Here is a 68210-nt window from a genome sequence, read left to right as displayed (position 1 = left end):
CTGTCTCAGAAAAATCCTAGAACCGCCAGCGCCCTCATGAATGGGGGTGAGCGGCTATAGATGATGGATGGATGGATTTCAGGTAAACACAAACATCACAGGAAAAGTCTGCAGCTCCATTTTCATGTTAATCTTTTTCAGAGTAAACAGTTTTGAATCAGGTTTTTCCTCAGATGTTGCAATGCAGCGTTCCTCTGCATCTGCTGCCACTAACTAAAGGACACACACACACACACACACACACACACACACACACACACACATTAAACAGCGTTCTTTTCAACCCCCCGAGCTCACATAAACATCACACAGCATCACATGCCGTCTGGAGGCCGGCATCCCCTCGTAGGCCTTTCTGCGGGCGGCCGGCGCTCTAAAGTGGTCAAGGCAGACGCAGAGCCAGTCAGAGGAAAGCTGCATGGAAATCCAAGGCCCTCATTAGCACCGATGATTCAGCCCCTTTTCACAGGGCCGTGCTGTGTGCTAGCGTTGGGGGGGGGGGGGGGTAAGAGCGCAGCATCCACCAGTCCCTCATAATGGAAAGGTTGTGAACTCCGTACTGCTGCAGTCCTTACTGCTAATTTGTTTCCTGAGCGGGAGCCAGCAGCTAATGGTATTATTACACACACCGCCGTTTCTGCCGCTGCTGCCGCTGCTGCCGCCGCCGTCATGTTTTCCTCATCTGGGCCGTATTCTTGTACGATCACTGGAACATAAACAGCTTTAAACACAGGTTGAAGTTTATATGCGGCCGCATGTGCTCTCGAACCCAGAGGTCGCCGAGGAACCGCGACGGCGCTCGAGCCGTGAGACAACAGAGGTGTGTTCTGGTGGGCAGAGGTGTATAGTAGATGGACTTCGTTACACTACTTAAAGGAGCATGACGCTCCTTTAAGAAATGAGACTCACTATCGCCACTTTCGCCACGACAGCCGTCGGGGGTACTGCAGCCAACAGCGAAGCCGGCATGGGAGAACGGGGAGAACGGGGAGAACGGGGAGAACGCGCATGCAGCGTCATTTGACGTCACATCCGCAGGACAGCACGGGAAATTCGGGCCCGGAATTGCAGCAAATTTTGCAGCACACAGCCTGTTCAAGGCAACGGAGAGATACACTAGAGGGCTCACTCTCTTTGATTTGGAACGCTTCATCTGACATTATTACTAGAAAACTTAAAACGTATACGAATTTTTTTCATAAATCCTGCCTCAAGCTCCTTTAAGTAGTTTTTTTGAGGATGTGTACTTTAATTGTGTTTTTGTTTTTTATCAGGACTTTTACTTTTACTTCCGTCGTCCCACACTGATCACAAATATACGGCTTCTCTCCAGTGTGAATACGTTTATGCGCCTTTAGATCACCATAACGGGTCAAATCTGACACACACCAGTCACATCTGTACGGTTTATCCCCCGTGTGAATAAGCTGGTGTCTTCTTAGATGACTTTGTTGAGTAAAAGCTGCCCCACACTTATCACAACTATACGGTTTCTTTCCAGTAGGGGTGTAACAATATATCGTTCCACGAAATTCCGCAATACAAAAACGTCACGATACGTGTCGTGGAGGTGACAAACTGTAGCGCTATATTGGGTTATTAATATTAATATATTGTGTTGACTAGTAACATCCTATTGGTGCAGCGGAATCACGTGACGACCGCGCCTCGACCCGCGGACCAAAATCTGACTCCGCTCAGAAGAAACTAATACCGTTTTGAGGTCCCGATCACGGGACTCTTGCAGGGTTTTGAGCTCCAAACTTTTACTTATAAGGTGAGCATGAATCAATCTTTTTTATGATGTAAAGATTGAGTCGTCCCCAAAGGTGGGAGGATGAAACGATAACGGGGTTCACCTTACGGCCTCAGGCTGGAGCATGTGAAGCTCTTAGCTCTAGCAGAAGATAAATAACAGTCATGTTGCATTTGGAGTTTGGGACTTTTCATAGTTTATTTATTTACTTTTATTTTTTTAATTTTAGTTGTTAAATTTCTGGAAATTTCTGGAAAATTCTGGAGTCAAGTCATACCTGAGAGAAACTATTCAGTTTGTGGCAAAATATTTTTACTTGTATGAAACTGAAGATGCATAATGCAAACCTGACATTTACTTTTAGTTCAGTTTGTGGAAAATGCTTGGCCTGGCTTGCTCTTTAGAACTTAAACAGTTATAAAGCATTACAAACTGGAACAATAGGGCAAACGCACAGGATTGTTTTGTATTTTGTGTCTTTCAAATAAAAGACAATTTTTTCCAGTCATATGTTCCTCATTCAAGGTTGTTAAAAAATACTGCTATAATATCGTATCGTTATCGTGACCTCAATATCGTGTATCGTACCGTATTTGTGTGCTACTTTCCAGTATGAATGCGTTGGTGACTCCGTAGATTGCTTTGTTGGGCGAAAGCAGCCCCGCACTGGTCACAGCTGTACGGTTTATCTCCGGTGTGAATCTTCCGATGGATCTTCAGACTGGATGAAGTGCTGAGGACTTTCACACACTGATCACATTGGTAACTTTTTGATCTCCCTTTGCCTTCGTGTTTCTGCAGACCAGCAGATATATATATATATATACATCTGATCCCTGATCGGGATGCAACAACAGATTTCGATCAAGTCTGAAACAACGTAATCGGCCCGATTTCCGATCACGCGATCTGATCGGGACATCCTTAGTTACGGTTCGGTACGATCGGATCTTTTCGTCCTTTTAGTCAGATATGGGAAAAAACCTTCCATGTTTAGTGATTTTTGTTAGCAAATTTGTGTAAATAAAACCTGGATCTGTGCCGCCAGTCTGAACAAGGCTTAAACCTGAAACTGGAATCCACTTTTAACAGCTCCGTCAAGGGTCAACGCAGGAAAAACCCTTATTACTAATTAATAACAAGCTGAATTAATTAGGGGGGAGTTCAAAGTTATTGTAATCTGCTCTGTGTGGTAAAAAACAGACTTTGAAACTTTTTTTTTAATTATTTAATTAAATTTTTTTATTTTCACAATCAGACAAACAAAGCAGTACAAAAACAATACAACAAAATCAATGTTTTTGCTCAGATTTCTTCTTATATATGGGTGGGTATGGATATGATGGTTTTCTAGAATGATGGTTATTTTAGGAGAAAGACAGCAGTGAAAATAAATAAATAAATAAATAAATAAATAAATTATAAATAAAAAAAATTAATTAAATTAAAAAAATAATGTGAATAATGTTAACTTTAGAGCGGAAAAATTAGCTAGCTAGCTGTTTAAGAAAAGAACATTTGTTGCTAAATTGACTTGTCTATTTCATATTTAACGCTAGTTAGACCTGAAGGATAAATTTGTGACAATAACGAAGCCTAAAGCTGGAGATTGTAACGTTACAGCTCGGCCTAACGTTACTCCTTCCACGTCTGACGAGGCCAAAGTTTCATCAACCGTAAACACATGTAGCTAATAACCCAGTCAGGAATTGGTTAATAAGGTGATTTAAGCAGAATAAAACACATTCAAAAGTTATTATAAGCCAGGCTTAAAACTTGACACATTAAAAAAAAGGGGAAAAATAAGAATTACAAGCGGGGGTCCCTGCTCTATTTTTCTCTGATCCAAGGGCTAAAAAAGGTTGAAGACCCCTGCTGTAAAGCATCAATATAAACAACTAGGTTAACCAGATAACCTATATGTGGATAAACTGCTCCGTCGTGGTTCAGAATAACCTTCTAAAGCCATTTCTAATGTGGAGTACAGGCTACATCGGGGGTCTTTGAGTCCTGTAGGATAATTGCCCCGTAGAGGTCCTTTCAGGGGGGTGGGGGCTTCATCTTGCCCCGTCCCTGCAGGTCTGGACCCAAGCATAACTTATTAGACGAACCCCTTTAATTAACGCCGGCCCTAGACGGATGAAAAATGGAGCCTACTGTCTTTAGTAACCTGAAGCTACACATACCCCCCGCCCTCCTACCCCCCCACTGCCCCCCCGCCGGCCCGTTTGAGCACCTGAAGCCACGTCTCTGGTTCTCTGGTTCCCCTCCACCCAACGCTATTAAAAAAAGAGAGAAAAAAGGGAAGAAAGAGACTGCAGCTCCTGGAGGAAACACCCACTTCCTCGACATTCCTGCAGGATTTTCCATACGGAGGATAGTAAACAAATGTGTGAACCGTGAGGGAGGGGGGGGGGCAGGGAGGGCAGGGAGGGGCGGCACACACGTACATGTTATTTCCTTTGTGTAGTAAATCAAACTACAAGGCGAGAAGGAGGAGAAGGTCGGTTTTTCTGCATCAGCGGGGGGTCGGAGGCCTCCATCACGGTCCTGGAGACCTGCGTGAAGCTGGCCCCCCACCCCGCGCAAAACTCAGAGAAAATATTCTCAATCGTTTGTGCTGTGTTAGTAAAGAAGAGTATTAGGGCCATGCAGGAGAAAAAATATTTGAGAGGGGAAGATTGTTTTTTTGTTGTGCAATTCGAGAAAAAAGTCGAAATGTCGAGATTAATGTTGAAATACAATTTTGAGAAAAAAGTCGAAATGTCAAGAATAATGTTGAAATACAATTTTGAGAAAAAAGTCGAAATGTCGAGATTAATGTTGAAATAAAATTTCAACTTTATTCACAAAATTTTGACTTTTTTCTCAACATTTCGACTTTTTTCCCGAAATTGTATTTCAACATTAATCTCGACATTTAGACTTTTTTCTTGACATTTAGACTTTTTTCTTGACATTTAGACTTTTTCTCAAAGTGCATAATGAAAAAAAAATCTTCCTTCTCTAAAATATTATTTTTATTTTTCTCCTGTCTGGCCCTAATACTCTTCGTTTGTGCTGCTTTAGTTTTGAAGATATCACGTTATATTTCAAAGGTCATTCTAAGTTCACGCAGCCCCCCGACTTTGTCCAAAATTAACCAAAATGGTCCCGTTTGTTTGTGCTGCGTTAGTGCTGGTTTGTGCAGAGAAAAAAATCGTTTGTGCTGCTTTAGTTTTGAAGATATAACGGTTTAATTATGACACAATGACGTCACGCAGCCCCCCGACTTTGTTGATGTTTACGGTGAAGCGGTGGAGTGAGTGTGGTTTTCGTGAGGACAAAGTCTGACATTTCTGCTTTGGGTGTTTTTTCCAGTTTTGAGACTCTGTGTAAGTTTTCTAAGTTCACCTGTTTTAGTTGAGAGTAATGTGTGTAATTTTAGCTGATATTGCTACTGTTTCAACATATAATGGCGTGGCCCAGTAGCTCCAAATGTAACCATTTACATAATCTTTAGTAACCCATCGTCTTACAAGCTAATGTGTTGGACAAATAATTTGTTATTTGAATGTTTTTAATATATTTTAAAACGACGCTCACTCCACCGCTTCACTGGGGACATCAACAAAGTCGGGGGGCTGCGTGACGTCATCGTGTTATAATAAACCGGTTATGTCTTCAAAACTAAAGCAGCACAAACGATTTTTTTTTCCAGCTCCAGGGCTGCACCGGTCCGGACGGCAGAGCCAGAGCCAAGTTAAATACATTCAATTGTCTGAGTTTTGTTTTCTGTTTCCTTTTCCCTTTTCCCTTTTGATTTGCTTTTTAATTTGTTTCCTCCCAGTCAGGAGCCCGGACCCCCTCCGGTGCGTTTGATAGACGTGTAAAGCTCTGCTTTGGGACGTGATGTGATGAAGCACCTGGTGGCGGAACGGAGGATTTTTCAAGGAAGGGCAGGTTTCTCCTGAAAACTTTCCAGCGACTGATTCCTGCAGCTATCAGACGCTTCCTGCCGTCTCCAAAAGGTGGAGAACCTGAACCCACAGAAACCGGGAGCTGAATCTGACATCCACCGAGCGTCCAGGAACAATACAGGACCCCCAGATCAAACAAAGAAAATTATCGAGAACCAACAAATAGATTATTCATAAATTCAAATGTGCTTAAATTCAGGGATTTAGTGCACCCTAAAACAGCGCAATTTATGTTTAAAATCAACAATAAAACACTTCCTGAGAGCATTCAGAAGCTCTTCCAAAGCAGAGTTAGCCAATATGAACTAAGGGGAAAATATATGTTCAGGAAAACAAAGGCAAGAACCAGAGGTGTCAAGTAACGAAGTACAAATACTTCGTTACCTTACTTAAGTAGAAATTTTGGTTATCTATACTTCACTGGAGTAATTATTTTTCAGACGACTTTTTACTTTTACTCCTTACATTTTCATGCAATTATCTGTACTTTTTACTCCTTACATTTTAAAAACAGCCTCGTTACTCTATTTCATTTGGGCCTTTAAAAAAAAACTATCCAGTTAAATTGCTCCATCCAGATAGAGTGAATTTGGTTGTGGTTGTTTCAGATGTTCTTGTCCAGTTTTGTTCTTACATCCGTTCCCTCAGATTCCTGCAACTAAACTTGGATGTACATTCCAATAAAGGTTAGGATAAATGATAACATGCCTCTGAAGTTTGACTTTTTGCACCATTACAATACTTATAGGCAACTAGTCATCATATCTTCTGCTCTCTGAAACACATGTTAATGCTCAATAGTACACATATATGGTTCTTTAATATATTTGCATTATACTAAGATGCTTCATTTTCAATGGCTTTTGTCCTTAATGGCTTTTTTCCCCCTTAAATTACTTTTACTTTTATACTTTAAGTAGTTTTGAAACCAGTACTTTTATACTTTTACTTGAGTAAAAAACTTGAGTTGATACTTAAACTTCTACAGGAGTATTTTTAAACTCTAGTATCTATACTTCTACCTGAGTAATGAATGTGAATACTTTTGACACCTCTGGCAAGAACCAACGTTAGACAACGATGATCTCAGAGACAGGAGTTAATCTGTGGAAAAGCTTAGATACAGAAATGAAAATGTGTAGCATGTTATTACAATTCATAAGCACCTATAAATACAAAATGTTTAATACGTATAAAACAAAGGTATAATACACATAGGCAGTATCTATATACAGTATGCGTGTGTGTATGTATGTATGTATGTATATGTGTAGGTATGTATAAGTACTATTGTATTATTGTGTTATTGCTTATATAAATACTGTATGGAATGATATTTATTAATGACATTGCACTAGTTTATAAAAGCTAAACATTTTTGTGTGAAAAGTGTCTGCGTCATAAGTTTAGGCTTAAGTCTACACCTTATGGTCCTTGGTTTTTAGTCAAAACTGTATAAAATGGTACATATATATATATATATATATATATATATATATATATATATATATATATATATATATATATATATATATATATATATATATACATATATATATATATATATATATATATATATATATATATATATATATATATATATATATATATATATATATATACATATACACTAAAAATTATATATATTCTTTGTATAACACTGACGACTTACACCTGTACTTTGCGTTATTTGTGTTGTAGAAATTGAAAGGACCAATAAACTAAACTAAACTAAACAGATCTGCTCATCGTTAAAATGTTCCAGTGTCACGGAGGACGTGGATGTGACTCATCTATCCTGCTATCGAGCCCGGGCCTACTAAATATGAGTCCTGACCTGCTGCTTGTTCCGACAACGCGCCTCTTTTCTTTCCCCTCCCTCCCTCCGTCCCTCTGGCAGCGCTGGAGCTGCAGATCCTGCCTCGGCTTGCACACAGGAATGCAGTATTGAGAAAGCGCCGCTCTGCAAACCCTCCCAGCCATTCCAGACCCGTAATCAGATCCAGCCTGTCATCCCCCCCATCCCGTCTCCCATCTATCTCCCCTTTTCTTTTTCTCTCATCAATCCCTCTGTGTGGCGAAACGACGTTCGCACACGCAGAAAAGAATCACAGACGCTAATTTGCAGACATGTAAACTTGTGGAGACGCAGCGCTATAGATGCAGTTCTACCGGGAAAAGATGGAAACAGGAGTAAACACTCAGATTAGATGAGAGGACTTCAGTTTCTTGTTCCTTTTTTGCAGAAGTTCACATTATTTACCTCAATGTAAAGATATAAAACACAGGACTGTTATATTTGCTTTGTTTAGCAGAGAGAGAAGCTTCATGTGAACCCAGAACATGGTCAGATGTCCCGTGATGAAAATTATGACTATGATCGTCGTCAACGAATCTTTATCACCTGAGGAAAACGAGACGCGACGAAAATGCTGGACATGTGACTATAATGATAATTAAATATATAATGCAATATCGTAAAGGAATAAAAACCAGACTAAAATGTAGATTACAAAATAAAAACTCTGCTAAAATGTGTCTTCATTTTCGTTGACCAAAATGAGACGAGATGAAATGTTTCTAACAAAGATCCTTAATAAACATTCATGGAAAAGAAAACCCAATGTGTTGTTGAAAAAGAAAGAGATGGGGAGAAATGCGGAAAAATAATTATGTTGTAAACTCAAATTACAGTCTTCTGTATCTGGAATGAATGTATTCTTGAGTCTATAAAGTAACAATAATATAATATTAATACTTGTATCATACTTGTAAAAGCAACGTTTTTAAATTGACACTTGATGGATGGATGGATGGATGGATGGATGATGGATGGATGATGGATGGATGGATGGATGGATGGATGGATGGATGGATGGATGGATGATGGATGGATGGATGGATGGATGGATGGATGGATGGATGATGGATGGATGGATGGATGGATGGATGGATGGATGGATGGATGGATGGATGGATAATGGATGGATGGATGGATGGATGGATGGATGGATACATGGATGGATGGATGGATACATGGATGGATGATAGATAGATAGCTACCTACAGGTGTTTCCTCACCTGTTGTCTCCTTCGTTCCAGCATCAGAGGCAGAAAGACTTTAGCTTTAGCTTGTTTCTAGATCTGAATCAGTGTTTTACTCGGACCTGCAGCTCGTCACCCACAGATCCTCTCTTCTTCTCTTCACCGCCTTTTCCATATGCTCTGAATGTCAAATGTGAGTCACATTTCACAGCTGAGCTGGCATTTCATGAATGTGCCTGTTTACCTTCTCTACTTTCCATATTCCCTCCTTCCCCCCCGATTCATTTTAGTGACTAGCTTCATGTGTTTACATTAGCTTTAGCTTTATGTGCAGCTTCAGTTGATCCTCCTTTAGTCTGCAGACACCAAATCTGCTCATCTCTTTCCACCTGGCCGCCGATGAATTCTGCTGATCCTTTATTTCTCATCTCTGTATCTCCAGACCTCCCTCTCCTCCCTCTCTTTTTTCTTGTCGTTTCATCAGGGCGGGATGAGGAGCACTTCGTTAAGCTCCCTCTTCTCTCAGGAAACTCTGACTCCGGCGCTGTTTCGCTGGCTTTCAACGAGCTCTTGGAGCCCGAAGGGAAAAAAAAAAACGCAGCTTCGATTTACACGAAACGAAGCGCCGCACAACCCCGGGCAACCGAAAGGTGTTTTCAATAATTACTTATTATGTGTGTTTGGCGAATCAGAAACATCTGCGGCAAATTTTGACTGAAAGAGCCCCAAAACATTCCTAAAATAGGAGTGACGCACACCGCCTCACACACACACACACACACACACACACACACACACACACACACACACACACACACACACACACACACACACACACACACACACACGGGAGGGTTACACTGCGCCATTGTCAGTATACGGGTCTTTTTGCGGGCTGTTTTTTTAGCTGGCCACAGCTGCGGAAATGAATATCAAATGTGTTTCTGCTCCTATAAATCAAAACCATAAGCTGTTCTGGCTTTAGTTCCTGCATTTAGAGCATCACACTCTCGCCCTCTGCTCTCAAACTCTCACCGAGAAACGGCCTCATATATGCTGCACACTCACTAGACATTCTTTTCTGGTTCACTTTGGGCCTTTTTATCCTTAAATATATATATATATATATATATATATATGTATATATGTATATATATATATATATATATATATATATATATATATATATATATATATATATATATATATGTTTATACCACAGTCTGTGTGAATACTCGATTCTGATTGGCTGGCAGGTGTACATTAAGGCCACGTTTACACATAGCCGGGTATTTACAAAAACGGATATTTCCCCCTCTACGTTTTGAAAAATATCCTCGTTTACACGAACCTGCATAAATACGCTAAAGGTTAAAGGTGCTATGAGCTAAACCTACAGGGGGAAGTGTAACGAGAAGCATAAAGTCATGCTAGCCAATCGGAATCCTGGAAAAAAACGTCAACAAATGACACGTGTGAAGCCTGATGGTTCCGCGTTAAATCAACGGCGTAGCCTACGTACGGTGCGTGTCGCCGCGTACCCTACGCCGTAGGCTCTGCGTTGGTGTAACGGGGAACCATAAATCAGCCTTGACTGCCAGTTACTTCCAAAACAGAACGAGAGTCTTTCGTTTGGAGTGACAGAGAAGTGGAGTTACTTTTAAGTGTGACGTTAGAATATAAAACAGGTAAAATACAAGAAAATATTGACGGTGGCCAAACAAATTGTAAACACAGGTCGCACACATGACACTGGTGACGTTTCTGTCGCATAATGTGACGTTCTGAAGCCTAAATGTCCGTTTCCCTCTGTTTACAAGCAAACGTGAAAACAGAGTTTTTGAAAATCTCCACTTTGGCCGGAGTTTTCAGGAATGATTGTTTTTGGTGATTTTGAGCTTCGTTTTCTTGTAAACGAACGGCCAAAACGCTTGAAAACCCCACCGTTTTTGCTCCGTGTAAACGGGGCCTAAAACTGATAACCTACACCTAGAAAACTAGTTTGGTCAAATTGCCTGATAACTTTAATATCATTGCGCTGGATCAACTGCCAGGTGGTAACCACGGCAACGGAGATTCAGAGAAGAAGAGCCGGCTACCGCAGGACGGTAAAGAGCAGAAGTCCGGCCAATCTTAATATATATATATATCATATATGTAGCTTAATAAAACGATTTAGGAAACTATCTGTGGACTTTGATTCTTTGAAACAAATATATTTACTGTGTGTTACTGTATCATAGCCGAGCGGAGCTGAGCGGACTAGAATATCTCCCGTTGCTAAGTCATTACATTAACATAAATACATAAAACACACATTAACATAAATATATGCACTTTGCAGAGGCATTCACGCCCCTGCGTCGTGGGTACCTATGTGTAGGTATGTGTACTGTATGTGCTTATATATATACTATATGGAATTATATTAAGTAATGAAATGTGGAATATGCTGTATGTTTGTGTTCAGTTATTTTGTTTTTACTCGGGAAACTTCTCTCATGGATTTATTTATGTATTTTGTTTAATTCCCTAAATCCTAAATGCACTAGTTTTTAAACGCTAACATTTATTTGTATTTTTTATTTTTTTGGTGAAAAGGGTAGGCTTGTCATAAGCTTAGGCTTCAGTCTACACCTTTTGGTCCTTGGTTTATAGTTAAAATTGTATATATATATATATATATATATATATATATATATATATATATATATATATATATATATATATATATATATATATATATATTTTTTTTTGTATTACACTGATGATTTACACCTGAACTTTGGGTTATTTGTGTTGTGGAAATTGAAAGGACCAATAAACTAAACTAAACTAAAACTAATTTTGTCTGATGGTAAGTCCGCCCCTGCTTTCACCAAGTCCTTGAAGACTTTGAGGCCTTTGCCCCGAATGTTCAAGCAGCAGTGACATCAGCCGGCGAAGCTTCTGCAGCTGCAAGAGGGAGACGTCGGGTTAGCAGCTGGTGACCCCTGATCCCTGCAGGTTGCTAAGCGACGCAGTGGGATTCGCTGCAAAAATGTAATAAGTCCAGCCAGTTCCTGCTTCATCGTGCTTGTCACTCGCTGTTTTGACGGTAGACCCAAAGGCACCGCACCCGTGACCCCCTGATGGACTGAACTCATCCTCATTCCCCGCTTTGCCTCTTGCCTTAGTGACTACGTTTACATGCAGTCAAAATTGGGGTTACGGTCAATATTCCGGTCTTAAAACCGGTCCTGACCACAAGTCCAGCTCAAACGCCGCTGCAGGACTCCTGTACAGACCTTTTCAGGGCTTGAGACACCGGTGGGGAGCAGCTATCCAACAGTCGGCCGTTTGAACCTGCAAATCACTGACTACTTTTACATGCAGTCAAAATTGGGGTTAAGGTCAATATTCCGGTTACTGAAACATTGGGAATAATCTGTTTCCATGCTTGAGCGAACAGGGTTATCCCTGTATACAAGGTAATTAATCATTTGGGATATCTGGATCAAACCAGCGACGCACGGAAAACGTCATGACGCAATTCCCGTCATTTCCGCTTCTTCTTCCTGTATCCAAATCCAAAACGACAACAATAACAGCAGCACGGCGGAAAATCTGACCCGCTGGTACAGTTATGTTTCTTGGCCCTGTAGTTTTTCAGCGTCTTCCAGCGGTGCTTGATCTGGTCTGGCTTCGCGCAACTTTTCGCTCACCTTTTTGTAAATCTCTCTATCCCAGTACTTTCTACTGTCTACAAATGCAGAAATGTTCATATCCTTCATTACATTTATGAAGTGATTAGTCTCCTCCTGGTCTTGTGTTTCTCCGTGTTTATAAGAACTTCCTGGACTCAAAAGACCAAGATTCCTTGCAACAACAACATGCGTAGAAAACAAATTCCTGTTCCTTTTGATGGGGAAATCCCGTTAGGCGTTTACATGACCAAATATTCAGGTTAGAAAAGGAGTAACCCAGGGGTCATATTCGGGTTTTTAAAAACCCGAATATATTCGGGTTTTTAAAAACCGGAATATGAGCAAATTGCGGTTATTCAAAGGGGTTATTGGTGTTTACATGGCCTTGCAAAACCGGGTTATTGCTAATATTCCGATTAGAAAAGGGTCATTGACAGCATGTAAACGTAGTCATTGATGGAAGGACTGCTAAGCTAACGGGACCTGCTGTGACAATCATAACACCGCGTTATGTGTGCGTGTGCACATGCAGGTAACGGAGGCCGTGATCCTGGACGTTGCCAGAGCTCCTCATGGTCTCGGCTTTGCTGCTGCCTTTCGGGGATTAGAGGGGATTCAGCGTCGTCCAAATCTTATCGTAACCCTCTGTCCAGGCAGAACCAGGCCAAACCAACACACACACTCCAGATCAAGCCGCGGGACAATGGACCTGGTGGCCTGTTGGTTTAACGGCTCTGCGTGCTTGCTAAAGGGCCATTGGGAAGGCCTGCTCTGATGTCCGAAGGCCTCACGGGGGGGGGGGGTTGAAGCAACGGCGAAGGGGAATGTGTGTGTGTGATTGTGTGTGATTGTGTGTGGCTGTGTGTGCACCGGCTGGGTGGAGGGGGTCACATAAGGCCGTGCATGTTTGGGACAGTGGAATGTGAGGGGGGGCTTGCATGCAGCAAGGACATCCCATTAATACCAGGCCTAATCTCCACCCTAGGCACGGAGTGTGTACACAGTCCCACACACACACACACACACACACACACACACACACACACACACACACACACACACACACACACACACACACACACACACACTCAGACGGAGGTGTGTAGGCGGTCGGGGGTCAGGGGGTCTATCGTCTTTACTCCAAGCTGAGATGGAGAGGTGAAGGAAATAACCAACACCTACAGCAGACATGGATGCAACCAGAGCTGGTTCTGGTTCAAAACCAACTTGCAAACCAGCTGAGAACCGGTTTGTTTTTCCACAGCTCGGTGCTAAGGGGAGCCACGTCATTACGTCACTGCAAACGTCAGTTACGTAGCTGCGTTTGCATGAAAGTTGAAGCAACAACAAGGTATCTGCTCTAATAGGACGTAGTACCTCCGTGGACACATCTCTAATGGCACTTTTCCACCAGCACCTACTCATCTCAACTCGGCCTGGTTTCTTTTCCGCTACAATTCAGCACCTGGAGCAGAAGTAGGAGGTTGGAGCGAAGCTGCTGTGACGTATTTGATTGTGTGATCTAAATGGAGAAGACAACAACACTAAAGATGTAGAACCTGGAGGAGATGATAGATGTGCTGCTGGGACTGTAGCTTGTGTTTAACCCTTGTGCTGTCTTCGGGTCAAGGAAGGAGGAAGAGAAGAAGGGAGGAAAGAAGGATGGAAGGAAGAATGAAAAGAAGGAAAGAAAGAAGGAAGGAAGTGAGAAAAGAAGGATGGAAGATAGGGAGAAAACAAGGAAGGAAGGGAGAAAAGAGGAAGAGAAGAAGGAAGGAGAGAGCAGGAGGAAAGAAGGAAGGAAGGAAGGAAGGAAGGAAGGAAGGAAGGAAGGAAGGAAGGAAGGAAGGAAGGAAGGAAGGAAGGAAGGAAGGAAGGAAGGAAGGAAGGAAGGAAGGAAGGAAGGAAGGAAGGAAGGAAGGAAGGAAGGAAGGAAGGAAGAATGAAAAGAAGGAAAGAAGGGAGAAAAGAAGGATGGAAGGAAGGGAGAAAAGAAGGATGGAAGGAAGGAAGGAAGGAAGGAAGGAAGGAAGGAAGGAAGGAAGGAAGGAAGGAAGGAAGGAAGGAAGGAAGGAAGGAAGGAAGGAAGGAAGGAAGGAAGGAAGGAAGGAAGGAAGGGAGAAGAGGGGAAGGGAGAAAAGGGGAAGGGAGAAAAGAGGATTCCAGCTGCTGTTGCTGCTGGAATAAAATGAACAAGAAGCCGTCAGAGTCTCTTTCTCTGATGTCACATCCTGACTCAGATGTCTGACTCCCAACCCCCCGACCAATCGGTGGCCTGTAGTGTGATGACTCTTTCTTCCAAGAAGCCTCACAGATTCGTCCGTACGTGGTGCATTTAAGGACCGCTGGAAAGCTGGGTCATCTGGACATATCTGCATTTATGAGCCTAACAAATGTAATTAGATGTTTTAAATCAACGACCGCTCGGTGGGGGAAAAACTGACAGTCAAATCGGGAGGCAAGAAGACGGTGATGGCGGCATCACGGTGGTCTGAACTAGGTTTACCTTCTTAGGGTAGGTGACTTAAGTATTGAGCGAAATAACGCTGGACTCAAATGAAAACTCAGATGACCCAGTTTTCCACTAGTCCTTAAATGCACCACGTACGGACAAATCTCTGAAGCTGCTTGGAGGAAAACAGTTTCCAAACTATTTGTGTATCTACAATTTTGTGCGATTTGTGCGTATTTAAAGATTTGTGTGTGTAGGAGGCTTTTTGAATTCAAAATTATCGTTTCGTCCTTAACTTTGACCACAAATTTAACAATACGCACAAATCAAGTAGTACACACACACAAATGTTTTGAGTCGATTTTCTCTCCATAGTTTTCATGACCTTTCTCCACGTCCACCTTTTCCTATAATTCAGGAAGTGTCATTATTGTTTAGTCTACGTCTAATAAGTCAAATCTAGAGAGGTTGTACAGCCTAAAATGTAATATTTTTATAGGATCGTACAAACCGTGCAGTTCGTACTGTATTCACGCCATAGATATGAAGGATGGCCTGCCAGGGAAGGAACTCTGAAACACTTTTTTCTGCTTTTTTTTCCAAAAACAAAAAGGAAAAAATATGGAATAATTTGTGCCCAAACTTCTGACCGGTGTTATCCATCACATGTGTGGCATGTTTGAGGGTTTTCAGTTGACCAACGGGGAGAGATCGCGTTTACTAAACTCACATGTGCTCGCGTGCTAAAACTGTATTTTTTCTTATTGATTAGCACAAGAAACATCCTGGAATATTAAAGAAACCAACACTGGGAATCATCCAAGTCATGCTCAAGGCACCTCCTGGTTTGATTTTTGCCATTTTTAAAAGGCACTTCTCTTCAAACTCGCCAATAAATAACTGTAAGTGCATCAGGGATCTGTTGGCGATGTGTTTTCAACATTTTTATTGAGTTACAATCGCCGAACAGCGTTTTTGAAGGGGGCTCTTTTTCCCATCAGCCCCCCTTTTTCCAGAGTCTAGTGCTTTTAAATGCACATGTGAGTGTGGTCAGTCAAATAAATACCAGACTGCACCTTTAAACTGTGTTCTGTGAAAAACGACTGCCTCGCCCGCACTGTGCTGTCGGGCCTCATAAATTCACCCTGAAAGCATGTACTTTGCATGCAGCCTAATGTGTTAAAGCCCCGATGTCTGGATAACATGTGCAAGCAAAGGGCCTACTTGTGTCCCGAGCACACACACAAACGGACACACACCGCGGCGGCGGCGGCTACCTCCAGCTCGGCTCGGGGACGACGGGGCAGATTTACGGCTGATGCCGGGCTGTAATTGGTGGTTTCACCAGGAGTGATAATGCGGCACCGTCAACCCTTTGCTTTGTAATTAAAGCTGAAATTATCTTGTGGTGATTGTGTGAAGTGGCTCCTGTCGCAGCTACGTTAGCGTGTGTGTTTGTAGCGCTGAAGTGCTGCTGATCGGCCCTGGTGACGTCATTCCAGCTATCAGACCGTTTTTAGGTGATTTGAGTGTAAGACATGTCATTAGAACAAAACTCTAAACAGCTGATGAGGAACTGTTTTTACCAGTTAAGGAAAAGAGGGAATGCTTTTTTTTCTTTTTTTTTTCTTTTTTAATTTTTATTACATTAACTGAACAGAAGAAAAGAACGCCAACTCACCACATTTTCTTGAAAACTTCTGTAAAACTACAACTGCAAAAGTACAACTGCTTTTCTTTTAGCATATAAAGGTCCACAGAAAAATTTTGAACACAAAAACACTTTTTGAGTTCATCACGTTGAGTTCATCACCTTCTTCAACAACAAACATATACTGTAAAACGACAGTATCAGTCAATGTAACAAGCATGGCAACAAAAATCAACATAAGTTCTCAACTGGCAAATAAGTACAAGGTGCAACACAAATACAAACTGTGTGATCAATATAACAGATTTAGTAACGGCTAAGATGACCAAACACAAAGCTACTTGTGCAGACAAGAGGCAGTTTTTTCTTTGAGAAGTTAAAATTTGTTAAAAAAAACAACAACAAAAACACGAGAAGGTTTAGTTCTTTGGCCATACAGAAACGTAGGGGAACGGAGTATAGTTTTAACTATGATATGGCTCTCTTATAATTTTCAATAATATCTTTAAATTGAAATCTTAATTTCACTATAATCAGCATCACTTATGTTGGGTATCTACCTACAGTAGGAATAGAGGGAATGCACATGACGTCACAGATGCGACTTCACAGCAGGTTTCACCCACTGAGTGTCAGAAAGACTGAGTGGCAGAAAGACTGAGTGGCAGCGTAAACTTTCAGTTTGAGCAACTGGAAAACATCTAAAACGGAAAAGAGCTGTTGTGCGATTGACTGTACTCATAGATTTAGCAAGAAATCGGAATTATCGTTTTACAGACTGCCGAAAAATAAGGTTAAAAGAGACAAATGGATCGCTGCAATTCACAGAAACAACTGGATTCCAGACAACGAAACGTGGATTTGTGGTTCCCATTTTGTATCAGGTAATGTTGGATTTTTGTTTAGCTAACGTTAAACGGTCAAATCATAAAGTTCGGTGTCCTCATATCTTTAATTTTGCCAACAAATCCTGCCTTGAAGTCGGACCAAGCGTCAAGACTTTTGTACGCCTTTAAGCTTTGCTTCGTGTATTTCCCCGGCGTAGAAATTAAGTACATATAAATATCAGGAAACTGGATTCGTCATGTGACCAGAGCCTGCTGATGGCCCCTCGTACCGAGGCTCTGGACCGATCTCCCACCGTCTCTACGTTCTCTGGACTCCATCGATGCTTTTAAGAGCAAACTTAGGCCACGTTTACAAAAACGGATATTTCCCCCTCTACGTTTTGAAAAATATGATTATTTACAGCAGATCGTTTTCAAAATCTCTTCATGTACACGAACCCGCATACATACGCTGTTAAGGTGCTATGAGCAGCCAAACCTACAGGGGGCAGTGTAACGAGAAGCATAAAGTCATGCCAGCCAATCGGAATCCTGGAAAAAAACATCAACAAATGACGCTGGTGACGTTTCTGTCGCATAATGTGACGTTCTGAAGCCTAAATGTCCGTTTCCCTCTGTTTACCAGCAAACTTGAAGACGGAGTTTTTGCAAATCTCCACTTTGGCCGGAGTTTTCATCTGATTGGTCCATATTTGATAGTTTCTACTTTCTGCCATAACTTTTGAATGGTTTGATATAAAGAGTCGTGGTTGGTGTCATCGAACTCGGTTTTGAGTACTTGACCTTCATTGGTGCAAATTAGCCCCACCCCTTCTTCTGATTGGTCGATATTTCATAGTTCCTATTTTCGGCCATAACTTTTGAATGGTTTGATATAGAGAGTCGTGGCTGGTGTCATCCGCTATATGTCCAGGCCTGAAGAATCTACATGCAAGTCATACAAGTGCTTCCACTGCAGCCTGAACGTGCACAAGGGTGCGAGTTCCCGTTCATCGCTGCTTGCAGCTTTAATTCGTGTTATTATTGATGTTGTTTTATTTTTTTTGAAGCACCTTGTGACATTCCGTTGTCTGTGAAAGGTGCTAAATAAATAAACTTTACTTACTTACTTACTTTGTGTATGCGTGCATACGTGTGTGTGTTTGGCATAGAATTGTCAAATTGGTTTAATTCATCGTACGAATTGTTACAGATTACTTTGTAATACTGTATTGGACCCGGTCTTTGTATGTATAGAAACTTAATTCTTGCCATTGTAAGAATGTGATGTACCTGCTGTACTCTATTGCCTTTACTTTTTAACAACTTGTGCTTTTTATTATTTTGCCTCTTTTCATTTTATCTCATTTTATTTGTTATTTACTGTTTAATTGTGTCTTCCTGCTCTTAATGTTGATGTAAAGCACTTTGAATTACCTTGTGTTGAATTGTGCTATACAAATAAACTTGCCTTGCCTGTGTGTGTGCGTGTGCGTGTGTGTGTGTGTGTGTGTGTGTGTGTGTGTGTGTGTGTGTGTACAGTAGGGCCGGGCAGAGCCCAGAATGGCAGCATTAACAACCCCCTCATCCCTGGAAGGAGTGATGTCAGCCTCTCCCCACCTTCGTACACAACTTCGTACAAACAAGCGACGCCCCCCTGGATCGCTCACATCAGACGCTGGCGTGGGGTACCGGCCGGCCTCCGCCAGCCATCGCGCGGCACAAACACAGCTTCCTTCACTTAGCCCAGCTCCAGCCTTCCCCTCCTGCTGAATAGCCTCATTCATAGGCGTCTGCATCGAAACATAAAACACTATTAATAAAACAGCAAGGGCCTGCTGAGTGACACCTGCCCGGCCCTGCCAACGTACACTCCAGCCCGCTCCAGCGGCAAGTGTTATCGTAGCCTGCCATAAGAGCAGCGTCATAAAAAGCTATAACAGTTGAACGAACGAACGGGAAAAATAAAGAGCAGTGCGGATAGCTGGGTGCTGTAGTTGTAGAGGATTTACGGCCAGGGGTGACTGCAGGCTCCAAACGCCCAGCGTGGAGCATGCAAAGCGATGGCCAGCGTTTTTTAAAGGGCAGACAAGAATGGCTCTGCAACGGAGAGCCAGCGGATTAACACTTCAGGGAGCCGCCGCAGCCGGCAGCCAATGGAAACCACAGCGCTGCCATGCCTGCGAATGTGCCACAGTAAGAGGAAAAGGGAGGAGGAAGTCCATGGATGAGATGATGATGATGATGACCAAAGACCAAAGGGCTTAAAGAGATCATTGTGTTGATAAATAGGACTGAGAACGGGACTATAATAAACTTCTTTACAAAAGGTCAGCGGAGAGGCCGCCAAGATTAGCACACTGGCATCCCATCATCAACGGGAATAAAGACTAGCTTTGTGTTTTAAACTGTTATTCTAGCATTTTGGTTTTCGTTTGAAGGATTTTTGGGCTACTTTTAGGAAGTGTCTCCTACCGCTAGAAGTTAGCAGTTGCTGCTGCCCCTGTGATCGGTTTAAACCACGCAACGCTACTTTGGGCTCACCTTGCAGCACCGTGCCACAGATCATGACCCCCGAGCAATTATTACATAAACATAACATAAACAAGCAGGTAAAAACTCCCCTAGTGGGAGAAAAGCCATAAGCCAAACAGTGGTGAGGAAAAACTCCCCTTTAGGAGGGAAGAAACCTGGACCAGGTCCTGGATTATAAGGGGGGAACCTCCTGAAAAGAGAAAACAGACAGAGAGAATGAATAACAGAGAAAGGAGGAGACACAGACACAATGGCTAACTGGTGCAATACAGGGATGACTATATAAACAGATGTAGACAGCAGACAATGACTACGTTTACATGCAATCAATAACCCTTTTCTAACCGGAATATTAGCAATACCCCGGTTGCGCACGGCCATGTAAACACCAATAACCCCTTTGAATAACTGGAATTTGCTCATATTCCGGTTTTTAAAAACCCGAATATGACGCCTGGGTTACTCCTTTTCTAACCCGAATATTTGGTCATCGGATATCCTCATCAAACGGAACGAGAATTTGTTTTCTGCGCATGTTCTTTTCGCAAGGAATCTTGGTCTTTTGAGTCCAGGAAGTTCTTATAAACATGGAGAAACGCAAGACCAGGAGGAGACTAATCACTTCATAAATGTAATGAAAGATATGAACATTTTGGCATTTGTAGACAGTAGAAAGTACCGGGATAGCCAGATTTACAAAAAGGTGAGCAGCAGGTGCGCGAAGCAGGATTTGTACGAACGCCTGACCAGATCAAGCACCGCTGCAAGACGCTGAAAAAGGCGAACTACAGGGCCAAGAAACAAAACGACTTCTACTGGGCTATTCATTATCCGCCATGCTGCTGTTATTGTTGTTGTGTTGGATTTGGATACAGGAAGAAGAAGCAGAAATGACGGGAATTGCGCCATGACGTTTTCCATGCGTCCAGGGATAACCCTGTTTGCTCACCCATGTAAACAGATTATTCCGAATTTTCCAGTAACTGTAATGTTTTGACTGTCACTGAGGTGGTCAGGGGGGTGGGATAGTTGCCTTAATCTGACCGATATTGAAGTATTAAAAGCCGTGTTTACACCTTAGCCGGGTTGTAGTCGACCCCAACTGAAGCTCTTGAGATCGAGCTTTTAGTGCCAGATAATTCGTCCTAATCCAAGTTATTCCAGCATGTATACAAACCCACGCTTAGCCGAGCTAGCGACTGCCCCGGGATCCCCCCACCGCAAGTGACGATACCACGAAAGCCAGAATATCAACACGGTAGGAGAAGAAGAAGACGGACAACAAAGAAGGAACTGGAAGAACGCCAACGCGAAAGTGCGTGTGGCGCCACCTAGTGTCGCGGAGTGGAACGCACCTCACTCAATAATCGATTGTCTTCTCGCGCATGTTTACTTGGATTTCTGGGAAACTCCAGTTTAATCCTTAATAGATTGGAATTGTAAAAATCGTATCAATCGTATCCTCTAGGCAGAGGTGTCTTTAAAAGGGGTGTTAAGAAATGTACTTCATGTGTGGTCAATCCAAATGCTAGGTCCGAAAACATTATGGGATGGATTCGTATCCGTTTGCTCAGGATGGGTTTGAAGGTGGTCAGGAACACTCGTGTCCACAGTCAGGGAGAGTTTAATGAACAAATTTCATCAGCTTACGTCATAAGCCATTTATGTCCTTGTACTGTTCAGACCAAAGGTTTCTATGCCAGGTGTGAACACATGCATCACTTACAGATTTTTCAGGACATGTTAATGACGTGATCAGGATATGATCTGAATGGCACCAAAGAGCTCAACAAGGGTGACCGAGTAAAAGACCTTCATGCCTATGGGGGACCCATTAAACTAAAAATGGCACAGGTTCTTTGGTGCCACTTTAAAGGTCACCATAGTCGTTCGTCCTCGATCAATCGCATTTGTGATTCACATGTGCAATGGTTCCAGATAACATGACGGTCGGCAGGGAAACGCTTATCATTTCATGTTGCTGTCAGCTTCTCAAGGTCCGGTTTTACGGTCAGCTTCCTCTCAAATACCCCTTTTCCACCAAACCGGTTCCAGGGCTGGTTCTGGGCCAGTGCTGAGTTTGGAATCGGGTTTTCTGTTTCCACTGACAAAGAACTGGCTCCGGGACAGAAAAAAACGGTTCCAAGGTAGCACCAACTCTTTGCTAAGTGGAAAGAACCACTTACGTAAGCGGAAGGGGCGGAGTTATTAAGACCAACGGCAATAGCAAGGCTGGGAGACGGAGACATTTTCAAATAAGCGAACAGGTTCTCAGCTGGTTCGCAAGTTGAGCGAGTTGTAAACCAGCACCAGCTCCGAACCAACCCTGGAACCGGTTTGGTGGAAAAGGGGTATCTATGGGACAAATCACACCTTATATTGAACGTGAAGCATCTATGCAATGATCTTGGGAATCACGAATCCAGGCGATGCTCAGGAGTTAAGCTGAACTCAATAAAACAATTGCATAAAAGTAGATGGCATTGTTAACTTCTCCTTCGCTACAACAGATAACGAGAAGTGATGGAGGCATGCATCACTTTCTCAAATTCTATTCATTCTTATCCTCTCTTATTTTCTTATGCCTTGAAGCAAACTTCCAACCTCGCCAAAAAAATACAATAAAATAAAGATAATGGGGCCCGATATGGAATGTGAATGTGAAGACGGTACAGTTCATGCTTTACTCTCGTTTCTGCTGTATAATGAATGTCTCTTATTTAGTGGCATTTGTTTTTGATCAAGACCAAAGCTCCGTCTAAGCTCGTGTACTCTGGACAACATTTCATCCACGTTCAGTGTTCAAATACTTTTTTGTTATTTCACTACAGTACAGATGACTTGGAGCCCGATGCCTGACTCTTCAGCTCCGACCCAGATGTCAAGTAGCATCCCAGATGGGTGATATAATCGGAACCAGTATACCTTGTAATCCAATTATTTTGTTGTTAAACGATGACTCCCATCTATCACTTAATTTATCTCAGAGAAGACTTTTGTTTTTAGGCTTGAAAATGTTGATAATGAAGTGGAAACCCCCACACTTACTCCATATGTCCCAGTGAACTGCCATGCTGTACGACATCTTGACCGTAGAACTTTCTATTGCCCGTTCTAATGAGGCCAAATCAGAAAATGTTGAGGGTCTGTCTAAGGCAATTGAGAAAGTTAGAACTATGTACATAAAATAAATGTATTTAAATGCACTTTTAATTGTAAGGAATGAAAGGAGGTAGCAACCTCCTAAATTCTTCCTCATTCTGCTGCCCTGTATGTCATTGAATGAGAAACAAAAGAAGGTTTTTGCAGTTTTTTTTCTCTTTTATCTTATATTATACATATTATTTATTTTTGCTTTCTTTTTTTTTCTATTTCTTTTCTCCTATGTCTAGATATCACAGATTCTGTAAGCCAGCAAGGGGAGGGGATGTAGGGGTGGGGAAACAGCCCAGTTATCTAAGGCCCCGTTTCCACGTAGCAAAAACTGTGGTGTTTTAATGCGTTTTGGCCATTTGTTTACACGAAAACGAAGCTCAAAGTCACCAAAAACGATCAGTTCTGAAAACTCCAGCCAAAGTGGAGATTTGCAAAAACCCCGTCTTCACGTTTGCTTGTAAACGGAGGGAAACTGACATTTAGGCTTCAGAACGTCACATTATGCGTCAGAAACGTCACCAGCGTCATGTGTGCGACCTGTGTTTACAATTTGTTTGGCCACCATCAATATTTTCTTGTATTTTACCTGTTTTATATTCTAAAGTCACACTTAGAAGTAACTCCACTTCTCTGTCACTCCAAACAAAAGACTCTCATTCCATCTTGGAAGTAACTGGAAGTTATTCGTGTCATTTGTTGATGTTTTTTTCCAGGATTCCGATTGGCTAGCATGACTTTATGTTCTCGTTACACTGCCACCTGTAGGTTTGGCTGCTCATAGCACCTTAACAGCGTATTTATGCCGGTTCGTGTAAATGATGGTATTTTTCAAAACGTAGAGGGGGAAATATCCGTTTTTGTAAATACCCGGCTATGTGTAAACGTAGCCTAAGCTACAATACCTGCAACAATGTAAAGAAATGTACGATTGTGTATGAATGTAATCTCTGTAACTATGTATATATGATTTATTGTTGGTATGCTGCTGAAGGAGGGGGGGGTTGGTAGAAAGCTCAATAAAAAACTTGATCACAAAAAAAAAAAGCTCCAACCCAGATGGGAAAATCAGGACCAACTTTGCAATATTTGTGCGGTTGGTTTTCACACACCGCCCGTCCCTCCGTGCCGTCTATCAGCACTTAGCTCTCATTGAAATACATCAGATTTACTTTTTTCTTCCATAGATCACAGATCTTGGCGCATTGCGGCGCCCGAGGAGCACTGTGCAGCACCTGTAGCTCCACTTGCCTCCCTTGGCTTTGACCACAGGCTGCAGAGTTTTCCCAGGCTCCACCAAGGTGAGCATAAAGGCCCCTGTGTTCTCCGTCTCGCTGCATCTCCAGCCCGATCTCTTTGAACCGGGCGGTCATGTCAGCGACTCCCGGCCCCCCCCGCCCGCCACGCCGCCCCTTCATGTGCCCACGGGGAGCGATAGGCCGGGCGCCGACAGATCCAAACAACGTCCTGGCTGCCCGCCTGGAGGGAGGCAGCAGGCAGGAGGACGCTGTCATTCCTGCAAACAGCAAATGGGGAACTGGGGTTTTAGCAAAAAGACTCACATAAAAACTCAAAATCAGCGCTGCAAAATCCCAGCACCACTTTGTCACTCGTAAAAATCAAGCAGCATTCTCACTTGTTGCTGCCAGGGGGTTTTTAACGCTCGCGAGCTAGCTGCTAATAAGCTCATTAGCAAACACTGGGTAAATCTGTTGCAGGGTTTTATTTGACACGTAGGTCCTGACTCGTGCCAGCGTGGCTTTGGCGCTGAGAGGTTCGGAGAGGACTGTTACGTTGAAACGGGCCGAGAGCTCGGCGAGTGCTGAGGCCAAGGAACGAGCTATCGTTAGCTGACTGATGATGGTTCAGCAGAAAACCTTTTAGCAGAAACTACTCAAACGTTATATTTCCTTTCATAAGTGAAGAAAAAAGAGAGCGTCAAAAACCTTTCTCCATGTTGCACAAATATATTTGTACAGTAGATCAAAACACATGATACAAACACTGACTAAAAGTATTTGTGACACGTGGTTTCTCCTAAATATAAAAAGGTAAAAGGTAAAGTGGTTGATCTGCATGTCACAAACAACAGAATTATTTACCCCTTTTCCACCAAACTGGTTCCAGGGCTGGTCCTGGTTCTGGGTCAGTGCTGAGTTTGGATCCGGGCTTTCTGTTCCCACTGACAAAGAACTGGCCAGAAGAACCAGTTCCAAAGTAGCACCAACTCTTTGCTGGTCTAGAGGAAAAAAACGCTTACGTAAGCGGAGGGGCGTGGAGTTGTTAAGACCAACGGCAATAGCAAGACTGGGAGATGGAGACATTTTCAAATAAGAATTCATCTGGATGCAGCAAAGCATCATGGGTCTGAGGAGGAGACAACCTGTCTTTTAGAGATGTGTCCACGGAGGAGCTACGAGGACCAAGTCCGTATTAGCCCGATTTTCATGCCAATCAAAACGCAGCGACGTAACTGACGTTTGCAGTGCCGTAATTACGTGGCTCCCCTTAGCACCCGAGCTGTGGAAAAACAAACCGGTTCTCAGCTGGTTCCTAGTTGAATGAGTTGTGAACCAGAACCAGTACTGGCTCAGAACCAGATCTGGAACCAGTTTTGGTGGAAAAGGGGTACATGAGAGTCAAGAAATTAAAGACGAAAAGGTCATTTAAAGAGTGAGGGAGCAAGAAACCAAACAAGAGTTAATCTCGGACGGACTTGACCTCCAGATTCACGGGGGAACTCAACTCCCAAAGGTTCCTTTGTTCTGCTTTAAGAGTTGAAGATGATGACTAAAATACTGCAAGGTCCACCTGACCCTCTCCCGGACAGACATACCTTGTAACATGCTAACCCCAACCCTAAACAATCTATGACAGCTATGTCATTATATTAGATAAAACCTCACGTCAAAAATGTAATAAGAGAAATAGGATGTGAGGTTTACATGAGAAGTTTAATTCCTCTTTAATTCAGAATTAAAATGAAATCCAATTTAAAATGAGTAAAAATTACCATGTAAACACCTGATTCCGAATGAAAATGGCCATTCCGAAATAAACTTAATTCCGAAGTAAGTGGCTCGTTTATTCCGATTTTAAATCCGAATAGAATAATTCCGCAATCATGTATACACTCATTCCGCTTTAAATTAATTCCGGTCTTTCTTTCTGCTCGTTCCCTCGCCCGTCTGTCTCCATGACGCTTATATTCCGCGCTGGGCTTGTTTTCCAAACAAAGTTTCAAGATGGCAGCACGCAGTAAACGCTGGTCAAGAGCAGAGACCATTTATTTAATAAATAGCTTGGAGGACCTGGAAATAATTAAAAGAACAGATGGAAACAGGAAACATAAAAATTGTGAGCTTTTCAAAGTTGTAGCGGCTAAGTTTGTTTTTCTTCCAGTAGACGTAACTTCCGGTCCGCCCCCCATATCCAATCAGAACCTTCCCAACCCCCAGACCTTAAGAGGAATTGGATAAAGCCGATCAAACGTGTTTTCCATGTAAACCTCAATTCGGAATTACTATTTCCATGTAAACTCGAAGGAAAATAGTTTAATTCGGAATTATTTAAAGGAGCATGAGGCTCCTTTTAAGAAATGAGACTCTCTAGCGCCACCCTTCACCACGACGGCCGTTGGGGGTACTGCAGCCAACAGTGAAGCCGGCACGGGAGAACGGGGAGAACGCACATGCAGCGTCATGTGACGTCACATCCGCCGCCCAGCGCGGGAAATTCGGAGTCCGAATTGCAGCACATTTTGCAGCACACAGCCTGTTCAAGGCAACGGAGAGATACACTAGAGGGCTCATTCGTTTTGGTTTGGAACGCTTCATCTGACATTATTACTAGAAAACTTAAAACGTATACTAATTTTCTTCATAAATCCTGCCTCATTCCTGCCTCATGCTCCTTTAATTCGGAATAATTAATTCCGAATTAAACAACATCATGTAACCGTGACCATTATGGTTGTTTCTGGCTATTTTAGCATAGAGGTCAATGGAGATGGACTGATTCTTGGAGCCAGCCCCTAGTGGTCGTTTAAGGTCTCTTAAGTATGTTTTTTTTTGCCTATTAAACAAACAAACCACTTCAGGTAAAGTCTTGTTTTCACTTTGCACACACACAGTTACACAGACATACACACCTGCTCACTCACCTACATGCTCACGGCCACAATTTTGGGGGACATAACATCGCAATAGCCTAGTATCGATTCAGTTTTAGAGACCTGGAATGGTTGCTGTTTGTGTCTCTGCCTGTTCCCATCTCAGTTTGTTTGTTTGTTTTCTCTCTTGGAGATTCCAAAGGCTTGTGTGCACGTTGTGTGTTTTCCTGTTTCTCTCATTTCAGACTTGCAGCGGATGCCAACCCCCCCATATTTTCTCATACAATGATGAGAAACTGAAAGCTGGCTTATAGTCTTCTGGCCTGTCATTGCTGCAACCCCTGAGTACAAAAAAACCAAACCACACTATATCCTCGGTTCACTATGATGTGATGTCACTCATTTCATTTTAATGCCTATAATTCATGTTAACAGGGCGTCATTTGTCTCAAAAGTTCTGCAGGGTGTGAAGTATTTAATCAGATTTTCACTTTTCCGCTCCAGTACCTCGTGTTGAGGCCCTTTATTGCTAAGTAAACACAGTAAACGTTGAAGTGATGCTCGCAGAAGATGCACGGGTCAAAGGTACGCACTTCGTCACCTCCACTTTTACTTGGATATATATTTAAATCTTTATTGAAACTAAAAGATGAAGCTATTGTGATTTATGCCGTGGGTTCCCTCTCGGGGGGGGAGCTGGATCTGTGAAACGAGAGGCCCTTTTACCTACTCAGTCTCCGTATTCCTGGAAGTCATAGTGGAGTTAAAGGATTTGTAGATGTGCACATGTTATATGAATCAGCGATGGACTGTACTGTAGGTGCACGTTAATGCACTCACACTCTTGTTTTACATCCAGGAAACTTACTTCATTGTCCCATAACTTCCAGGAAACCTGAAACTCCTTCAGTTCTGCAGCTTCCCATGCTTTCCCAGCGGCGCTCGAGGCTCTCGTTCGTAGAACCGAGCGCGGGGAGTATCATCGTCCTGGCCGGCGGGGTTGTTTTCTGTCCCGGCTTCCGCCCCGTTCCTCTGGACCTGGCCTCCGTGATGCTGCCCTGCGTCCAGATACATGTCACACATGATGGCGAGGAGGTGAAAAAGGCGGCTATTTATGTTTTCTGGCGCAGCGGAGGGGGTTCAAGATCCTTAGAAAGGTTCAGCACTCTTGGCTGCACCGGCCTGAACTCGTAGCAGAAAAGTTTTTGGGTCTCTCCATCTTTTCCCATGAGCGGCCCGCATGTGCGAGCAGATTTAACATTTCAACATTTTCAGAAACATCTGCTTCTGCCTCCTAATCCCCCCTCACTCGTGTATTCGCCGCTCCGTACGTCATAATCAGAACCATAACACAACAGCCTTCGTCTTGGCGTGAGACTGTTTGGTTTCACGACTTCTCCAAACTCCTAATATGGAGGCGGCGGTTTATAAGCATCCATTGTGCCTGTTTTTTCGCCGCGTTAACAATTGCAGCGTGAGTCAGATACGGGTAGTATAAATAGCAGAATGATGACCTTTGATAGAGGAAGCGGGCCTGTCTGATCCCTTGCCAGTGTGATTGTGTGCTTTACCTGAGCTGCCAGCCTCGTGTCACCGCCGCCGGAAAAGACGGAGAGGACGGCTGATTAATAGGTGGGCTGTTCGCCGGCGTTGGAGCACCGGTGTGTGTTTGTTTGAGCGCTGGTTACGGCTGCGCATATCTTAGCTTTGCTTTGATAACCGAACGCATGATCTTGTTCATTCACTGAAGTTTACTTCTCCAAAAAAGGAAACAAAAAGCAGAAAATACAATCTCATAAGCCCAACAGGACACAGGAAACGTATCAGAGGTTAGAAATTTGAACTCGATGGAGGACCTTGTCTGAACACAGTTGGGGAACAAAGCAACAGGTACTAAAAAAGAAACACCTGAAATTATATCAGCTGGTAACAGCTTAGTGACATGATTGGATGTTTATACTGCCATCGTCATCATCTTTGGTTCTGATTGGCTGCATGTGTCCAGAAGCAGTTTCATCATCAACTTTCTCTAAAGAAACGTTATAGATGTTTATAGCTTTGGGCATTAGGTCTCTCATAGGAGGAGAGTGATGGCTGCAAAAGCCTCCACACATGCACACCAAACAAAGTCTGGTAACAGTTTTTGGTTTCATTCAATTCCCACTTGTACTTATATAATATATATATATATATATATATATATATATATATATATATATACATAAAAATATATAAAAATAAATAAATAAAGAATAAAAAAAATGTATATTATATATATATATGTACATATATATATATATATATATATATATATATATATATATATATATATATATATATATATATATATATATATATATATATATATACATAAACATATATAAAAATAAATAAATAAAGAATAAAAAAAATGTATATTATATATATATATATATATATATATATATATATATATATATATATATATATATATATATATATATATATATGATATGTATATTTCGTCTTATTTATTAATAAGTTTTGGCAATAAGTGAACTGATTGGTTGCACTTGTCAGCTTGTTGAACATGGGGTTGCCAGGTCTGTTTAAAAGAATCCCTCCCGGCTGCTACAAATCTGTTCAAATGAGGCCTAATTGGACTAATCCACTATATTTGTAGAGGAGGGTTTAGGAAAAGTTTAAGTTTAGTATTTGGCTTGTTTTTTGTTTTTTCCTTTTATTCGGGGAGTTTGGTAGTTTGGATTAATTTCATTTCATGTATATTCTGTTTCTCTTTTTTGTGCCAACATGGCCTGATCAGCCAGTATATACAGTATGTGTCTCCATCATGTGTCGGTTAGGGTGGGTCAGTTTGTGTTTCAGTTTCCTGTGGTTGTTTTTGTTAAAGTTTGATTTAGTAGACCTCTTTTATGAGTCCAAAAGTTCCTTTATGTTGCTTTTATGAATTCTTTTCAATAAACGTTAAAGAATCTTCTTCTAAATCCTCTGTGCTGCTCTGATTTTTCGGCCCGGGCTCGGCCCGTCACAAGGAGACTAGAGGACTCTATTCGAGCATGTTGGGCCTACCCAGCATGCTTTGTTCCTGCAAACGGCCCCGGGCCCCCCAGAGAAGTCCCTTAGAACAGACCAAGCACCTTTATCAGTGTCTTTGAGTCACTGCCTGTGATATTGTCCCCCCCCGACAGACTACAGATAAAACAGCACTCTTCACCGCAGATGGTAAAAGATATACAGCATGGTGGTGCATCTACTGAAGGACCGAAGCTTTCTTGAGAAGCTTCAGTGGTGCAACCCAGCGGGGAGAACGCGCTCTGACCGTACTTGGTAGTATGTGGAAGTGGGAAATGTCAAACTTTAAAGTGTGGCTGTTGAACTGTACAGTCTGGCATAGTTTATTGCTTTTATACTGCGATTGGTGCCAAGTAAGGTCTAAAACAGCTTTTTAAACAGAAATGTGTCACTAATATCAGTTTTTTCCACTGCCAATCACGTGAATATGGTGTATATACAGTGTTGATTCAAACTTCTACTGATAACTTCTGCAACCTACGATTCCTGAAGGCAACATGACTGAGGAACGTCCCCCGCCTTCTCTCTTATGCTGTCACTCATGATGCCACGCCCCTGAAAAAAAAATTTAAACTGGAAAAAAAAAAGATTTGAAACTGAAAAAAAAGAAGTGAAACTGAAAAAAAAGATGTGAAACTGAAAAAAAAGATCTGAAACTAAAATAAAAAGTTCTGATACCAAAAAAAAAAAAAATTGAAACTGTAAAAAAGATTTTTCAGGTTCAAATTTTATTTTCAAATTAGCAAAACTTTTGGCCTTGATTTGGCTCCATAGTCCCCAGGCTTCTCTGTTCTGCTGTCACTCATGATGCCACGCCCCCCTCAGTTGATGCCACGCCCCCTACGCCAGATCGGGTCCAAAAGTCTGAAACTGAAAAAAAAGATGTGAAACTGAAAAAAAAGATCTGAAACTGTAAAACATAATTTTCAGGTTCAAATTTTATTTTCAAAATAGCAAAACTTTTGGCCTTGATTTGGCTCCATACTTAGGGTGCTTTCACACCTGTGGCCCGTTTGTTTTGTTCCGATTCAGGGGCTGAATCGATAACAGTTGTTCCGTTTCTCGTTTGTGGCGTTTGTGTTCACAAGGCAAACGTCTGTACCGTTTCAAAGCTGTTAACAAATGCCATGCGCAAACCAGCTGCTCTCTGATTGGTCAAATGAACGCGGAAGGAGTTTCCTCTTCTGTACCCCCGGATAAACGACACGCCCCTTTCAGCGCAGAACAGCCCGCAGCCGCAGCTTTAGGCTGATTTATGGTTCCACCAACGCAGAGCCTAAGGCTTAGGGTACGCCGTAGGCTCTGCGTTGATTTATATATAAATCAGCCTTTACCCCAGTGCTTAATTTGTCCATGAAGAGGTCCCGGATCCTAGTGCGCCGGCGCAGCAGCGGGGGGGGGGGGGTATACAGTGTTTGTGAAATTGCACCAGTAACTGTTTCACTGTTTATAGACAATTACTGCATATTATAGCTGAATGAACATATAGGAGATGCAAATATCATGGTCTCGGCTCGCTTCCATTCCAGACCTGGCTGGAGCGGTGCGTTTTTTTTATTTGGAGTGAGAACATGATCGACACAGCAACCGACACAACTCCATTCATGTGTATGTGCTCCGCGGCGCAAGGAGAAGAGTCGGTGCAGAGGCTCCGCCCCCTTCTCTCCTATTGGACACAAATTTCTCTCTTCTTCCTTCTCTCTCTTCTCCCTTCTCTCCTATTGGACGTGCCGAGGAGTCACAGCGCAGCACGGTGAAATTAAAAAATGTTCAATTCGGGTTGATTGACAGAGGAGGTTCCGGATCCAATCAAATAGGTACCGGATCTTGTTCCGGCAGGATCCGGCACAAATTAAGCCCTGCTTTACCCATTCATTTATGTGCTACTGGCGCAGAGCGGAGCTCAGCGGCGGGCGAGAGGGCGCCTGCTGCAGCCGGGTTTGCGCTGCGCAAACCCTGCCCGAATTGGACATTTTTTAATTTCAGCGCGCCACGCTGGGACGACATCTCGCAGAGAAGGTGGTGGAGGCTGCATCGACTCCTCTCCTTGAATCGCAGTCACACATACACAATGAATGGAGTTGTATCGGTTGCTGTGTGGATTATGTTCTCACTACAAATAAAAAAAATGAACCGTTTCAAGTCTCGAATGGAATCGGGCCGAGACCACCTCTCCTAGGTGATCTCGGATAGCTTGTTTTGTACCGTTTCAGAGCGCGATTGCTGTGTTCACATATACCAAAACGTTCCGATCTTTAGGGGGAAACGTTCCCTGTTCCGGAACAACTGCTTGAAACGGTACAGGTGTGAAAGCACCTTAAGTTTAATTCGGAATGGCCATTTTCATTCGGAATTAGGTGTTTTTTTAGTCATTTTTACTCATTTTAAATCGGATTTTATTTTAATTCTGAATTAAAGAGGAATTAAACTTCCCATGTAAATGCACTGTGAGTGTTTACAAAGTGAAAACAAGGCTTTACCTGAAGTGGTTTGTTTTTTTTAAGCGTTTCTCCGATCTCTGGCCAAGAGGCTGAACTAATGGGCCAAAAACAACATGCTTAAACGACCTTAAACGACCTTAAACGACCTTAAACGACCACTAGGGGCCGGCTCCAAGAATGAGTCCATCTCCATTGACTTCTATGCTAAAATAGCCAGAAACAACCATATTCACAGCTTCAGAGCCGCCTTCAGAAACCTCCTAGTGTCACCGGAGGGTTCAGCCGGTTCTCATCTCCTGGTATTTGAGAGAGAAGGCGGTGGTCTGCGGGTCGCAGTCTGCTCGGGTTACTGCACGAATCTGTTCAAACCAGCGGCTGTAAGTGCGAGTCATTATTCTTGGGGGTGTATTAGCAGTTAATAAATGTCAGCAGAACTGCCTCCATTAGCGCCGTCCTCGGGGTTCGACTCCGGCTTGTGGGAGGGAAGGGAAAACCAGGACAGCTCCAAGCGAAGTATCTCGTCAACCACAAGGTGCGGATTTTGGAGTCGGACAAACTTTGACACACTTACCCGGGAAACTATGCTGTAATATTATATTGTGTTTCTCTTATTTTTGGTCTTCCAGACCAACCAGGGAAACCACATTACATTAAAGGGGACATGTTATGGGGAAAAGAAAATGTTTGGGTCCCCGATATCTGCCAAAACCAGCCAAAGCCGCTTCGGGCTCCAACGGGAACCGAGCTGCAGAGATTTGGTCGAAAATTAAGCTGCAACCTACAGTAGGCGACTGCCTAGGGCCCCGAGCTGAAGGGACGCCTGACGTCAACAACAAAATAATGGATCTGCTTTAGTAGCGGTGTGCAAACAAGGGTACCTCACGATTCGATTCGATTTCGATTATTGGAGCTTCGATTCTTTGATTATAACAATTGTCGATTCGATTCGATTATTGGTGCCACGATTCTACGATTATTGTGATTTTTAATGCTTTTTTCCATACAAGATTGAATTTGTCTCCATCTGTGGCTACATTTGTAAATAAATAGCCAATCAATTAACTCAGTTCCTCTAACAACACTTATTAAGTAAATAACAAGGTTTTTTTGAACATTTGACATGTATTTTTTAAAGACACAAAATAATTTATTTTATGACTATGTAAACATTTGCTCTTTGACTTACTTAACTTTGACCAGGGAAAGCTGCACTTGCATGAGAGCGCCCTCTATTGGCGGAAAACACTGAAAACGGTCAAGCCCTGGATTTAATGAGTTCATTAATTCAAGTAAACAAGATATGTACTTCCATCAAATTTATTTGGTGTAAACATATCTGCCATATTTCAAGTGAACAATAAGAAATGTGCATTCTTGAAAATGAAATGATTCAGCAGCTTATTCAGTCTGGAATCTGGATAGGATAACTTAAAAAAAATAAAATAATCGATTCCAAATCGTCACGTGGCGCATCGCGATGCATCGACACATCGATGAATTGCACCCACCTCTATGCTTTAGGCGCTGCAACGACAACGCATCAGAATCCCCCCTAACGGGGCCCTTTCCAAGCTGTCACTGTTGATAGTAGGGGGGGCCCCAACAGACGGCTGATATCGCTCCATATCAGCGACACAACTTGAAACCATCGTAGACGCTGCAATGACAGTCAGGAACCTCCCTAATGAGGCCCCATTACTAGCCAGAATCGACGTGCGGCAATAGTGATTCGCAAATTTAGAAAATGAAGCGAACATCTCCCTCTGGTCACATGGAAAGAAAGAAAACAACAAGAGGTTGAAAAGAAAGAAGGTGACGTTGGTAGGAATGTGTAATTTATGTGTGTAACATTACAGGACGGTCTCAGAAAATTAGAATATTGTCCTTTATTTTCTGTAATGCAATTAAAAAAACAAAAATGTCACACATTCTGGATTCATTACAAATCAACTGAAATATTCCAAGCCTTTTATTATTTTAATATTGCTGATTATGGTTTACAGTTTAAGATTAAGATTCCCAGAATATTGTAATTTTTTGAGATAGGATATTTGAGTTTTCTTAAGCTGTAAGCCATGATCAGCAATATTAAAATAATAAAAGGCTTGCAATATTTCAGTTGATTTGTAATGAATCCAGAATGTATGACATTTTTGCATTACAGAAAATAAAGGACGTTATCACAATATTCAAATTTTCTGAGACAGTCCTGTATAAAAAGTTGTGCTGCTAGCCAGCCAGCAAGTTTACTGCACATTAAAGTCATGTGAAGTGAATTCAGCCAAATTCCGTTGCTGATCCGTTGTCCTGGACTTCATTCATCAGGATTCTGGGGGGCCCCTTGGTCTCTCCTGCCCAGGGCCCGCAGGGGGTCTAGAAACACCCCTGGTTGTACATCCTTATGGTGTTTTTTTGCCCGAAATACATTTCAATCACAGTCAATTGACACATTCGGGCCTAATCTGGGCTACTTTCATGGACCATGGCCAGACTTGGGTTCGGCCTCTTATGAGCCCAGATTTCACAAACGCCGTCCAAAGGAACCAGAGATGTTTAGGCCGTCGAATACGGGCCAAAGAAAATCAGCAGAGCTGGGTAGAGTAGCCAAAAATTGTACTCAAGTAAAAGTACTGTTACTTCAGAATAATATGACTCAAGTAGAAGTAAAAAGTAGTCACCCAAATAATTACTTGAGTAAAAGTAAAAAAGTACTGGTGAAAAAACTAGTCAAGTACTGAGTAACTGATTTATTTTTTTAACACAATCATTCAAACAGACAAAAGTACAAAATAATCATCTTCAGGCAAATTAAATCAATAAAATAAATTAAAATTAATAAAAAATAAAGAAAGCTTGAATTAAAATTAGTAAGTAAATTCGAGTACTTTACTTTATTTAGTACAAGTACTTTACTAAATAATAAAATAAATAAAATAATAACAGAATAAAAAAATAAATTAAGCACAAGTAGCACAAACTTTCAAGCCTTTGTACTTTTCTTTTTTAACCAGGCAGAACTAGAACAAACATGAACTCATAGAAACTCTGTGTGTGTTTGAGTCTGTAAATGTGACAAAACATGCAAAAACAAACATTTTTCCCAAAGAATCACTCAGTGATGTCATGAGATTGACGCGTACGCGGATAAAAGGGATAAAAGAAAAGTAACAGCTCAACGTAGCCTAATGTAGCGGAGTAAGAGTAACAGTTTCTTCTTCACAAATCTACTCAAGTAAAAGTAAAAAGTATAGTGATTCAAAACTACTCCTAAAAGTACTGAATTTCCCAAAACGTACTCAAGTAAATGTAACGGAGTAAATGTAACTCGTTACTACCCACCTCTGAAAATCAGGGGCCAGGTTCGGGGGAAGCATTCATTGCTTTAAATAAAAATAAAATGCTTTGACTTCATCTTTAACTTTTCCCCCACCCTCAGTGCCGAGGATCACTTCCCATCCACGCTCTGCTCTCTCACGCTCGCAAATCCGTCAACCGCCGCTAAATATGACGGTGATAAAGTGCGAGTGAAGTTCAGCGTCTGTCTTTTGAAAACTACAGGTTCAGAAATGTAAACGGCACATCTGGGAATTCTTCTCCAGATGACCCCAGAAATTCACACACATGCCTTGTAAAAGCAGCACCACACATAATTAACTTCCCAGGAACAAAACATTATCTCATGTCCTCCTGAAAACTCATTCGTCTTTTCCTGGCTGTGTCTTTCCACCCAACACACACACACGCACACACACACACACACACGCACACACACACACACACCTCTCCCTGTGACAGGACACACCTTTGACCTGAGAGTGACATCACTTCCTCTTGACGTCTTGATAGACGTTTCATCAGTGAGGTCCCTCGGGGCTTGGGAGGAAAAAAAGAAAAAGAAAACAATAATGGTAATAATTAAAGCTTCACACGTAACGAGCAGCAGAGCCACAACAGCTGTGCTGTCAGACAGCTAGCTAGTGTGTGCAGCTCGGCGCTAACCAAACACAGATGTGCGTTACAGCTCGTGACACATGGATGTTTGGTTAGTAACCGGCTGCAGCCAAGGATGCTCAGACTAGAGCTGGAGTTCTGGAGGTTTTGGTCCCAAAACCGGTCTGGAGACACTTTATTGTGGTCCTGGTCTCGGTCTCTGGGTTTCTCCAGGTCTCAGACTCGGATAACTGAGAGTCCGTTACCAAGGTGACAGAATCTGGTGATCAGCAGTTCTTCCTCTAGTTAATGTACAGTTTTGTAAACTATTTGTATTTTGCATCTGATTTAATGTTTTGGTGCATCTGCATGTGTCTGTATTTAATTACAGTTTGTGTTTATAACGGCCTTGTTTGAATAAATATATGAATAATATTTGCATATCGTTGTGATTGATTAAGCGTCAGGTCCATTTCAGTGATGCTGATATACGGTGTAATCTGATTACTATAATGGTAAATAATGTAATTTCAATCTTTAATATCTAAAATTCAGGTTTCATCTCCAAATTCAGTCCAATTTAAATCAGTAACATTTACTATCCATTCCTTTTCTGAGGTGGAGGGGGGTGTTGGAGCTGGTTATTCTGCTAGAGGACTTTGGGACTAGTTAGTAGTCGTGTCAATCCTTAAAAGCACTGGAGTCAATCCTCCAATAGTGTAGAAATAGCGGTAGTGCAGTTGCCACACATATCTGATCTCAGCTGATGGATGGAAACATTTCTAGTGAGTTCAACATCATCATCCACTTCTCTGTGTTATTGAGCTGCAGTTGAATACAAGCTCATATGGAAACTAGCTGAACCAGGATGATGGAATACAATCACGCAGGATCAGGACATTACTATGTCTTGAGCTGAATTAGGCCACGTTTACACATAGCCGGGTATTTACAAAAACGGATATTTCCCCCTCTACATTTTGAAAAATACCATCATTTACACAAACCTACATAAATACGCTGTTAAGGTGCTATGAGCAGCCAAACCTACAGGGGGCAGTGTAACGAGAAGATAAAGTCATGCTAGCCAATCAGAATCCTGGAAAAAAACATCAACAAATGACACGAGTAACTTCCAGTTACTTCCAAGATGAACGAGTCTTTCATTTGAAGTGACAGAGAAGTGGAGTTACTTTTAAGTGTGACGTTAGAATATAAAACAGGTAAAATACAAGAAAATATTGACGGGGGCCAAACAAATTGTAAACACAGGTCGCACACATGACGCTGGTGACGTTTCTGTCGCATAATGATGTCCGTCTCTCTCTGTTTGGCATTTTGGAGTTTTCAGAAATGATCGTTTTTGGTGACTTTGAGCTTCGTTTTCGTGTAAACGAATGGCCAAAACGCATGAAAACACCACCGTTTTTGCTACGTGTAAACGGGGCCCTAGTCTTGGTCTTGATTCTCCCTGGTCTTGGTCTCGGTTTAGGCCGGTCTTAAAACCGGTCCTGACAAGTCCAGCTCAAACGCCGCTGCAGGACTCCCGTACAGACCTTTTCAGGGCTTGAGACACCGGTGGGGAGCAGCTATCCAACAGTCGGCCGTTTGAACCTGCAAATCACTGACTACTTTTACATGCAGTCAAAATTGGGGTTAAGGTCAATATTCCGGTTAGTGAAACATTGGGAATAATCTGTTTCCATGCGTGAGCGAACAGGGTTATCCCTGTATACATGGTGATTAATCATTTGGGATATCTGGATCAAACCAGCGACGCACGGAGAACGTCATGACGCAATTCCCGTCATTTCCGCTTCTTGTTCCTGTATCCAAATCCAAAACAACAACAATAACAGCAGCACGGCGGATAATCGGACCCTCTGGTACCGTTTTGTTTCTTGGACCTGTAGTTCGCCTTTTTCAGCGTCTTCCAGCGGAGCTTGATCTGGTCTGGGGTTCGTACAAATCCTGCTTCGCCCAACTTTTCGCTCACCTTTTTGTAAATCTCGCTATCCCGGTACTTTCAACCGTCTACAAATGACAAAATGTTCATATCCTTCATTACATTTATGAAGTTATTAGTCTCCTCCTGGTCTTGTGTTTCTCCATGTTTATAAGAACTTCCTGGACTCAAAAGACCAAGATTCCTTGTGAAAAAAAGATGCACAGAAAACAAATTACTGTTCCTTTTGATGGGGAAATCCCCGTTTACATGACCAAATATTCAGGTTAGAAAAGGATTAACCCAGGGGTCATATTCGGGTTTTTAAAAACTGGAATATGAGCAAATTCCGGTTATTCAAAGGGATTATTAGTGTTTACATGGCCGTGCGCAACCGGGTTATTGCTAATATTCCGGTTAGAAAAGGGTTATTGAGTGCATGTAAATGTAGTCACTTTTACTCGTGAGGAGTTTACTTGAGTTTACTCAGAAACCCTAGTGGCTAATTTCATCATGGAACCTGAAAAAGCGCCGGCTCAGATGTGCATGTCTTGCGGCGCGGCCGGCGCTGCAGGCCAGATCAGATGGGGAGATAGCAGAACAGGTCCTGCCTGCCGCGACACATGCAGACGAGCAGATACAATGGCTTCGGGTTGTGTTTACGCTCCGGTCTCTTTCATCACTCCATCGGTCCACCCTCTGCTGTCCCTGAGCCAGCAATCATCGCTCATAAATACCACTCACACACACCTTATTACCACAGACCTGTTGCATAATAAGCTCCACGACCAATAGGACTGCACATGTTCTGCACAAAAGATGTGGGAAGCTTACGCATTGTTAATAATTGACACCTTGATATACTGCCACGGTTAAAAAAAACAAGGTGATGCTAACAACTGAAGCACAAGGAACCCAAGTCTCACAAACAAAACTTGAGGTTACACTGAAATGAGAAATAAAATCCTCCCGGGTAAATAAATTAAACTTAAAAGACATTTGAAAGACAAACATGCACGGATCTAAATGACGTTTTGATTTGGTTGAAAAGCAAACATTGGAAAGCCGCCTTTTTCGATGAGTCAGCTGGACTAAAAAGGCAAGGCAAGTTTATTTGTACTGCACAATTCAACACAAGGTAATTCAAAGTGCTTTATATCAACATTAAAAGCGGCAAAACACAATTAAACAGTAAAAATAACAAATAAAATGAAATAAAATGATAGGAGGTTAAATAATAAAAAGCACAAGTAGATTACAAAAGGTACACATCTCATTCTTACAATGGCAAGAATTATGTTTCTATACGGTCAAAACGTACAAAGACCGGGTCAATACTCAATTTTGAACATCTTTTGCTTTTACTAAGTGGAGTTATAAGAGCTCCATTTCTTTACTTGAGAGGGGACCCTTAACTTACACTATGAAAAGTTAGAGAGGACTCCACCTTCATTAAATTATTGACCCTGGTGCAGTTCAGTGACTCTGCAAGTACTTTATTAAGCTGAATAGTGACAGGCTCTATTGCTACAATTAAAATATGCCCCTAAGCAAAAGTGTAATGCTGCTGACGGCATGTTTGCTAACCTGGGGTGAAACTGTGAACAACATCTCAGCACATTAAAGTTGCACAACGTTCAGTAAAAGCTCTGCTTCTCCGGGCCGGGGGAGGATGGATGATGTCTTGAGCGGATTGCTGGGGAGCTTCCAGTCCCGTACCCAGGACTTTTTAAAAAGAAGTGATCTCATGTTCATTGAATCTGGCCTCCAGTGACCATAATAGTGCACGCTTCCCAGCAGACGGTGTTTTTTACATTAGAGCCCGTTTGAAGCATTTTTAAATCCATCACAGGATTACACATGTTGTTTTTTTCTCATCCACTTTCAAAACTATGTTTCGGATCACATCCAATCACACATGCATCCAACAAAACATCCCCGACGCCCCGCGTAAAGACACCGTATGAAATGCAAATGACTGATGACCCACTTCAAAAGGGAATTATCATCATCATCATCATCATCATCATCATCATCATTTATTTAACTCACCACCATGATCACATGGTTTGGAGCACAAGTACACAAACATTTGTACATTTATAGCAAGTGGCGGGCCGTACATGTTCAATTAAAATACGCAATTTGGCAAAATAAATATAATTTGAACAGAGTAAGGACATTCTTCAATAAGGCACCTAATTTATAAATAACATTTAACTTATTAGATTGTGGTAACAAAATCAATTTAAACATAGATGGTCGGTTTGTATAATACTTTGGTAAATATTTTTGTCTGAGATTCATTATATTTACATTTTTACATTCGAACAAAATATGAAACTCATCTCCAATGCAGTTGACATTACAGAGGTTACAGAATCTCTGACTTCTATCCAGACCTTTATTCCTTCCAGTGACTTTTGGGATTCTGGTGTTATTCATCCTAAAATTACAAATGGGCCTGATTGATTTTGACACAATAAGTACTGTTCTAGCTTAAACTCTTGCTTAAACTATATAAATATCACATGATGTCATCCTATAGAGTTCAATTTGCCATTTTTGCAGAAATGTATCTTTCAACCTTTGCTCAACAGTTAGTTTTCAACCAGTCGATGTTATTACATCTTTTTTAACTGAAACGTGTAGGTACAGACAGCAGTACTGTATGCACAGGTTGGTTTTAAATGAGCAGCAATGAGACACAGTACGCAGAAGTAGGATGAGGGGGGAAAAACCCAACTTACAGACGGTTTAATTCACGAGACTGTAAATGGGAGTTCAAATAATGGATGGATAGACGGATGTTTTCATTCAAACTGTAGATACAACCAGTCAGATTCAAGCATGTGGGGGGGGGGCTAAACCAACGCGTCCAAATAGTGGACAACATCGACCTCTAGTGGCAGGTTTTATAAAAAGTGATATTTCCTACTTTGACGATCCCTGACTTCATTTAATGTTTTCATTCATTTTGTAACATGATGCAAAATTCAATTTGATTTATTTTTCCTCTTTTCTCTTGTACATACTCTGACATTATAGATGATGTGGGGTTTGATGTCCAGGCATTGTTCATTTCAAACAAGTCTGTTCACTTTTATGTCAGACAGTGAGCCTGAACAGACATGTTCAGCGGTGGATGTATGGAATAAGTTGGAGAGGGATTTGAAATCAAGTAGAACCTTAACCTTATTTAAAAAAAACATTGAAAAGAAAGATGATTTCTCTATATCAAAGTAATGAGCGGTGATGCTTGCTATGTTGATTTGGGTATTCATTTATTTGGTGATTTGATTTGATTATTCAAGGATGAAGGAAACATGTAGACAGCACCTTTTTTTCTTTCTTATTTCTCAAGGTTCAAGGAATCTTTGTTATCCCCATGGAGGCAATTTGTTTTACAGCTCGCAGTCATACTTATCTCTTACTTCATGCTTTTATTTCATTACTTTGAATAATCCTTTTGAGGGTAGGCAATCAATAAGCTTTGCTTCAGCCTACACCTTTTTTGGTCTGGATGTTATTTGTATATTGGATAACTTTTTTTTTGTAATGTTTTTCTTTGAACAGTGTTTCCTTGTTGTCATTTTTTATTTTATTTTATTTTAATTTTGTAAAAGCTATTTTGAGGTTTGTCTTATTTTTTTGTGATGTCATGACCGAAAATAAACTAAACTAAAAAAAAAAACTAAACATGGAGTGCTGCTGCCTCCTACTGGTTATGTACCTGAATTACCATTTTAGTGTCTGCTTCTGTATAAATATTAAGAACCATTTCCACAGACGTTATGTCTAAAAATCTGTATAAAAAAGGCTGCTTGTAAATGAACCTGTTTACTAGTTTCAAAATGGGACATATCAATGTAAATATGATTCGTTTGTCTTTATGTTTACTGAAGTCAGCGTGAAAACGTGGCTGAAATAGATTAAATTGTGAATAAATATAGGCCTTTATTTTATATGTATCACGGTTTTACTTTTAATACTGCAGAATTTCTAATAACCTTGTGAAAAATGAAGCAGAAGTGTGAGCGGGTGTCAAAAGGCTGCTCCAGGTGAGGCTCGAACTCACAACCTCGGCATTGCTCAGCATCGTACTGTCATATAAGTACCGCGCGCTAACCGATTGCGCCACTGGAGCTCACTGCTCCGGCCTGGGAGTTGCCTTTATATCCAAGACACAGGACACAACGTAAAAATCAACGTTAGATATAGCACTTTGGCTATTTTTTTCGGAAAAAAAACTCATAAAACAACACACATATAATAATAAATGTTTATTTGACTTGATGAGGATATATATATATCAATATGTTTCAAAACGACGACTCAGGAAAGGAAACCTGACACAACCTGACAGCTGCGTAACGTTTTAACGTGTTATACACTAAATTCAATACGAAATTCAAAACGAATACATAAACTGTTTTAATTTAAAGGCTTAAAAAGTGGACTGTGAGCTTTCTTTGGGTTCTTTTTAACGCCCGTGTGGCTTTCGAGGTTTTTTTTTTTTTTTTTTTTAATAAACAAAACTTTATTGAAAATATCCAAACTCTCAAAGAGGAAAATTGACAAATATAAATTTAAATGCAATACGAAAAGAAAGGAAAATAAAAATAAAAATAAAACTTGCTGTAGACACATGCCCCGGAAATAAAACAGTACTTTTAAAGTTAAACAAGCACTTAAAAAAGTACAGTAAAATTAAAAACACATATTTCGGACTAAAAGTTAAACTAACAAACAAATAATAAGTTGCAGTAAAATTTGCTTGTATCATTGTAAATTGATCTCTGCTCGTTTTTTTCTTTTTGCTCCTATCAATTTAACTTCAGGTTACAACATTATTATTGATTATTTTTTTTATTTTATTTACCTTATGACAGATGTATGCTTCCTTGGGCCTCTATATGTTGCTTTGAAAATGTGTATTCATTAGTCAATATGTATATCTATAGATCATTTATTTATCATTGTTTATTGTTGGCTTTTATCTCGGATAACAACAAATCACCATCAAATTAAAAGCGTCAAAATATCAAAAAAGCAAAACAATTTAACAGTCTCACCCAGAAATAAATAACAACAGCAAAATAATGTGTTGGAGAGGGAACAGGAGGAAGCAGAACGCTTATTTAGTCCTGTCCCTTCCTCACAATGTCATATCATATGCCATAGAAAATATAAAAATAAAAAATAAAAAAAAAAGAAAATAAGAAAAGAAAGAAAAAAAAATAAAAATAAATAAATACAACACAAACAATTAATAAACAAAGATCAAGGCATAATTAAACTAGCCTCCTACAATATCCTAAACTAAAAAATGTAATTTCCAGTCTCTTCTTTGATGATCCATGATCAGCCATGAATGCAGGGAGTAACATTTGTATCATATACTGTATGATGTATCACATAAGGAACAGAATAATAATAAAAGAAATACATACAGAAGGTAAATTGAGTTCTTCTGAGAGTTCTTGAGTGCATCAGAGAGGGAGGGTTTTTTTTTTTAAAACGATGTAATGTGGATGCAAATTTTTTTATAAACGGAGGGGGGAAATATTCGTTTTTAAAAATACCCGGCTACGTGTGGACGGGGTCTTGGTTTTTTTAAAATCTCTGTTCCTTTTAAGTTATACTTGCTTTCTCTTTTTTCAAATCTTTTCTGAATGTCTGAATGTATTTTATCAGAATTTTGTCAATCCAACAACCTATATACTAACTATACCTATAGACATATAGAAAACAATAAGACTTGAGAGCATATTTTCTTCGTGTTCTTGGTTCAGTCGTCACAGGAGACAGGAGTAACTCAGTTCCCCAGGCTGGTCCAGGTATTAGCCTGGTCCAGTGTTGATGTAGAGAGCGTTTTCTGTGGTGGACTTAACAAGAATAAGACCGATAACAGCTCGGCTTTGATGGCCGTCATTAGAATTGAGCCCTGCTTCAAGTGGGACCAATCCCCACAGAAATTAAAGACATTCTCCAGCTCTTTGCGTCTGCTTTCTGTATATTTCAGTAAATACTGTTCACACATAATTTCATTGAAATGTTTCTTGCAACACATTGCACATCTGGATACCATTTAACCCTTTATTGACCAAGTATCATGCAGGTCACCTGGACTTATTTTGTTATTTTGGCTGTAAAACAGAAATAGATCAAATAATGAGCAACTGCTTTTGATCCTTTTTTTTCCAGAATAACCCTTAAGTTTTAATATCTCGTGGTTATTTTACATTACTGTGTGTTACGACGATGTAACAACAGTCTTAAGAGAAAAAACATAGACTTAGATTTGTCAGGATTGTAGAAGCTGAAATTCAACATGAAAAAAATGTAAGACAAATCAATAGGACATTTAACAAATATATACTACAAGGTTTATGAGCCTTGATTTTTCTTCTTTTTTTTTTTAATTGTCACGTTTATATTACAAATGTCCAGGCGTTTGGGGGGCTTACTGGTAAATGGTTAGAGAGTTACGGTAATTTAACAAGTGCTTGTAAAATGGTCCCTCCTTCAGGCCGATGTAGCTGGATTTGTTTTCTTCCTGTTGATATTTTTCACTGTCAATTTTCTGTTCGACCCAATGATGGGAAAAGGTCCTGGATTATCCTCCTTTTGTTTTGTTTTCTTCTTTCAAATTAAACTTTGCATCAGTACAGGACTAAGATCTGCAAGTTTGATGTTTGAAATTTTATTTCTATATAGTAACATAGTAAAATCGTTTATTATGCACGTGATAATCTCTGCACTCCTTTCCCATGCTTTCATTATTTTTAATAATGTAAAAAGCCAGTTGACAGTTGACTATTGTGTATTTTTTATATCTGTGTTTATGATGCCGAGGCTCTGATGTCTCCTATCTTGGTCAAAACCATCTTATAAAGAGATCTTTAATCTTAATTAGATTATGCCAAAGCGGTTAGATAAAGGTTATAATAACTTTTGCATAGCGCAGTGTCTGAATAATCATAGATCAGCTAAGCAATACTATTAATCATTCAACAAACAGAAGTGTAAATAAGTTTGTATGCTTGTTTGTTTGTTTAATTTGGTCATTTCTAAAATAAGAATTCAAATACAAAAGGAATGAAAGAAAAGAAAACAACAAATAAACATGAAGCTAATGCTCTGTTGATAACTCTGATTGCTCTTTTTTGGAGAAGAATAATTGGATTTATGATTGTTTTGTATGAATTCCCCCAAATCTCCACACAGTAAGTAATATATGGTAGTATGAGAGAATGATACAGTATTTGTAATGCATTTGTATTGAGGAATTATTTTGCTTTATACAAGATAGCAATAGATATTTTGTTTTTGAGTGCATTTATTTGGTGATAAACTTTCATTTTTTCAACAAACATCCATATACGACACATTTGCAAGCAGCATGAGAATGCATTCTGCAGAGAAAGAAGAAGTAGTAGTTTCTTGATTGATTTTAATAATGTTTACATTTGAGGATGAATACTGTACTGTACTGTTTTATAGTATACGATCTTCAGATATACCAAATCTACACTAATATGATGATAAACTAAACTCTTAAGCAACACTTTGTGATTCCAGTGCATAATAATAACGTACAGTAGCTGATGTGAGCGTGTTCGTAGGATTCCTGGAAACCGTAGTTGATGCAACTGCTATGGTTGCACACGTATTACATAAGCTGGTGTTTTTCACTTGAAATTCACCACCACAGAGTGCAGGGTATGTTAGTAAAACACGGGGCAGCTATTCATCCGTCTAGGACAGGAGTCACCAGCTATATTTGTCAGAGGGTCAGAATTTTACTGGACAGTCACCTTGGGGGCCGGACCCTCAAATAAAAATTAAATAAAAATCAAATTTTCCATTTCATTACAAAACTGAAGGCATTTTTCGCCTTTATGAGTCAGTCTCCTGTAGTGTTATATAAAGGACTGCGAGTCACCGACTTGTCTTTGGTCCACTTTATTAACACGTTAACAAATTAACACTCGGATGATGAACTGGTCTCACGTGCTGGTGTTACCTTCTAAAAGGTCCGTCTCTACGCAACCACACTTGGTTCCTACGCTCTGCGTATCATCATTACAACACATCACCCTTTCTTTGAGTCTTTTAAGACGTATGCACAGAATATATATTATTGAACACATAAGCATGAACCAAGTCCAACCTAAAACATCTGCATAACCATGAATTTACCAACATACACATCTTCAGGTGTATTTTTTTCTTTTTTTTTTCATCTTTCAACTTAGTAGTGAGAAACAATTTCAGTATTCATTTTCTATTAAACTCAACAGTCTCTCTGACTCATTCATCATTAAAACAGTAATTTCACACTAAACAATCTTTTTAATAAAACAGTTTCTTAACCTGGATTCCTTCTGAACTAAGGCAATGACATCAGGTAGTTTTGTTATACTACTGCACATAGTCTTTATACCTATCTGGTGGCCTCACAAGTCTGCCACTGGAAGTAACACGCGCCGGAGTTGGTGGTATGGTGACTGGGGGTGTGTCAGGAGCTGGATCAACCCCTGGAGCAGGTGAGTGCAACTGTCCATCACGCTCAATACTTCCCTCTCCACTCGTCACTGGAACTTCTGGATCAGATGGGAGGGGCCGTATGTGACGACGGTTCCTGCGCAGCACACCGCTACCTGTCTGCACCAAATATGACCTTGGAGAGTCACATTGTTTGAGCACCGTAGCTGTCTTAGTCCATCCACGTTCCTTGTCCAGCTTAACAGCTACACATTTTCCAGGTTCAAGTTCCTGCAGGGGTTTGGCATTATGCCTGTTGTCATAAGCACGCTTGTAGCTCTGTTTAGCCTTCTCATCAGTCAGCCTCACTCGTTGGAGATCTGGCCATGCAGGTTGCAGCTTAGATTCCAAGGTGGGAACTGTGGAGCGGATCTGCCTTCCAAGCATGAGTTGGGATGGACTCACACCTGTGGCCTGCAGCGGGGTCGCTCTATAACTCATGAGGGCTAAGAAAGGATCAGTCTGTCTCAGTATTCTTTTGGCTGTCTGTACAGCCCTCTCAGCTTCTCCATTAGCCTGAGCATAGTGAGGACTAGTTGTTATGTGTCTAAAATCATACTCCTGAGAAAACTGTGCAAAAGCTCTGCCTGAGAACTGGGGGCCATTATCTGTGATTAATACATTTGGGCTTCCCCATCTGGCGAATATGTTTTTCAGTTTAGCTCTAGTGGTCTCACTGGACATGTCTTTGAGATAGGCTATTTCTATGTATCTTGAAAAATAGTCAACAACTACCAAATAGCATTGTTTATCTATCTCACATATATCAGCGGCAACTCTTTCCCATGGACGGCTGGGAAGTGGAGTAGTGATCAGGGGTTCTCTTTTTTGTGTAGGCTGAGACGCTTGACAGTGTTTACATGTGCTGACTATTGTCTGAATTTCTTTACTTATCCCAGGCCACCACACACTACACCTAGCACGTTCTCTGCATTTTACGATGCCCTGGTGCCCATCATGTATGCGCTGCAGTATTTCTGGCCTCATCGTGTGTGGCACTACTATTCTATCGTTATACAAAATCAGACCATTAGATGTGGTGAGGTCATGTCTGGAAGAATAGTAGGCCTTTACCTTGTCTGGCACCTTAACAGCGTACTGGGGCCAACCTGTAATCACATAATGCTGGACCGCTTGCAGTTCAGCATCTTGCAGGGTCTGCTGCTTGATCAGGTCGAGCTTGGTTGGTGAGATGGGCCACGCTTTCTGGACCGCTTCCTCGTAGGCCAGGATTTCACCTGTCAGCTCTGCAACTTCTTCCGTCTCGGCTGCCTGAGGATGTCTGGAAAGGGTATCAGCTATAACCAGTTCTTTCCCTGGAACATATTCAGCTGTAGGGTTATAGCGCATCATTCTTAACAACAGTCTTTGACATCTCATAGGCACAGAATTGAGATCTTTACAGTTAATCAAAGGAATGAGAGGTTTGTGATCACTCTGCAGGATAAAGGTGTCTAGACCATACAGATATCTAGAAAACTTCTCACAAGCCCAGACTGCAGCGAGACACTCTTTCTCGATTTGCGCGTAGCGCTGTTCAGCCTCAGTGAGTGTTCTGGAACAAAAACTGACAGGTTTCAACTGTCCATCGTGTCTTTGTAATAAGACCCCTCCTAAACCATAACTGCTAGCATCAGCACTAACAATGGTTGGCTTATTCACATCATAGAACGCTAGCACAGGTGATTGTGTGATGAGCTCTTTCACTTTCCCGAAGGCTTCCTCCTGTGCCGAACTCCAGGACCATGCAGCATCATTTTTGAGAAGGTCATTGAGGGGCTTGGTGACCTCAGACAGGTTTGGCAAATACCTGCCTAAGTAGTGAATCATACCCAGGACTCGTCTTAGACCAGGGACGTTGCTTGGTGGCTCAAGGTCAGTAATAGCTCTGACCTTGGCCTCATCTGGCCTAATGCCATGCTCATCAATGCAATGTCCGAGATAGTTGAGTTTTCTCTGACGCAGGAGACATTTCTCATTGTTCAGCTTTAAACCTGCATTCTTGAGTGTGTCCAGGGCTTTCTGTAGCCTCTCTTCATGTTCTTCTGGTGTGTCTGAATATATGAGAATATCATCCATGTAAATGGCAACACCTTCGTGATCTTTCAGGAGTTCAGTCATTTCGCGCTGAAAGATTTCAGGCGCACTTGTGATCCCAAAAGGCAGTCTGTTAAAGTAATATCTCCCAAAGGGGGTTATGAAAGTTGTCAGTTTGGCACTTTCTGTGTCTAGTGGTATCTGCCAGAAACCACTGGCTGCATCCAAAAGAGAAAACACCTTGGCACCTGTGAGTTTGGGTAGAATATCGTCTATGGTGGGTAGAACATATTTTTCTCTCTTCACAGCCTTATTTAACATTTTTAAATCAACACATATTCTTGGCTGTTCTTTGTTCTTCTTTGGTACAGCAACCATCGGAGCACACCACTCCGTCGGCTCTTTGATTGGCTGTATCACTCCACTGTTTACCATGCGATCAAGTTCTTTTTTTACTTTTGTGAGCATGGGTACTGACACACGCCGGGCAGTATTCACACTGTAAGGTACGGCATCTTCCTTTAGAATGATTTTGATTGGCTTTATGTTCAGTTTTCCAACCTCTGCTGGATAGGGGTCTTTCAGCTCTTCTGCACTTTTGATCTCCTCTATCCGCTTTATTAAGCCCATGGCAGCAGCTACATTACGGCTCAGGAGGTGGCTGCTATGTGAGCCTTTTAACACATTCACTTTAAATCTGAACCTTTTTCCTTTCCAAACTGTGGTGGCTATAAAGTGGCCCATACAATCCAATGTACCTCCTGGGCTCTCTAGCCTTCTTGCTTGTTTGCTAAGTTGTGGTTTGTACCTTAGCTGATTAAAAGTCTTTTCAGATATGACACTTGTATCTGCTCCTGAGTCGATCTTAAAGTTTATTACAATACCTTGTATAGGCAGTTTCACAGTCCATGCTTCATTTGAATCTCCCACGTCTGTTATTTCTCCTAGGAAATGTGCTTGACTCCGTTCTCCGTCCTCATAGGGTGCAGTAACCTCGTTGACCACACGGGAGCGACAAACGACCGCAAAATGTCCCAGTTTCTTGCACTTGCGGCATTCAGCGTTCCGTGCTGGACACGCGTCTTCTTTCCTATGCGCCCGACCACATCGGGAACATTTATTTCCTTGTCTCTCTCTGCCCCATTTGTTGTGCCCTTGTCCATTTCTGTTTTTCTGCTTGTCTCTGTATGGCGCCTGTTTGCGTGCGACTTCACTGACTTGTGCGCATACAGCATTAGAACCTTGCTCACTAACATGCTGTTTCACTTGCTCTGACTGCCTCACGAGCTCTACGGCTTTGTCGAGCGTCAAGTCAGGCATTAACTGTAACTTCTCTGACAGTTCTTTATCCAATATCCCAATGACTAACCTGTCACGGATATTTTCATTCTTTGCATCAGCAAATGCACAGGTGTCAGCGAGATCATGCAGGCTCCTGATGTATTCCTCCGCGGTCTCCCCTGGCTTCTGGGAGCGCTGATGGAAGCGGGCCCTTTCGTGAATTGTATTCACTTTGGGCACGAAGTAATTATCCAATTTAGCCATAACTGTCTCATAATCATCCGGATCTTCCTCATAATCTTCCGAAAATGTGAAAGTTTTAAAAACTTGTTCCGCTTCTTTTCCCAGCGAGTAGAGCAGTGTACAGACCTGTACCTCTCCATCTTCTTTGTTCAGCTTCGTAGCTACCCTGTACCGATGAAACCTCTGGCGCCATTCGGGCCATTGTTCCGGCCGGGAAAAATCAAAATTTTCAGGAGGTGGGAACTTAGCCATCGTCCGACGACTTCTGACACCATGTAGTGTTATATAAAGGACTGCGAGTCACCGACTTGTCTTTGGTCCACTTTATTAACACGTTAACAAATTAACACTCGGATGATGAACTGGGGTGCGTCCGAAATCGCATACTAAATAGTATGTACTAAAAAGTATGCTTAAATTTGGCACACTTTTGAGTAAATATCAGTAGTGTGCATTAATTCGGACGTACTATTAAGTGCGCATACGTCACTTCCTGCCGTAGGGAGGGGGGTGTTACCATGGTAACCTGTCACAGCAGCGGTAGCAGCGCTCCGCTCCGATCTGCTCCGCTCTTTCTCATTTATCCCGGCCAAACAAGATGACATTTCCCCTGCACAGTGTGGTTTTATTCTCACCTCGTCACTTCTAACGAGAAACAGAAGAAGAAGCTTAACAGACGTCGGGACTCTGACAGGGAACTGCATCGCCAGATACTCCTCTATTTAGAGGAAAAGGCAAGCATAAAACTTTTTTTTACTTCTCAGGGAATATGAGTTACGAAGTTCTATTTAATATGCTATACATTACAAAAAATAAAATGTATTTTAAAGATATCCATATAAAATAGAATATCTTGTGAATATATCTAGTTTAATTCCTCATGTGATGTAATTAGGGCCAGAGCACTGACAGTGCTCTGGCCCTAATGTACCTGTAGTTTATATTTGACATGTCTACTCATTAAATTAGACACATTTGCAATACACTGAAATATACTTGGGTAATTTCATTCTTAGTTTAGGCTATTTAAAAACATTATCTGACAGAATATATATTTTGGTATGAACCATTTTTTGCAGTAACCCAAAGCAGCATACTAAGCATGACCATTTATAAGCAACTGTATACCTATAGCCTACTTTTGTGCCTTGTAAAGTGATAACAAAATAATATTACATTTTTAAAAAGAAAATACACCAATAACTCTTATTTCTTCATTTGATTTATTTTATTTCAGAACATGAAGCTGAAGCTCTTCCACTCCATCCAGCTGCAGGCCATCTGCGACCATCAGGGGCGCTTCCTGGACATATTTGTGGGTTTCCCTGGGTCTGTCCACGATGCTCGGGTGCTTAAGAACAGCCGATCCATCCATCCTGCACAATATCTGCCTGGACAATGGAGACGTGATGGAGGAGCAGGACATGCAGCCCCTGATGGAGACGTGATGGAGGAGGACATGTCCCCCTGAAGAAGACCCTGGAGCATCTGGACGTGCTGAGTTGTCCTCTGGAGAAACAATCAGAGACAAGCTGTCAGCCGCTGTCTCAGCTCCAGTGGTTGAAGTGCAAGCTCTGCAACAGCATGATTACATCTAAATGTTAACAGATATTAATCAGATTTAAAATCAATAATTATAATTGACTAATCAATCAATGTAAATATGTATATAATAGTTTATACTAGTTATAATATAGTAGTTAGTATTTGGAATGCATAGTCAACATTTATTTCATCAAACACGATTTTGTTCTAATTTTTTTATTTAATTCAATCTGTTCATTGTTCATCTTTATTTTTACCTCACAGTAATATTATTTTGATAGTTGTTGATATATTGCAGAGATCAGTTTGGGATTGTTATAAAGGGCTACAGGGTATTATTGTCATTGTTATCATAATCAACATCTTCATTATTATTAACAATATTATTAGCATATTAGACTATATATTGTTTCTAGTGAATTACTGCTTTAATAAAACTGATGTTACTTGTAATTGCTGTGGCGTATGGTGTTCAACCTTAGCCTATTGTATTATTTTATCCCCTGAGGTATTTTTTAGGTGCCAGCTGTTGTCCTTCTTCATACAAGTTAATAATTATCCAAAATGTGTTATAACAAAACAATTTAATATTAACCTTTCTATCATCCTCCTATCATAATGTGGTTTAATGAATTCAACACCCATAAAACTTGTGATACATACCACTGATTGTTTTATGGGTGTTGAATTCATTAAACCTCATTAAATCAGCCCATAATATGATTTTATAATAATAACTCTCTTGTGATATATAGTCTAGATGACCATGAACACTCACAAGCAATATGACCAAAATCAGTGGTATGTATCACAAGTTTTATGGGTGTTGAATTCATAATATCCAATATCAAACCAATTCAACAGCGGTTGAGAAGTCTGTTGTTGCTGCTCTCCAGCGGATCAGCTGCTCCGGGTTCTCGTCTTCTCGTCCGTCCCTGGCACATCAAAACAATTCACGTGATAGTATTTCACTAACAGAGGAAAGTATCACCCCTTAAATTGATTAGATACGATGGTTGTGTTTCCCTAGCCCCTCTCACTCAACGTTAACGTTATACCATAAATAACATTAACACTAGCCATCACTGGCTGCCTGTAGGTAGCTCATTCAACTTTGCAAATACATCTACCTACAGAATAATGTGATAAATTATGAACTCATCTGGTTAATATCTTATGGAAACCAAAGCGAAATCACTTAATTACTCACATTTGAATTGTAGCGGGATGGTGTTGCTGCTGCAACTTTCCTCGGCTCCGGCAGCTTTATCCTCCATCATGTTGCTCTGCGCAGCCGAAGTTGCGCGCGCAGCAACCAAACACCGCTGCATTGCATTGTGGGAAATTTCTGCTCGGGTAGTGTCCATCGATGCGCACTCAAAATATTCTCCGGAATGAGTATGCATGATGTGCACTATTTAGTACGTTCTAACGTTTCGGACGCACTAAAAAATCTCGCATACTCATTTTGCATACTAAATAGGGTGCAAGTATGCGATTTCGGACGCACCCCTGGTCTCACGTGCTGGTGTTACCTTCTAAAAGGTCCGTCTCTACGCAACCACACTTGGTTCCTACGCTCTGCGTATCATCATTACAACACATCTCCTATCACCTAAACCACAGTCATCCACCAGGACTGACAGAAATATTTTGCCTCAACTCAATTAAGGCCACGTTTACACATTACACGTTTACACATATTTACAAAAACGGATATTTCCCCCTCTACGTTTTGAAAGATACCATCATTTACACGAACCCGCACGAATAGGCTGTTAAGCAAGCCCGGATTACCCAATGGGCATTATGGGCGGGCGCCCAGGGGCCCACGCGCATCAGGGGGCCCATGGCCGAGCCTCTTTTTTTTTTTTTTTTTTTTTTTTTTTTTTTTTTTAGGGATTGGGGCAGCTAGAATTGGAGAAACCCGTAGACTGTATATAACCAATAAAAATCACGTTGATTTTTTTTTTTTTTTTAATAAAATGGAATGTTTTGATTGGTCAAACACCTAGCAGTCGGACGTCACTGTCCTTATAAACGCCGCACTGACAGCTCCGAGTTGTGGGAGTGCAGGAGTTTGATTGGAGAAAGATGAGTGAGAGAAGCGGTTGTAGTAAAAGAAAGCGGAAAAGAGAAAAGGAGGAGAGGTAGGAAACTTTTTTAAAAAGTGTGCCTTCCATCCAACTTTTTTTCAAAAAGAAGCAGGGATGAGGAGGAAGAGCCGTCGTCGGCTCCGCCGGTACAGCCACCCCCGTCGCCAGCTCCGCCGGAGCCGGTCCTGCCGCCGGATCCTCCGGAGGAGGATGCTGGACAAAGCGCGACACAGCCGGTTGCTAGTTGTAGCCACAGCGCGCCGGGGCCATTGATGGCCATTGAGTCTCAGCTCGTCAAGAAGTTGGACTTTGATGAGATTGTGACTGAGTTTGTAAGAAAGCAAGAAACTAGTCTTTCTGAGAGAGTGATCATGAGAAAAGAAGATGGGAGTAAAATGGAGAAAGAGTTGAGAAGGAGAAAGAGAGAGAGAGAGAGAGAGAGAGATGAATGTGGGAAAAAAACATTTAGAAAAAAAGAGATGAACAAGAAATGAGAGGCACATTGAAACACAGAGGAGGAGGAGAGGAGAGAGAGAGAGACATTGGAACAAAGAATAGGAGGAGAGGAGAGAGAGACATTGAAACACAGGAGGAGGAGTGGAGAGAGAGAGACACACAGGTATTGTGTGTGTGTGTGTGTGTGTGTGTGTGTGTGTGTGTGTGTGTGTGTGTGTGTGTGTGTGTGTGTGTGTGTGTGTGTGTGTGTGTGTGTTAGGACAACCTATATTACATTTATTTTTCATTTTTATTTAATATCATAAGGCTTTTAGTCTAGTTGACCAGTGCTATTTTGCATCGTTTTTGTATTAGCAGAACATGATGACAGCCACACTGAAACACAGATGAGAAGGAGAGGAGAGAGACAGACAGGAATGAGACAGCCACAGGTATTTTGTGTGTGTGTGGGTTTGTGTGTGAATAATGTACGGATCTGACTCTGAATCCACAATCTGGACTTGTGGAGATGAAGCAGCGTTTGTTTGCTAATGGTAATGAGTAACAATATGCTGATGGTCTTGATATTGTAGCTGCTTGCTGAGGAAAGCATAGTTGCAAGTATGTGTAAATCCTGTATGATGGAGGATATCTGCAGGTGCCGATTTTGTCCATTGTAATCATACAGACAGTACCCTATCAGTGTAAATCCTGTATAAGCTACAGGTGTTTCCAACAAATAGCAGTCCATAATTCAAAACCCAGTTTGTTTGCATGTTTGTGTGTTTTCGGGGGAGAGGGGGGGCCCATCAAGAATTTCTGCCCAGGGGCCCTTGCCCTCTTAATCCGGGCCTGCTGTTAAGGTGCTATAAGCAGCCAAACCTACAGGGGGCAGCGTAACGAGAAACATAAAGTCATGCTAGCCAATCGGAATCCTGGAAAAAAAATATCAACAAATGACACGTGGCCAAACAAATTGTAAACACAGGTCGCACACATGACGCTGGTGACGTTTCTGTCGCATAATGTGACGTTCTGAAGCCTAAATGTCCGTTTCTCTCCGTTTACAAGCAAACGTGAAGTCGGAGTTTTTGCAAATCTCAGGAATTATCATTTTTAGTGACTTTGAGCTTCGTTTCCGTGTAAACAAACAGCCAAAACGCCTGAAAACACCACCGTTTTTGCTACATGTAAACGGGGCATAAGTCAACTTTATTTATAAAGCACTTAAAAACAAACACCACGGAAGTGATAGGAAAAGGCCTCTCAACACAGGTAAAATGGCTCTCAAAGGCCATGAAACGAAAAGTTGATGTGGAAAACAGATCCTTTAAAGATGACTGAACTGAAAAGTACGCATTTATCATGCCAACCTTCCGAAAGGCGTCGCCTGTTTGCCTCGTCCAACATACGTAGCCAAACGCTAGCTGTGTCTGTGCTCACCATGTTGGGTTCAAGCTACCCCTGCAAGGCTACGATTCTCCAAGATGACCTCAATAAAAACATGTGAGAGGAACCGACTGTCAAACCAGTCATAAGTCTGACAGCGGCCAAGCCTGATGTGAAAAGGTTGGTGTCAGAGGGGAAATGTAACGTCAGTCATTCGGTAGTGTGAGTCGCCCATTTCAGCCTTGGGATTTTACTTTTTATTTGATGTGGGAACATTATTTGTGACCTGTTTTGTTCTGGTACCAGGTTATTCACCATGCTATTTTAAGTTATGCCGGTTGGTTATTCCCTCTTTTTGTCCTGAGAAGTCTAATAGTTTGAAGCTTGTTGTTGAGATTTTGAAATAAAACCCAAATGTTAAGTAAAGGCATAAGGGTACAGTTATGTTTAAGAAAAAAGAACTGTGTGAAACAATAAATGTTAGGCTAAACAGTGCTCATTTCGTAATGTATAGAGCAGGGGTCTTCAACCGGGGGTCCGTGACCCCTAAGGGGACCGCGGAGGTACTGCAGGGGGTCCTCCAATTTAAAAAGAAATAAAGGCAATTTTAACCAAAATAATTTGTGAGTTAAAAAAATAAAAATAAATAATATATACTGTAGGCTATATATATATATATATATATATATATATATATATATATATATATATATATATATATATATATATATATATAATATGATTGAGAAAACTCCATTAACAGGCGATAATAATCTACTTTTGACGATAACTATTTAGTCTACAACTCTACATAAATGATTCCCGTGAGTCATGTGACTAATGTCAACTTTAGAGCGGAAAAACGAGCTAGCTAGCTGTTTAATAAAAGAATATTAGTTGCGAAATTGACTTGGCTATTTCATATTTAACGCTAGTTTGACCTGATGGATAAATTTGTGACAATAACGAAGCCTAAAGCTGGAGATTGTAACGTTACAGCTCGGCCTAACGTTACTCCTTCCACGTCTGACGAGGCCAAAGTTTCATCAACCGTAAACACATGTAGCTAATAACCCAGTCAGGAATTGGTTAATAAGGTGATATAAGCAGAATAAAACACATTCAAAAGTTATTATAAGCCAGGCTTAAAACTTGACATATTAAAAAAAAAAGGGGAAAAATAAGAATTACAAGCGGGGGTCCCTGCTCTGTTTTTTTCTCTCATCCAAGGGTCCCTGGGCTAAAAAAGGTTGAAGACCCCTAGTATAGAGTCATAAATGGTGGGGATTACTGATAGTTTAGAGTCTCAGTTGTTGCTGTTTTCAGTTGCTTTAATAGTGGACGGTTCGGCGGGCCGGATTCGACCCGCAAGCTGCCAGTTGATGATCACTGGTCCAGGATATTAGTATCTTGCTGCAGCTTCTGTCTATTGTTTGCTCGGACCTTCTTCCTGATGCTAACCGAGTTCTTCAGCGTCTGCTGGAACGTGGAGCTGGAGTAGAAGTAGATGACGGAGTCCAGAGCGCTGTTCAGGTAGTTCAACCCGAAGCACGTGACGAAGATCCCGGACCAAGTCATGTAGAGATAGCAGTCGCGGCCCTTGAAGTACAGCGCCACCACGCCGGCGAAGACGCTCGGCATGAAGCAGAAGGTGAACACGGCGCTGATCGTCACGACCGCCCTGATGCCCCGCTGCACATTCTTCTGCTTGCTCATCCCACGTTTACGCAGGTGCCAGGTGATCCTGGCCGAGCAGAAGAGCAACACCGGCCACGATAGGAAGAACTCAAGCATGTACATGGCACTGTTCATCGTCGCGGCAGGAGGCACGTCTTTGTAGGGGTAGAAGCTGCGGCACAGCGAGTCGTTCCCCTCCTGGTGGATGAGGTCGGTGGTCAGCAGCGGCACCCGGAGGGACGTCACCGCCACCCAGATCAGACCCACCACCCCCCAGGCCTGGCTCTCCTTCAGCCGGCTGACGCAGCGATGCGGATGCACCACCTTGAAGTAGCGGTCCAGAGCCACGACCGTCATGAAGGCGATGCTGGCGGAGCGGTTGACGGACAGCATGAAGAGGTTGATGGAGCAGACGGCCGAGCCGAACACCCAGTTCTCCTTCTGCCAGTGGGTGTGGATGCGGAAGGGGACGCTGATGAGGAGCAGGAAGTCGGCCAGGACCAGGTTGAACAGGAAGATGATGTGGGGTTTCCAGACTTTCACGCGGAAGCAGAAGATCCACAAGGCGACGATGCTCCCGGGAAGACCGACGATCAGATCTATGATCATAACGGCCTGCAGAAACGAGTTCCCAACATGGGGGGGATTGCAGCTGTCGTTACCGTCCATTTTAGCTTATCCGCTCTTGTTGTTTTCTGCAGATTTGCTGCTGCGGAGAATAAAAAGAGGTTAGATGAAAACATGGTTCAGGACCAAACATTTGAAAGAGCAAAACGATTAAAGTCCAAGATATTTGGGTTTATTTTGGCATCTGGTATCTCAATAATCTAAAAAAAGCCTTTGACAAGCAGGGTCATTATACCGTCTACAGTCTGTTTTCTTTGTATTTTCTGGCGGTTCAGAGTCTTCTAAGTTCAGAACGAGCTGCCTTTTTTTAATACGAGCCGTCTTCGTCTACTTCTTTTTTTCTTCTTCTTCTTCTTCTTTGTGTGACTGTGCTTATCGTGTTCTTGGTTTTTTTTTGTATTTTTTTTACATCATTGCAATTCCAAGCGCTAACTTGAACTTTGAAAGTTAATGAGTGTTCCCCCAACAGCTTCCTGTAAATATTTCACAATAAAAGCATGTTAAAGAACTGAAGGGTGAAAAACTAGGGGGCTCATAATTTTAAAAGGATGCAAATCTATTACGTTTGTATCAACAGTGTCATGCAGTAACTTCAACAAAGCAAATGGGGGCAAGATTTCTTATTAAAATACAAGGAATTAAACTGATCAACCAAAGCCACCAGGGTTCGAGATTGAAGCAACCTTCTCCAAACCGTACTCTTCTGTCAATTTACTTGATAAAAGTAGGAGTGAACTACCAATCATGGCGAGAGACCATTTTTTAATCCCTAATGTGAGAACTACTTGGAAATCTCTACGGAAATTATTTGGGACTAAACCTAAATTGAGCTGTTTAACAACAATGATGGATAATCCCAATTTAACCGACGGGGGCGCTGGATCTAACTTTCATAACTGGTATGAAGCAGGAATTCAGCATATTTACAACCTTTGGGACCTTTGTGGAAGATTAAAAACATTTGAAGCATTACAGGCCACATACAAACTACAAACAAAAGTTTTACAAATACCTACAGGTCAGACATTATGTCTATACAAAAATGCACTATTGCCTCACAGCAAGAAGGCCTTTCTGTGTGGAGTTTGCATGTTCTCCCCGTGCTTGCGTGGGTTTCCTCTGGGTACTCTGGTTTCCTCCCACAGTCCAAAAACATGCATATTAGGTTAATTGGTGATTCTAAATTGCCCGTAGGTGTGAGTGTGAGTGTGCATGGTTTGTGTGTTTATATGTGGCCCTGTGATGGACTGGTGACCTGTCCTGGGTGTAACTCCTGCCTCTCACCTGAAATGAGCTGGGATAGGCTCCAGCAGACCCCCGTGACCCTGCAAGGGATAAAGCGGGTATAGATAATGGATGGATTTGAACTGAAAACACATTAAAGCATGAAAAACTGATTTAATATTTATGTTTTTTGGTAAGTGACCGTGGTATAAACGGGATAATGACCTTCAATATGTCCATTAATCACTCCTTGATCTTATAATCACAAACACCCCTCACAAGTATACTGATGTAGGTGTCTTCGGGAATGATCTGAGTGACCACTGTGCTATTGCAGTGGTCAAAAATGCCAAACTCCCAAAAACTAAACCACGAATATTACTCAAAAGAGATTTTAAACACTTCCACGAGCAGGCCTTTCTGCATGATTTGGCCAATTTTTGATGATGTTGAGTTGGCCTGGAATTTCTTTCACACTGAATTCTTGAAAATAATCAATAAACATGCTTGCCTACGTAAATTTAGGATAAAAGGCCGAAATAATCCCTGGTTTTCCACTGAAATTGGAAACCTCCTAAAAGAGAGAGATCATGCCTGGGCCAAAGCACGAAAAACAAAAACAGAGGCTGATAGGATTACTTTTCGACAGCTTCGCAATAAATGTACCTCCCTAATTAAGAAAGCCAAATCAGAATTTGTCATAAGTGAAACCACCAAAAATCTAAATGATCCCAAGAAGTTCTGGAATGTCGTGAGATCTGTTTCTGGTACTACGTCCTCTAGTGAACTGCCAAATTTTTTAATCAAACATCCTTCAAACCTGACCGACAAAGGCGCCATACTAAACTATTTTAATGAACATTTTATCACAGCAGGGCACTTGTTTGAATCACTAAATCATGTTTCCAAAAAGTCAGCCACACAAGACGAACCAGTATTTTTGGTTGATTCTTCTTTTCATTTCATACCTGTGTCTACCTCTGAAGTTTGTAGTGCGTTAAAGAAGTTGGACTCCAAAAAATCAGCCGATCCCGATGATTTGGACCCATTTTTCTTAAAACTGGCTGCTGACTTAATTGCTGAGCCTCTAATTATTTTTAACTTAAGCCTCAGCACAAACAAACTCCCTAAGGTGCGGAAATCTGCATTCGTCCTCCCATTGCTAAAAGGAGGCGAACCTACTGTTGTGAATAGCTACAGGCCAATTTCAAAATTATGTATTTTGGCAAAAATATTTGAAAAACTGGTCTGTGATCAACTTAGGGAATTTTTAGACTCAAACAATATTTTAAACCCCTATCAGTCAGGTTTTAGGAAGCAGCACAGTACTGTTACTGCTGCCCTAAAAGTTCTTAATGATGTGTTTGAGGCATTGGATACCAAAACGTTTTGTGCTGCCCTGTTCATTGACCTGTCCAAGGCATTTGACACTGTGGACCACAACCTCTTGCTAAAAACTCTCCTTAAAGGGAAAGTTCGGTTTTTTACAACCTGGACCTTATTTCTGGCATTTTTTATGGTTGTATACTCACCCAGAGGTGTTTGGTGTCATTTGGAGTCCTTCTGAAGATATTAGGAGTTTTTTGCGAGCCTCTTCTCCATATAACGGTAGCGCATAGGGCACTCGCGGGACACAGACGATGCAGCGTCTAAATAACACATGATTGCCGCGAAACTCTTCATTTCTTTTATGAATCACTAGATCTGCTTCCAGGACCTGTTGTAACATTGTGGCGCTGTCTGTGTATTAAACAAATCCGTTTGTAAACAAGACCTCTGAACTCATGACGTCATCTCTGTGCGCGCGTCCCAGACACAGCTCCGTGTACAGCTGGAGTTCGCTACTGTTAGTTTACTGATAGTTATTTGAAACATGTCTGAATATTTGTCAAATTCTGAGGTTGTGGACGACGACTTTGAATATGATGGACGTCCTTACCGTTTTGAGCCAGAGTATACGGCTGAAGAGCTCACTGAACGGAGGACAGAGTGCGCCACTCGCGATGACGTCATGAGTTCAGAGGTCTTGTTTACAAACGGATTTATTTATTACACAGACAGCGCCACAATGTTACAACAGGTCCTGGAAGCAGATCTAGTGATTCATAAAAGAAATGAAGAGTTTCGCGGCAATCATGTGTTATTTAGACGCTGCACCGTCTGTGTCCCGCTGTGCCCCAGGAGCTACCGGGAGAAGAGGCTCGCAAAAAACTCCTAATATCTTCCGAAGGACTCCAAATGACACCAAACACCTCTGGGTGAGTATACAACCATAAAAAATGCCAGAAATAAGGTCCAGGTTGTAAAAAACCGAACTTTCCCTTTAAGATTGGAATCTCCAAACAAGCCACGACTTGGTTTGCAGATTACTTGGCATGTAGAATGCAATGTGTTCAGTTGGGTGGGGCTAGCTCTAACTTTCTCAAGGTCAAAAAAGGTGTACCTCAAGGCTCAGTGTTAGGGCCCATTCTGTTCACAATTTACATAAATGAGCTGTGTGGAAACTTGTCAAATGCCTCATATCACTTTTATGCGGATGATTGTGTAATCTACTGCTGCTCACCCTTAATTGCACAAGCCTTTTAATTTTTACAGTCTGCCTTTGATGAAGTGCAGTCTCGTTTGGAGAAACTGAAACTGGTTTTAAATGATGAAAAATCCAAAGTTATGTTTTTTTCAAATTCATCAGTTCTCCCGGAGAATACCCCATCAATTAAAACTGTCCATGGTAAAGCTATTGAGCTGGTCACTAGCTACAAATACCTGGGATTAATTATTGATGGGGAGTTTACATTTAAAGTCACTCACTCATCTTCTCCCGCTTTATCCGTTCCCGGGTCGCGGGGGCAGCAGCCTCAGCAGGGATGCCCAGACTTCCCTCACCCCAGACACTTCCTCCAGCTCTTCCGAGGGGAGTCCGAGGCGTTCCCAGGCCAGCCGAGAGACATAGTCTCTCCAGCGTGTCCTGGGTCTTCCCCGGGGTCTCCTCCCGGTGGGACATGCCTGGAACACCTCCCTAGGGAGGCGTCCATCCGGTACAGATGCCCAAGCCACCTCAGCTGACTCCTCTCAATGTGAAGGAGCAGCGGCTCGACTCCGAGCTCCTCCCGGGTGACCGAACTCCTCACCCTATCTCTAAGGGAGCGTCCAGCCACCCTGCGGAGGAAACTAATCTCGGCCGCTTGTATCCGCGATCTTGTCCTTTCGGTCACTACCCAAAGTTCATGACCATAGGTGAGGGTAGGGGCGTAGATTGACCGGTAAATCGAGAGCTTCGCCTGTTGACTCAGCTCCCTGTTCACCACAACGGTCCAGTACATCGACCGCATAACTGCGGACGCTGCACCGATCCGTCTGTCAATCTCACGCTCCATCGTTCCCTCACTCGTGAACAAGATCCCGAGATGCTTGAACTCCTCCACCTGAGGCAGGACTTCTCCACCCACCCGGAGAAGGCATGCCACCCTTTCCCGGTGGAGAACCATGGCATCGGTCTTGGAGGTGCTGATTCTCATCCCTGCCGTGTCGCACTCGGCCTCAAACCGCCCCAGCACATGCTGAAGGTCCCGGTCTGATGAAGCCAACAGGACAACATCATCTGCAAAAAGCAGAGATGAAATCCTGAGGTCCCCAAACCGGATCCCCTCCGGCCCCTGGCTGCGCCTAGAAATCCTGTCCATAAAAATTATGAACAGATGACAAAGGGCAGCCCTGCCGGAGTCCAACATGCACCGGGAACAAGTCTGATCTACTGCCGGCAATGCGAACCAAACTCCTGCTCCGATCATACAGAGACCGGACAGCCCTTAGTAGAGGGCCCCGGACTCCATACTCACTCATTTAAAAATTACATTTAAAGCACACATAAAAAATTTGGTCTCTAAATTAAGGGTGAAACTCGGTTTTTATTACAGAAACAAGGCATGTTTTTCCCTCAGAGCACGAAAGTTTCTGATTTCGGCTACTTTTCTGCCTGTTCTGGATTACGGAGATGTTGTGGACATGTGTGCGTCAGCCAGCTGTCTACAGTCCTTGACTCCGGTCCACCACTGTGCCCTACAGTTCATAACTGGTTGTAGCCATCTCATTCACCACTGTGAACTGTATGCTAAAGCTGGCTTGTCTTCTCTGAATGTTAGACGATTCACACACTGGATGACTCTGATTTATAAGGCTCTTCTTGGCTTGGTTCCTGTTTATTTATGTTTATTTCTCCAGAGAACTAAAAGCAGTTATGCTTTAAGGTCAAATGGCACATTGCACCTGGCTGTTCCTCGTGTTCGGACTAACTCGGGGAAAAAAGCTTTTAGTTTCTCTGCACCCTCTGCGTGGAATACCTTACAAAATTAACTGAAAATGCCTGAACTTGTTTCTTTTGAAGCCTTTCGCTCACTTCTTAAAAACCGACAACGAGAATCCTTTCGGCAGTGCCTGTGTTTTTAAATTACATGTGACCGTGTTCTTAAATTTTAAATGATTTCTGAAGTTGTTGTTTTTTACATATTTTACATATTGAAGTCACCACTATTGCACTTTATTCACTAACAGTTTGCACTCTCATTTTTAATGTTTATTACGTGATTGCTGTTATTTGTGTGTGACGTGTGCTGCTGCCTTCCTTGGCCAGGTCACCCTTGGAAAAGAGGTCTTGACCTCAATGGGTTTTTTATCTGGTTAAATAAAGGTGAAAAAAAATTAACATAAATATATGGACTTGGCGGAGGCAAACCGTCCTCCGCTTCGCATCGGGTTCACGCCCTCGTGTCCATATATTTATGTTATGTATGTTAATGTACACCTCGTCGGGCATTATCCCTTACATATGCTGCACTGTACATGTATAATTTTGAAAATGTATAATAGTCTATTGTTAGGGTCGCCACCGACCCGTTCTTAGGTTTTAAATTCATAAAACTACCACAAAAATTGGTTTTTGCATCAAGGCTTTTTGACTTTGTCAGGAACCTCTATTTCAACAAAATAATATCAAAAAAGATTTTTTCACTAAATTATAAAATGCTCTGGTTGAAATTGTTACCTTTGTGGTGTTAGGGTCGGTTTCGACCCGGTTATAAAATAAGCTTATAAAGCAATAATTAGAGCCAAAACTGAAATCATAACTGCACTGTCAGACAGCCAGCTCCTCTCCCAGTCATGTGAGCTTCAGTGGATTCTCATTTTGGATTTTTGTTTTCCAGTTTACTGGCAGATAAACAAAAACAAATAAAGTCGGGCATATCCAGACATGTAGGGTCAATTCACTCATTTCACTTTCAGAGTGCACATCTCCAGTTTGCAGCATGCAAAGATGAGAAGAAGATTTAGAGTAAGCCAAGTTCTGGACTATATTTTTGTCGAAAATGAAAGAGACGACAATGAGCAGCATAGTGATGCAGAGGAGCAGGCTTCTGAGGAGGAAGACGATGTGGAGTATCATCCAGAAGACACTGACACATCTGGTGAGTCTGACGAGGAGGTCACTGGTGCTGAAGCTTCTCCTGCTGAAAAATTCAAGTCCAAAAATGGAAAGATACTTTGGAGCTCAGTACCTCATGATGTACATGGCAGGGCAGCTGCTGAAAATGTCATCAAAAAGACCCCTGGAATCACAAGGTTTGCTTTGACAAGAGTCAGTGAAATCAAAACATGTTTTGAGCTATTTATGCCATTGTCAATAAAAAGAGTCATACTTGCTATGACAAACCTTGAAGGGAAAAAAGTCCATGGCAACATGTGGAAAGACATGGATGAGGAATGCCTGGATGCTTATATTGGTGTTCTTCTTCTTGCTGGAGTGTACAGATGCTACAATGAGTCCACTGATAGTCTCTGGGATGCATCGACAGGGCAACAATGTCACTTCAGACCTTTCGAATGATATCACGAGTCCTCAGATTTGACAACAGGGATACCAGAGCAAGATCTGACAAGCTTGCCCCCATCAGGGATTTCTGGGAGAAATGGGTGCAGCTCCTTCCACTGATGTTCAACCCAGGACCACAGAGGTGACAGTGGATGAACGTCTTCTCCCTTTCCCAGAAAAAATGCCCCTTCCGGCAATACATACCCAGTAAGCCAGGGAAGTACGGCATAAAAATCTGGGCAGCCTGCGATGCCAAAAACAGCTACAGATTTACACAGGCAAAGCTGCGAGTGGCATCCCTGAGAAGAACCAAGGAAAACGTGTCGTCCTTGATTTGACTACTGACCTGCAGGGTCACAATATCACTTATTTTTTAGTTCTATTGCTGAAAAAATATTTTTTTTCCATTTCCTTCAGGTAAATGTATATGGGTCGAAATTGACCCATAACAACATAGATGTTACTATAGTTAATAATATTAAAATGAAAAAATAAATGAAACAAATTTATTTAAGAGATGTGTTCTAATACCCCTCAGTAATAGCCAGGTAACACAACAGCCTTTTATATATTCATATGATTCTCTTGAGGCTCATTTTACCAGTTTTTAAAATTGAAATCAAGGGCTATACTGACAAAAAAAGGCCGAGAGGCCCACACCAAAAATATTAAAACCAATATTTTCATGGATAAGGAAGCCTAACAATGTAACCAAGAGATGAGAAACAAATTGGATGATGGATAATTGCTTTTAGTGTATTTTAGAGATGATTTAAAACACGGGTCAAAACTGACCCGTTAACATCGGAGATGGTAACAGAAAGCTAACACCAGACAAAGGTTAAAAAAAATAATACAAGGAATTACACTTGTAAAGAGTAAAAGAAGGTCATGTTACCCTCTGTAGTTTAGGTAGATAAAAATCTCTGTCACATTTGAGTAAAATAATAATCTTTTTCTATGAATGTCCGAGAATCTTTTTAAAAAAAATATATTTTATTATCACAATTACACCCGTACCACTAGGGGTCTGCGGACCCCCGGTTGAGAATCACTGCACTGGCCTGAAAAGACAATCTCCACATCTCTGCGGTGGTGGTTTGGGCTTGTTGACAAGAAGTAAAAGTGTTTGAGACTAAATCAACTTCCCCAACTAAACATTCTCAATAGTCAGACTATAAGTTAAGTGAAGATTTACTGTCAACTAAAATATGCATGCAATTGCTGACAAAAAATAAAATAAAATAAAAAATCCCATTCCACAGCCCGCCTTCCTTTTGTCGTTCTGTATGAAAATAATACACATCACATGCTATCACACCTTTTGAAGGCATAATTCACTGGGTGTGAATCATGTATTAATTGTATTTCAGTACTCACCGGTCGTCACTGATCACACTGGATTCAGCAGAGGAAAGCAATGCTGTTTACAAATCAACGGTGCCGAGTATAACTGATGGATCTCGTTGTATTTCCTTGAGATATGGCACTGAGGGACTTGTTAGGACATGCTGATTCCAAAGAACAGGCTTTTCCAGGTAATAACCTCCTCTCTGGAACTGTGTGACACCGTCTGGGCCACAGTCTCGGTTTCACTAAAGAGAGGATATGTAACCCTAACTGGCAAGTTCATATTCCAACCAAGACCTTGGAGAAGGTCCCGGGCCAGAGTCCCTCACAAGCCAAATAGGGGACATGATAATGAGTACGTTTACATGGGAAGTTTAATTTCTCTTTAATTCAGAATTAAAGTTAAATCCCATTTAAAATAAGTAAAAATTACCATGTAAACACCTAATTCCGAATGAAAATGGCCATTCCGAATTAAACTTAATTCCGAAATAAGTGGCTGGTTTACTCCGATTTTAAATCCGAATAGAATAACTCTGTGATCATTTATACACTCATTCCGCTTTAAATAAATTCCGGTCTTTCTTTCTGCTCGTTCCCTCGCCCGTCTGTCTCCATGACGCTTATATTCTGCGCTGGGCTTGTTTTCCAAACAAAGTTTCAAGATGGCAGCACGCAGTAAACGGTGGTCAAGAGCAGAGACCAGTTATTTAATAAATAGCTTGGAGGACCTGGAAATAATTAATCATGTAGGTACATTAACCTCAACTGTATCTTTATCCTGCAAAAACGTTTTATCAAAATGATTACATTTTCCAATAGACTTACTAGATCCACCCCATAGTTCCAATCCCTAAGTATTCTCCCTATTTTTGCTGTAAATGTTTTTCAGATTTGTCTTTTTGTTTATCAATCCATTCACAAGTTACTTCCAACCTGTTTTCATTCTTTATTTCAATTCAATTCCCAAGTTTATCCCACCCTTTTCAGGTCTACTTTTTCTCAATTTTCAATTAGGTTCAGAGGTTCCTCTTTATTGGAACGCCTTACCACACCATATTAGAGAATGCTCGAGTACAAATACTTTCAAAAAACAAATCACAACACTTTTGCCAGCCCAACTTAGCAAAGCTTAACCATTCATTTCCAGTTCTTCTCTCCCTCATAAGATTCCTGTTTTTGTTTTCTAGTAATTTAGCTTATTTTCCTTAGTTGTCCTATGTTTTACATATTTCTGTAGATATTTTTTGTTTCATAATAGGAGGAACCACTCGACAAGCCCTTATGGGTTTTTTTGGTTCCTCCCGCACATTTTCTGTTATATTGTATT

General features: G+C 41.5%; 1 protein-coding gene, 1 long non-coding RNA gene and 1 other non-coding gene across 4 annotated transcripts; all 3 read right to left on the bottom strand.

Annotated features, from left to right (window-relative positions):
* Positions 1–42616: 42616 nt before the first annotated feature.
* trnai-uau (transfer RNA isoleucine (anticodon UAU)) lies at positions 42617–42710 on the bottom strand. Its single transcript has 2 exons — positions 42673–42710; positions 42617–42652 (listed from the first exon to the last, which is right to left on the bottom strand). It is a non-coding gene; the product is annotated as a tRNA-Ile (tRNA).
* Positions 42711–51860: 9150 nt separating this feature from the next.
* Positions 51861–53754, bottom strand: LOC133463751 (uncharacterized). Its single transcript, XR_009784368.1, has 3 exons — positions 53430–53754; positions 53073–53154; positions 51861–52183 (listed from the first exon to the last, which is right to left on the bottom strand). It is a non-coding gene; the product is annotated as an uncharacterized LOC133463751 (long non-coding RNA).
* A 3151-nt stretch (positions 53755–56905) lies between these two features.
* Positions 56906–66970, bottom strand: hcar1-3 (hydroxycarboxylic acid receptor 1-3). 2 transcript variants are annotated; one of them, XM_061745282.1, is made up of 2 exons: positions 66911–66970; positions 56906–58522 (listed from the first exon to the last, which is right to left on the bottom strand). In XM_061745282.1, the coding sequence occupies exon 2, from the start codon at positions 58483–58485 to the stop codon at positions 57526–57528; it is 960 nt and encodes a 319-aa protein (XP_061601266.1). In that variant the 5' UTR covers positions 58486–58522; positions 66911–66970; the 3' UTR covers positions 56906–57525. The 2 variants fall into 2 exon arrangements, with proteins under 2 accessions (XP_061601266.1, XP_061601267.1); XM_061745283.1 differs by lacking the exon at positions 66911–66970 and adding an exon at positions 58679–58781 and having other exon boundaries at positions 56906–58525.
* Positions 66971–68210: the final 1240 nt, after the last annotated feature.

The sequence above is a fragment of the Cololabis saira genome, chromosome 17 (genome assembly GCF_033807715.1).
Source record: "Cololabis saira isolate AMF1-May2022 chromosome 17, fColSai1.1, whole genome shotgun sequence".
In the NCBI taxonomy this organism is placed as follows: Eukaryota; Metazoa; Chordata; class Actinopteri; order Beloniformes; family Belonidae; genus Cololabis; species Cololabis saira.
The sequence above is the reverse complement of the archived record's forward strand: the minus strand, read 5'-3'. Positions and strand labels throughout refer to the sequence as shown.

Excerpts from the sequence above, each read along its gene's own strand:
- hcar1-3 (XM_061745282.1), bottom strand. The coding sequence starts at position 58,485 with ATGGACGGTAACGACAGCTGCAATCCCCCCCATGTTGGGAACTCGTTT.